Genomic DNA, 71,333 nt, shown 5'->3' with positions numbered 1-71,333 from the left:
TATTCAGGAACCAAGCATTCATGCCAAACAAAAATCCCCATCTTTTACTCTGACTCGACACGGGGGAGCCCAAGAAGCAGAGAGGACGGCATACGAAGAGCAAGAATTCGATGAAGAGGAGGAGGAGGAAGAGGAAGAGTATGAATTAGATGAGGAGAAAACATCTTACACAAGCTCCACAACTCCTCATTCTCGCTGCTCAAGAGGGGTTTCTACTGATGAGCTTGACGACCAAGAGACAAATAACCAAGAACCACAAAAAAACATCTCTGAGCCAACTCAACAGGACTCTTCCCTTCTATCAACTTCTTCCATCCTCTCTGAAAAACAAAACCCAAGCAAAAACAATACTTCCAAGCGGTTTGAAGATGGTGACCCAGTTGCCCCTGGGTCAGCTTCAAGTCGCAACTCGGTTCTGCTTCAACTTATTGCATGCGGGAACTTAGCTGTTACTAAAGCAAAAAACGTGCCTACAATGAAGCAAACGGTTCCAAACAATGTGGCGAAGAAGACTGAAAATTTGCACAGAGGGGTTCTTTGTAAGAGTGCGTTGAAGGTTGCTGAAGATGATCAGATAATAAGCTGCATGTCTGAGAATCCAAGGTTTGGTAATTTACAGGCTGAAGAGAAGGAATATTTCAGTGGCAGCATTGTGGAGTCAATGAGTTCTGAGAAGCGAGTTGTGGCTGTGCCAGTGCTTAAAAAATCCAATTCCTATAATGAAGAAAGGTGATTCATTTGGTTTCCTTTTAACTTTGCCATTTTCTTGGTAGAAATAAAATAATGGACAATGAACAGTGTGATGCAAAAGATTGACATATTGCATGCAAATATCATTTTAGGTGATAGGAATAGAATATTGATTAATCTACTTTTCAATTCCAAACCACTCTCTTTTCTTGGAATAGTAACTGTTTAGTAGCAATACTATTTTGTCTTGGTAAACTTTCTGAATATCCGAACCATCTTAAAACATCACTACCAGTTGTTTGGAACCTAAATCATAGAAGTAAATGCTTTTTTTTTATTATTTTTTTTGGTTTGTTTTGGCACATTGACTTACTTAAGTTCCTATTTACCAGGAGCTGCAAGGCTGGACTGGGCGAAACAGTGGAAGAGGAGAAAAAGGACAAGGCAATAATAGGAAAATGTATTCCTAGGAAGAAATTACCATCATCAAAGCAAAGCAGAAAATGAGGGGTGAACCGAGTAAAAGTGGATGGGGCAGTAATTATTATAAGCAGATAGGGGTGTATTAAAGGCTATCGTTATCATGATTAAGTGAGGTGCTGTGGTTCAGTAAAGTTGTTGAAAGTAAAATGTAAAAGGATGCTGCAATATTTCTGTCCCTTTGGATCTGGTTGCAGGAATTATACGGACTACAACTACTATTTGTCTGGAGTAACTGTTTAGAGTTTCTTTTTATTAAACGTTTCTTTAAATACGGTTGATAGCCTTTCTTCATTATCGTGTGTGTGTGTGTGCTCTTTTTTTCTTTTAAAAGAAAATGAGATATAAACTCAATTCTTTAATTAAAACAGATGCGTGTTTTTAACACGAAATTGAATGCCCATATAAGAATAAGAGTGTCATCACATTTTATGGTGAAAAGTAGTGATGGAGATGGTATTTGTATGTACAAGAGTGGGGAAAATGTTAGAAGTGGAGGAGACCACAAGTTGGTGATGGATGTGTTGGCATGATCTATAATAAAAGATCCTGTGGAGAGATTATAGACATTCCTTTTTTATTTGTTTTCATTAATTATGAAATTTCAATAATCCTAGCCTAGATTTATGTTATTACCTTCTAAAGATAGATTTTTGTATATGTTATATAAGCAGTCTATTGCATTCAAAAAGGATGTGAATGTAATATACCATTTTATCATGATATCAGAGCAATAAACTCTACTATGGAATAGCAGAAAGAAATTAAAAAAAAAAACACAAGATTGAGAGCGATGGGACCCTCAACAGAAAATTCCTAAGGAGATAAGTCATCCTTTGCATACTTAACGTCTGAAATATCCCAGATGTTGAACCAGACATCAACCATGGCGAGTCATGAATCTACCACCGCACCGATCGTCATCAAGTTGGGCGACACCAATTATGGACTTTGGTCCCAGGTCTATGGAGATGTACATCTCAAGCAAAGACAAGTTAGGATACATAAATGGGGATGCTCCACAACCCCATGAGACATATTCTAGTTTTAGTAAATGGAGAACTGAAAATGCAGTGGTGAAAGGATGGCTAATCAACTTTATGGATTCAAAATTGATCAGTAACTACATTAGATTCCTAACGGCGAAAGCAGTATGGGTAGTTACTGCTACAACATATTTTGACAGCATCGACACCTCACAAGTTTACGACCTCAAAAGGAAGGTGATGAGGCTTAAACAAGGAGGAGGATCTATTGAGCCATACTATAACAACTTTCAAAGACTATAGAGAGAAATCGATTTTCGTCGTCCAAATGTGATGAAATGTGAAATTGATATACAGAAGTGTAACTTTATGTTACAAGAAGATAGGGTTTATACTTTTTTGGATAGATTAAGTGATTGTCTTGACAAGATCCAAAGAAATGTGCTTCAACTTCAACCATTTCCTACAGTAAAGCAAGCCTATGCAAATGTTCGTCGAGAAAATCTAAGACAAACAGTGATGTTGACAAAAGGAGATATCGTGGCTGGTGCTGTTATGATCTCGAAAGGAAGACAGAAGCCACAGCAGCAATCTTCACTTCATTTGATGTCCAAAGGGAAGTCTAATACATCAACAAAGTTGAAGTCACAAGTAGAGGAAAAGGGTTGCACACACTGTGGGAATATGAAACACGCTAGAGATACTTGCTTTAAACTACATGGATATCCAGAATGGTGGCACGAACTTAAGGAAAAAAGGAAACTTGAAGCTGGTCGAGCTACATTCGTGAACACTGGAGATTCTTCTCCTGCTGTGACAAACATTGAATCTCGACTTTCCCTAATACCACAAAAGGACTCTTCACCTGCTATGGCGAACAAATCTATGGCCCTTAATGATTCAGGTAACCATGGTTCGATTGTTGATTCAGGGGCAACTGATCGCATGACATTTGATCCACGAGATTTTGTTAAAGCCACTCAACCAAAACAGACATGCATTGCATGTGCTAATGAAGTAAAATACCCAGCTACAGGGGCTAGAAGAATGGCACTTTCACCATCTTTGTCACTACCAAAAACTTTATTAGTTCCATCTCTTTCAGATCAACTTTATTAGTTCCATCACTACATCAGTTCAATGTAAAAAATGCATTTCTTCTTGGGAATCTTGTAAAAGAAGTGTACATGGACATTCCATCAGGCTTCACTACCTCACAAATTGGAGTGGTATGCAAACTGCTGAAGGCACTATATGGATTAAAACAATCATCGAGAGAGTGGTTTGAACGATTTAGCTTGGCTATGACGAAGCATGGTTTCAAACAAAGCAATTCAGATCATACTCTATTCTTGAAGCACCGAAGAAGGATGGTAACAGCTCTAATAATTTATGTTGTTGACATGATAATTACAGGGAATGGCAAGGAGGGGATTTCCAACTTGTAGAAGCATCTAGCAATCGAATTTGAAATGAAAAACCTTGGAGGACTAAAATATTTTTTGGGAATCGAAGTAGCTCGATTAAGTCAAGGTGGTCGCATTGTCTAGCGCAGAAGCTGAGTTTAGAAGCATGGCTAAAGGACTCTAGGAGCTTCTTTGGTTAAAGGCGTTACTGATAGAGATTGGTTATTCATCCGGCTCTGCAATGAATCTGTTTTGCAATAATAAAGCTGCCATAAAGATTGCACGAAACCCAATTCAACATGACTGGACAAAACATGTTGAGGTGGACCGACGTTTTATCAAGGAGAAGCTTGAAGCTAAGATAGTTCAATTTCTATTTGTAAAGTTAGAAAAACAGTTGGTAGACATCCTTACAAAGGCAATCTCAAGCAAAATTTTTTATAACTCACTAGACAAGTTGGGCATTGGAGACATTTTTGCACCAACTTGAGGGGGGTTGTTGGCATGAGTTGTAATAGAAGATCCTATGAAAGATTATGGAGATTTCATTTTTATTTGTTTATATTAATTATGGAATTGCAATAATCCTAGCTTAGGTTTTTGTTATTACCTTCCAAAGATAGATTTCTATACATGTTATATAAGCAGCCTCTTGTATTCAAAAAGGATGTGAATGAAATATACCATTTTATCAGGATGCTCCTGCTGTTGGGTCTGGTACATATGCAGGGTGAGAATGGGACTTGTAAATTCCTTTTGCTTTTTAGGTCAATTGGTTTTTTTCAGTTGATCTGCTGGTGGTTGGGTAAAAGCGGTCATTAATGTAGATGAGGTATAAGATTAGATTCAGCCAGTTCAATTCCTGTTAAAAGGTGCATAACCATGACCCCTTTGAGCGGCATAAGATTATGTTCAGATCGCCTTTTTAGACCGTCTTAATCATATATATTGGATTGGATACTCAGCAAGTAAAGTTTAGTTTCATTTATCAAAATTTATATTTATTGTTGCCTGCATTGTATGTAAATATTTATTTTTTATTTTTTAAAATAATGATTATATATAAAATTCAAATATTTATCAAGTTTGAAGTTAATTTCCAATAAATAAAAAATAATTATATATAATTGATTTTTTATTATTAATTTATAAATTATTTAATACTACAAGAATTAACATATATAGTTTTTAATTGAAGTAATTTAATGCAATTAAAATTTTTATCTATAAATTAGATAAATCCTAGTAATGTTTATAATAAACAAAAATTTTGATGAAAATCATTTGATACAATTAAAATCTTTTCATATTTATATAATAGATAAATCTTATTAATATTAATAAAAAAATTTTGCAAATAGCAATTTAGAAATATAATGAACAAATATGACCAATTTTGTCAATCAAAAAGTTTTCTAATATCTGTACTTTTAAATGTGTTATAAATTTTTAGCCAAAAATTTTTCGTTTAGTAGAGACAATTATGATAATTATAAGTTGAAATATTTAGACCAAAAGGCTGCAACGTCATTAACAATTAGAGGTGTCCTTGGATTGGATACTAGTCAAAGCTTATTGAGCCTCCTTTCTTAAAGCCAAGCTTGAGGCCAATCAGGTTTGTCATTTAATTATTATTTTATTATTAAAATAACAATATGTTATTTTATATTAATATTTTAAATATATGTTAAGATTAGAATTTAATAAAGATTTAAAATTATTAATAAAATAAATTAATCAAACTGGTTCAAGTTTAGATTAGGCCCACGAGCTTGGATGGATAGCTCGACTACTAATGACAATTGAGAAAAAAATTAAAATTTATTAAATAGAAAAAAAAATTATTTATAAATTTAAAAAATTCATCCCAATTTTCACTAAATATCAGTGAGATTGAAAGCTGAGCAGCCGACGCCGGCCTTTATATGGCGCACCGATGCAATATCGCCTACACCAACTCCCTGGCAAAGCCAAAACCCCACCAGCCAGGCCCCACAAAAGCGAGAAAAGGTCATCTGTGACTCTGACAACGCCAGTGGCTATTGGCTAGGCCCTTAGGTGATCAGTCCTATCCTACCACGACTGGCCCATTGGGTAGTTCTTTAAAAGAGAAATTTAGACTCTCGGCTTCAGTAGGCCAAAAATCCTATGAAAAACAAAATGCCGTGCTTAAAATTACATAATTGCCATTTGAATTGTATAGCATTACTCTTTTTTTGGTAATATTTTACGTGAGGTATATCAAAGTATATAATATTATATCATCTTTTGATTTATGTAGATATTAGATTTAAAATAAAAATATAAAGAGAATAATAACTATTTATTTGCTGGTTGGAAGCAACTTTTATTTTTTTAAAAAAAAATTCAATTGTATTTCTATAATTTTATGATATTATGTGTAACAATAATATATACTTACACTCTACTTATAAGTAAACACAAAAGAAAATAACTTATTTTTTACTTTTTAACATCATATTTTTTTTGATATTTTTAATTCTCTGCAACACTTTTAATATCAGATATATATATATATATAATCAAAAATCTCAAATCATAAATTTTCACTAATTATTTTTACAAAACATTTTTCAAATGTATTTTTTTTAATTCAAGTTTTTTTATTTGCAAAACTGGCTTATAAAATCTAAAATTCTTATTTAAATCTCAAGGCATTTTTGGCTACTTGATTTAAACCCAAATTCGTAGCCATATTGGATTTCTTGATAAAGAAAAAAAAATGCATGCTTGTTTGTGAGCTTCATGTGATACAGCTGCAATTGACTTTTGGTCCAAAGTGTACGCACGCGTCATGCACATGATATCCCTCTTGTTCATCTTAAAATTTCATTAAATATATAGCCCCTTAGTTGAAAATGAAATTGCAAAATACGATGGTTTTGTCATAGGGATCCATAACATTCATTAAAGTCAAACTAATTACCTTTTCTTTTCTTTTTGTTTTTTGTTCATGTCATAGGCACGCAATGACTTTTCTTCCCTGCTTCCCCTTCCATTAAGTTAGCATTGGCACATGCATGTCAAGTTTCTACATGAAGCTGCCTCCCTAGCTATACAATTGGTTACTAGAATTGTGAGTGTAGCTCTCTGCATGGCGTGAAGGCCTTACTTTAGAATGGCATTATTGCAATTTAGGCTGAAACACAAGCCGGCTAGAGATAATGATAGAGGAAGTAGTATTTCCGCAGCCCAATCAGAACGATGAGCATTACGGTATTAGTCTTGGAATTGTAAATGCTACCTAATTAATTAAGCTTTGGTCAACGAAATTAAAAAAAGCTTATGCTTAGAAATTCCACTTCAGAAATGCAATGCAATACGCGGTTTGGGCACAAAGATATAATAACTAGTTACTTAATTGCTGCTGGTTTAAGGTACCTAAGCATCTCATCTTTATTACATTGTTGGGGAGTAGTATAATTTATGGTTTGCAGAATCCATAAACTCAATTTGGCGCAAACGGAGGATTTGGCAAGTGGATCTGACCGACCCCCAAATTAATGCAAAATTTGAGAACAAAATGCCGCAAGACGCGAAATCTTTCAATATTGTTCCTGCATGTGACCATCTTCAAAGTCCCTCAACTATTGAAACGTTATGCATGAACAACCCCTATAAAATATCACTCTCTTTCCTGGCCCCTATATTTTCCGTTTTCAGCCTTTCCTTCTCTTTGGATAAGCCTTTTTCTACTGCTTGTTCTTCCCAAGGCAATGACTACTAAATTGCTGTTGTTGCTTGCTCTCTGTGTTCTCCCTGCGCTCGTCAATGCAGGCGGGGAACCTTTCCGCATTGTCGGTAAAGTTTACTGTGATGCCTGTCGTGCTGGCTTTGAGACATCTAAATGCTCTTACATACCTGGTATAATTTAGTCTTTCTTTTCCTGTTATGATTTGTTTTTGTTTAATGCTTAATCGTAGTAGGTCTTTCATGGTTTTTTTTTTCCAGGTGCAAGGGTTGAAATCAAGTGCTACGACAGGACCACGTTAAGTCTGAAATTCAGCGTTGGGGAAGTGACTGACTCAACTGGAACATATGACATTTTGGTCGAAGATGACCACCAAGACCAAATATGCTATGCCACACTTGTTAGCAGCCCCATTCCAAGCTGCAGAAATGCGGATCCTGGACGTAACAAGGCTACTGTCATTCTCACCCGAAGCAATGGTGTCATTTCCAACCTTCATTATGCAAACGCAATGGGATTCCTCCAGGATGAGGCAGCGGCTGGCTGCCAAGAATTGCTCCAGAAGTTATTGCAGGATGATGCATAGAGAATTTATGTACTTCTTCTTGTTTTAGCTTGGTGTTTTTCTGGATTTTAGGTCCAGGTCTAAGACATGTTGATCCATATTCACCAGTCATTTTCTTGATGATCGGTGCATATGTATCTCTCCTACTCATTGAAAAAAAAGAATGTTCTACATTATGTCTTTTCGTCTATTGGAATATGGTATAATACTAGATTTACTGATCGGGTAACTTACTTGTGGTCTTTCATTTTGTTTATTAGATGTTTCGTATGGGTTAGAAATTGGATTTTGTTGCCATTTAGAAAGTCATGTCCTGGGCCATCATTCGTAACACCAAAAACGTTAACAAACTGATCATTAGTCTTGAAACCCACACCTCTTTCCATTGTCACAAAATATTGATCCAAAACTTTTCGACCCAATTTGTTCCTTCCATTTTCTAAACTAGTTACATTTTTACATTAAATCAAATCCAATCTTCTTCAAGTAAAGCAATGCATAATATATATCTGCAAATGCTCAGATGCATGATCTCTTTTAGTTTATAATGCATCACTATTATAAAGCTTGATAATTATAATTGGGGACAAATATGTAAAGCCAGCAAAGCTGTAACATCTTACTTAAGCTTTGTAATTAAATATATTAATTAGCATTTGTCGGAATGGTAGAAAATTATGATGGACAATTGCAAATTCAATATAAGATTTATGAGGTTGGCTTGGTTAAATATGGTTCAACCTGAACTTAAACATCATTAATTACTCCTATGTTTTTCCCAAAAAAAAAAGATAGAATGAATATAACCCAAATCTTACTATATTATTAGGAAAAAAATACAATAATCTAAATTTTTTACTATGCCATGTTTCTTTCAATTTCTCCATAAAATCTTGATTCATGTAACAGATTCGTGTAAGCTCAGTGGGCTCTAAACGTAAGCCCAGGATCTAGCAGGCCAAGCATGGCCCATATCATGATGGATCAAAAATAAAAATTCTCCTAAAAGGACGACAATGTCAGTTACGTACGTTGCCAAGCCACTTTTGCACTGGCGAAAGAGACTCCGCCACCCCAGTCACTGTTTCCCCACTAAATTAATACGTGGCTTGGCAACAGGTCTTTTGCCTGTTCTATTCATACCCATTTGACCTCTCCAGTGAGTTCTATCTTTTATCTTCTCCTCTGCTTTCCCTTTTTGTATTTAAAGTATTCGATTTTTGTCTTTGCAATGGCTTTGTTTAGTTAATTTTTTCTCCTTCGTTTTACCCATTACACCTTCGATGAATATGTTGTAGGTTTTGTTTGATTTAATTGAGTGACTTATTGGAAAGTGGAAAACTTATCTGCCTTCCCAGAGTCCCAGTTATTTATTGCATGCTGGAATTCGTTTTTTGGGTGGTGGGTTTTGTCTTTTATTATTTTATAGTGAGGCTGACATGAGACAGTCTAGTTGAATCTCAACTCACGTGGAGTTTTATTCTGATATTTTTTTTAAGAAAAGAATGTTATGCAAATTAAGAAATTAATGATTTGGCTTGATTTTAAACTGGGTTTTCGGATTGAATTAACTGACGTTAAGGAGGTATGTTGAGGAGGACAAACCTGTTATAAATCAATCATTCGTATCCTTGAGTTTAACTCTGGTTATGTTTAGTGGGGATTAGGGCTATTTGAATCTCTAATTCTGTATGAAATTACTCAATTATAAGCTTATTAATGAAATTTAGTGCAGCCGTCTGCTCATCAGGTTCTTATTAATCTTACAATGGCAGTAATCGTCAGCATTAGCATTTTATGAAACAGTATTGTCCAGTCCATAAAAACTTATTTTGTAATATTAATTTGCTGCTGGTTTGATTGGTCGGTTACATTGGATTGTTAAAACTGCCACTGGCAGGTTCCACCAAACAGTAGAGACCATTCAGCTGAAGTCATGTGGTGATGATAGGGGCTCTTAAAGAAAGTTTGGGAATTACTCATTGAAGTTTATCTCAAAGGGTTTTGCAGTTGACGTTAGATTGCTAACAAAAGGAAGTTCTATGTCTAGACAGTCTAAGTTGCATGTAGTTCATCATTGTCATCTCATTCTTCACTGGTGGATCCAGTTTCATCTATCTCACATGGTACAAATGATCACAAAAATAAGAAATCGGATGAGTTTATCTTATCCTAAACTAATTATATATATTGCCTATGTTAGGAAATTTACTTGCCCTAGATCATTCTCCTGTTTAGTTTTAAATGAGGAAAGTCTCTGGTGCTTCATGTTTTCCGCTTACTATTGTTAACTATGGAGATTAGGGTATGTGTCGTCTTTTAATCTTGGCTTTGTGAATTTGGTTGTAAAGGAATCTTCTTTGATATTAATTCGACATAGTGAATCTCTAAGGAATGAGAAAAATTTGTTCACTGGTTGCGTTGATGGCCCTTTAACCAAGAAAGGTGTAAGGAAGCTGTCGAAGCTGGCTGGAGAATAAGCAATACACCTGTCGACACAATCTATACATCATTACTGATTCGTGCACAGATGACAGCTATGCTTGCCATGACTCAACACTGCCACAGAAAGGTGTCTCCTCAATGGACTTCAAGGCGTCATTGTAGGCATTGACAATTAAAGTATTTGCTTGAATTGGCGTTTCCTGTTTTTGTATCATGCTTCTATCTTAGTTCAGAAATGATTTGATTATTGCTTCCATTCTATTTACACACATAAAAATCAATTGATGTTACAGAACTTGGATCCTGCATTTGGCAGTTTCTAACAAGATGCATGAAATGCTGATGCTTTCTCTGATTTGAGATCCCACATATAGTCTGTCCAATAAAATGCAAAATTTAACTTTTTCCAGGGTACCCTGGTAACTAATTCAAGAAATTTCATGAACACAAACACACATACAGACACAGATACATACATGACTTAAAATTCTATAAATTTCATTATAAAGGGATTTCTCAAATGGTCAATCTTAAATTGAAATTAACGTTATTGATATTCACAGTAGTATATATGCCTCATTATGATTTTTATTTTTATTTTGTCAAATTCTCCGTAAGAAAGAGATGGCTTAATCCCTTGGTACGTTTTGCAGTTGCCTATCATAATGCATAGGGTGAGTGGTCAGGTTTTCAGCGAAAAGACCAAGAGGCAAGCTATTCCAGTTATAACAGCTAGACGGTTGAATGAAAGAATGTACATTATTATTGATATTTTCTTGTTTGAGCCTAGAATTTCCTCTAAAACTAACAGAAAGTTTAATCAATTCGAATCCTATGAACACTTGTTATGACCCAAATATGTTCATATAAATTGTTGAAGTAGATATTATTCGAGCTAAATGTCATTGCATTTGATTAATTAGATCAACTGTTCCTTCAGCAAAGAATACAAGATCCTCTAGAATCATAACTTCTCAATTATAAAATGTGACTTAATGATGTTATCAATCATCCCATTTTTAGGAAGGCAAGAACTTCTATCCTACATTAGTTTCTTGTTTCTTGAATCGTGCTAAATGATTCAAAATATAATGGCAGTTTGGTAAAGAATGTTTATTAAGGTTAAAGATTCTGTGTTGGTCAATAGAGTTTGTTTAATTTATAAGTTCCCTCGACATATTTTGTTATAAATTGAAAGAGAAGACGAGCAGAGCAGAGGATGGAATGGACACAAAAATGAAAATGATGCGTTGTAGAAGTGCGTAGACAGAGCAGCAAGCCATAAAGCAAATTCAAGTTTTTGTGAACTGTGACTCAACGGTTTCTCCTCTTGCCCTCTTTAAGTCTTATTCTCTCCGAAAGAATTGGCGCCAAAATCTCATCCTATCAAACTTATCACAAAAAATATTATTTTTTCATTATTCTTTCCCCAAAAATTAAAAGAAAAAAAAATTTTCTTCTTCAATCAGCCTTGTTTGGATTTGAATCTTCGTAATTTGACACTCTAGACATTGGAAATTGGACGGTTATTTCGTACTATAATTTTTCAAAGTAACCTAATGAATGAAAGCCAACCTGGGGATGACCAAGGCCAATGCTTCAACCGCCTCCACCGCCACCACCACCACCACCACCACCGCCTCCACATCCTCCACTGTTACCTCTCCTGATAATTCTGTCAAGAATGACAAGAAAAAGAAGGTATACTTTACCCTTTGTTTTATTTCTCGATTTTATGCATGGGAACAATTGTTTCTATGTGTGTTTGATTTGTTTAATTGTCAAATGTTGTTGGGATCAAGTCCATTATTCCAAAGATTTTTACTTCCAAGAGACGGGTTAGAGGACGCTCAGATGATGATTCTGTATTACCAGATTGTGGTGGAGTTTCTCCTGGTATTTATTACTCTTCTCTCTCTCTCTCTCCGACTATTTGAATCAGTTTTAATGTTTTTTTTTCTTGAGTTATTTAAATCTTTTATGGGATATCGATATTTGGTAGATTTGGAGAAGAAGATTACATCAAGGAGAAAAGAATTTATGGAAGTCTCTCCTTTCATGAGAAAAAGTTTCTCAGGTATGATGAGTGTATTAGGTGCAATGAGCCGTTTTATTCCTTCCCACACCTTTGTTCTAGGCAGGATGTGGTTATGAAAATGTTGATATTTTATAGTTATAATAATACGGGATGGCAGCTTTCATTGCTTTTGTGTGTAAAGGGTATAAGCCACGTATCCCCAGAGCAGGAAGACTAAATTTTTTCTTATCTGCTGAAGAATTTTGGTAGCTTACCTAACAAGAAAAAGTTTGATTTATAAGCCAGATATTTGTAATTGAAGGGGAAGAAACATAAATGGATCAGTGGAAGTTTCAGTTCTGATGTTGACCCTTTGGCCTTATTATTGACAAATTGTTAGTGTTAGAATCTAGAACTGGGAGAGGGGAAAAAAAATAATGTTACACCATGATGCTAATTTCTTATCTACTCCCAGAAAAACATGAAAGTGGAGGGCTAATCGAAGGGCTGAATCTCTCAAATTTCGAGCGTTCCATGGCACCGGTGACTGAAATTCGGGATTTTCGGTATGGACTCGTTGTTATCATTTATCTGTTCAGTGAATTGTCATTTTACTTTTGATGAGGCCTATGTTATCTTACAGCAGGAATGCCATTTTTGGGCTTGCAGGATATTTGTTGCAACTTGGAATGTGGGAGGGAAGACACCCAACAGTGACATGAACCTGGAAAATTTCTTGCTAATGGAGAGCTCTGCAGATATATACGTCTGTGGGTATGATTGACTCACAATTGTGTTCTTTCAGTTTCTGGTCTATGTCGGTATTTTTTTAATAAGTATTGAACAATAACCCAAGCTCCATCCTAGAAAGAATAGTTTGGAGATAGCTGTAGCAAGATCACAAGAAAGAAATAGTCCTGATTTGTTTCCTGCTTTTATTGAAGTGCTACATGACACTGTAATAACAAACATACATGCAGAATTTCATCAGTGTTATTGTTGGAAACTGAAACTACCTAAAATAAAGTGTATGAAGATTTGAAAACAGCAAGGTGATGAACCCCAGATTTGATAGGACTTGCAGCAGCTAGGAGTATAGTGCAATTATGATTTTCTGTTGTAATGATGGATACTTGCCTTACATGGATCGGATGTGTAATGCTTTGCACCTTATTGACTGCTAGTCAATAACTCTTTTATTGTTGTATATATACTTATGCTGAAGATTGAAGTAAATGAACCAACACATTGATAGCTCTTCAATATGGTTCCACAAACCTATTCCTATTAAGTCTCGGTTCTCTTTGTGTTTCTTTTCTTTCTCATTCATGGCTGCTGTTCTTTTATCTTTTTACTTTGTTAAGCTTCTCTCCAAAACCAAAAATCCAACAGTTATTTTGAAAAAGCACTGCAATGAGAAGATTTTGGAGCTTGTTTTACTTAGAATATTGATTTCCCAGGTTTCAGGAAATTGTTCCACTCAATGCGGGAAATGTTCTAGTACTTGAAGACAATGAACCTGCCGCAAAATGGCTGGCCCTTATAAACCAAGCACTGAGCAGGCCGCATCACGATTCTATCCACTCTTCTCCTGACTCTGGCCATGGTTCGAAACACTCTAACAGCAATAACTCGAAGGAGTCAAAATCTTCTGCCAGTCTTCACTTTTTCAACAAACCTGCTCTCAAAGTCCTGAGTAAGAATTTCAGGGCTGATAGTAGCCTTCTGAAGACTTGCAACTGTCCTGTTGATTCGACAACTCGGGAGAAGCGAAGGCAAAAGAAGCTTAGTGATTTAACAAATAAACTAGACCTTGGTCCTCTTCCTGTGCGTCCTGATAGTAACGTTGATGAGTTGGTTGCACTTTCTGATATGTCCCCACCTTTCTCGGCTGGCCAGATGGGTTACCGCCTTATAGCTAGCAAGCAGATGGTTGGAATTTTCGTCTCAGTATGGGCTCGAAAGGAGTTAGTGCCATACATTGCTCATCTCAGGGTTTCCTCCGTTGGAAGAGGAATAATGGGACGCCTTGGCAACAAGGTTAGCAATATATGAATGATGGTGATTTTATTTCTTCCAGGGATTCCATTCATTGTTTGGAGAAACTATTAATGCATGCAGCCTATATATTAAGCCATTTTGTTTTAAAAGCTAATTAAACAATCCAGGTTTTATAAATTAGCATATTCTGGTCAATGATTGCATTGCTAGAAACCTGAAAGACAATAATTTGAGAATGTTCTAGGTTAATTCATGCGGGACTATTACAATATTGCAGGGATGTATAGCAGTAAGCATGTCCTTGCACCAAACAAGCTTTTGCTTCGTTTGTAGTCACTTAGCTTCTGGCGAGAAGGAAGGCGATGAGCTCAAGAGAAATGCCGATGTTACTGAGATCCTTAAAGGCACACAGTTCCCCAAGATTTGCAGAACTCCGAATCATCGAGCGCCAGAGAATATCATTGAGCATGAGTATGTTTGTATTGATTTTAATTTTTTTTTTACAATTTATTGACCCTTTTTTCATTTCTACTATGTCTTTTATTTAACGATTATTGTTTTAAATTAAAAATATTGCAGCCGAGTAATATGGCTTGGAGATTTGAATTATCGGGTAGCTTTGAGCTACGAGAAAACAAGGACCCTTTTGGAGGATAATCATTGGGACACCCTTCTGGAGAAAGATCAGGTCTGTCACTTTCGACTACTCCTGACCGTTAAAGAAACAAGATTTTTAGATTAATAATTCTCACCGCCTAACTGTTGATTAATTAGTATAAAAATTTCTAGAAGCAACTGAGGAAGGGCGTAATCTTTCTTCCCCTTTCTTAATATTCTAATGTTTCAGTTTTTCTATTCATATTTATGTTGATTGCATGATAAATGCTGTGTAATCTTTGTCTATTCTGGTCCTCTACCCCTCCCTTCCACAAGAGAAGAACCCTAAACAAAAAGGAAAAAGAAAAATTCCTGCTGAAAGTATTCTGCAGGGTAGTGGGAAAAAGAAGCAACCTTATCAGATTAGAAAGCAGTGATATGTTCATAGGTCATGGCCCCAACTTTCTTTTGTGTTAGACATCTGGATTAATGAAACAAGAAATATCCAAAACGATATTCCACCCTCGTTGAAATTACCTTGTAGAAGAAAGAGGAGTGGTGGAGAATTGGAATTTACAGACAGGAATTCATAGGGGTTTGAAAATTGCATAGAAATTGAGATAATGATGTCAACCCTTGTCATGAATAGGCAAGGTCAACAACAACCTGCTTTGCCATAAATTTGTGAAACCAAAGTCAAAAGTCGGCCGGTCCTTTTCTTAATGTTGCTTCCATGCAAATCCAACCGAGTTCAGTTAATCAGTATGACAACTGAAAAGGTAAATACAGAGGATGAATAGCATGGTACTGTTAGCTTCGTTTATGTTTTCACTTGGCTGACCCGTTGTTTTCTATTGACTGCAGTTAAATATGGAGAGAGAAGCCGGAAGAGTATTCAATGGTTTCAAAGAGGGACGGATACACTTTGCTCCTACTTACAAGTATTCGCATAATTCAGATTCCTACGCTGGAGAAACAGTCAAATCCAAGAAGAAACGCCGAACCCCTGCATGGTATACTTTTCACTTCATACATTGATGAGGGTGACTTGTAAACAGTTAATCGATTGCTAAACGGAAATGTTGATTCTCTTGAAATTGAAACATCCCAGGTGTGATAGGATATTATGGCACGGTTCAGGCATTGAGCAATTATCTTATGTTCGTGGAGAGTCAAGATTCTCAGATCACAGACCTGTTTCTGCTGTCTTTTCTGTTGAGGTAGAAGTAAGAAGAAAATACGATAACAGATTCAGGAAAGGCTATTCCTGCGGCGGAAAGAGATTGGACTATGAAGATTTCATGCCTAAAAGGCATAGCTTCTATGAGCTCTAACTGAGAGCGTCATTTGTTTATTTTGTTTAGATCATAAAGTTTCACCTGTATGTCGTTTTCCTCTAAAATACTTTCATTCTTTTTTCTTTTTCTTTCTTCAGAGGTGGAATGAAATGTAACAAATGATCTGAGAGATATACACACTAGACTAGGATGTAACTGCACTATATCTATTGATGAAAAGCGGCTTCCAAATACAACATAGGGGGAAACACTGACATCACCAGGAAGCAATTCTAAGGGGAAAGGCAAAAGAAAAACAAAACCCTACATAAAACTTCTTAATCTTCTGCTTCAAGAGACTTTTGTCTAGTAAATAAACAGATTTCACTGAGCATATTCCTACCTGAAGTCCGCATAATATATATAAACGAAGAAAAGAAATTATATATATATATATATATATTTGTGGATATAAAGTCCAATGATACCAGAGAAGAGCTCAACAGCAACACCAGAAGGCACAAACTCTTTAGATTAAAAAAATAATAAAAAGTTCGAATAAGAGAAATTTAACACATGATTTCATTATTTTTGTTGTTATTTGATGATGTTTATGTTATTTATACGTGCGAAACGTTAAATGTACTAAATATAGTAAAGGTAAATCTTTTACAAGATAGAGATGAACCTTTTCAAGCTTTATTTCATATAATATTTTCAATACCAGACAACGGCTACAAAGAAAACAGAGAACACCTGGCTTAGCAGCCATATAAACTCACCAAAACGACGTACTCAACCAGCGTACAGGTAACACAACAAAATAAAACGACAAGAGCTACAGTCGTGTTACCCAAACAGTAAAGTAACTGAGTAAAACGACACCTAATCTTGGCGTATCAGCTGCTGAAGTATGAAACGGCATCGTGCTACTCATCCCTCTTCTTCTTCTTCTTCCTTCTTCAGCCTCTCAACCTTCCCGCCAAGTCTGCTTCTTAAATTTCCATATTTGTGATCATCTTTCAACAGTTCTGCAGATTGGTTATGTAATGTATATGCCTGAATATGATTTCTTTTTGTTTTGAAGTCGGCACTTGCAATATTGATAATGCAGGGGTGATAGGTTTTTCGTTGGTTTGATGTCTGTATTATGGTAAGGGATATGCGTCGATATCCTGTTGATCTTGAGTGTTTGGAAATGATTATTGGGAAGATATACTGGAGTGAGAAGCATATGGACCAATAGTCTAAGGGTCTGGAAGCTATTTTTTGGCTTGTACACGATGGAGGGAATTGTTTCGTTCTCTCATTTTAATGAAAGTACTTTTATGATTTTTTTTTTAAAAAAATGTAAAAACAAAATATTGATGCATGATTTCATGTTATGACACTCATGAATTATTTTGTTATATTATTTATTTTGTAGCTACTCATAAGTAAAACATATGAATCTCCAAAATTTTCTCAATTTAGTATAATCGTTTATAGCAAGAACAACTATTATGTTAAAACTTCTTATATTGGATTTGTAACTTATTAATATAAATGGCCTAGAGTGTCGTGTTGCATGGGCCAAATTATTTATTAAACTTTTTATTGATTATTTGTAAATATTTTATTAATTATCTAAAATTTTATGGACGACTGTCTTTCAAGATTTATCCAATAACAAGCACACCTCTTCTTATAAAAAACGTACAAGTCTTCTCATTAAAAAACGTTATTTTTAAATTCTGATATCATATTATCGACAACTGTCTTTCAGGATCCATCTAACAATAAGCACATGTCTGCATATCCAAAGGCGAAGGAAAGGCGGGCTAGTGGCGGCTAGGCTCCCTCAACCATTTTTAAATTTTTATAATTTACCTATAATTTTTTTAAAAAAAATTAATTTCACCTCTTCAATAATTTTTAAATTTTTATAATTTGTCATTTTCTTAGAAATTTTATAATTTTACTCTTACAATAAATTTTTGTTTAGTGAAATATCTCACAACAATTAGTCAACAATTAATTTTAATAAGACTAAAACAAAACCAGTTGCACTTTCCACAAAAAATTTATAAAATCAATTGCAACAAAATTATTTTCAAACCCCACTTCTCTAAAACCTCACAACCACTACTTATTCTTTTTTTTATTTTACCAAATGTTGTGGAAACAAAAAAAAAATTCTTTTTATACTTTTTTGCTTGTCAGCATTCTTTGTGTAGATAACTTAAGTTAGTAACTCAATCTTCATACCATAATAATTGGTAAGATTAGTTTATTTACTTATTTTATTTTTAACATTTTCAACTTAAAATTTTTTTTAATTAATAATTTCTCCTTGATGATTTTGTTTTATGATTTACCATCTTAGTCATGTTTTGTTGAAAGTAATTTGATTAAGCACCTAAGATTAGTTATTACTTATTTATTTAGAGATTACTTGATCGTTTTCCTACAAATTAATTATGCCTTTTTCTTCACTTAGATTCTTGTGAACAATTAAGTGTTTTATTTAAAAATTGCTTCCTCATTGAATAGTTTATTAATATTGTATTTAATTTTTTTGATTAATTTTAGATAATTGTTTCTCCATTGAATTGGTTATTAATAGTCCTTAATAGTTTTTAAAAGATTACTTCTCATTGAGATTTTTGTTATTATATTTGTTAATTTTTGTTTGTTGTTAAATTTATTTAGAAATTGAGATTATTGCCATTATTAAATTATTTACTAATTAATTCTTCTAAGGAAATTATTAAGATTGATTCATTTGAATAATTTTCAGGATTTATTTGTATAATTTTCATACAAACTTTGTTTATCTAAGTTGTTTTACATTATTGTTAAACATTGAATTTCTATATGACTGTTTAATTTGTAAATATCGTTTTTATTTTTTTTGCTTTCAAACATAAAATCGTGACTCCGCCATTGGATCATATCAAAAAAGTGGTTAGTGAATTCTGACATTTTAACCTCTGACCTTTTATCATCGTTTTAAGATGATTGTTGTTCAATTGGTAGTTTACATAAACATGCAGCTGTTCTCAACTTATTTCTGACTTGAGCTAAGAAAACGAAGTTGCTGACAGAGCTTGTTACAGCTTTTCACTAATTTCCTCCATCTTTTTGCTATCAGTTTTGTTTTTGTAACGTTTTGAAAACCAACTTTTACGAAGAATCATTTGCCTTTTAACAAGAGAACAGGCTCCGAGTCCTATCCTATAGTAACCATCCTGTCTTCCTTCGGGAAAGACAGATTAATGGTAACTGCTAAATTTCTGGTCATGAGAAGCAAGCAATAAAACTAAACAAACAATAAAGTGATTATTGCCAGTACTAAAAGTAGTTGAATATCAGTTTAATTACTACTTCTTAAAATTGCCTCAAAAGGTGAATCATCAAGATTCAATCTCCTCCAAACTTTAAAGGGTTCTATTGTAGGGCGCAGGGACATCCATAACTGCTGCACTAAAACGAAAAGGAAGGCTACCATCCAAGCGCAAAGGCATCTGCCAAGTTACAGCTGCTGTCAGCAAAATCTTCGACCTCCTGCTCCTGGCTCCAGGGCCAAAGGATGCAACTGTCCATAACTGAAATAATGGTATGGTTGTAGATGTATTCAAAGTATGCACTTGATCTTGTAGTCAAAAGGCCGAGATAAGCATTACAACCGGCTCCCAATGAGCCCAATGATTTTAAAATTTAAACCCAAATCCACTCAAGATAATCAAATAATCATTTGGGATTCAATCAAGCCGAGTCTGGCCCAAATTTCTCAACCCTATAACATATTTCTAAGCCATTCAAATAAAATAAAATCAGCTGTGGGGCTCGCAGTTCTAACATTACCTATGAACAAGCCAACCATTGGAATGGAACAACCTGGGAGGCTGGGATCTTTTTAATCATTATTTAACAACCATTACCATTCTGTTCACAGAAGGAAGTATTTAACAACCACGAATAAAGCAATTCTAGGACAAATATTACTTTTGTTAGTATTTCAGATTGAGTTTAGAAAGAATACGAGACATTTATACATATACAGACAAAGAAAACACTTCACTTAGCAGTGAAAAGAGAAATCAGAATGATACAAGATCCAAGATTTACAAAGAAAAAAATACTGGTTTGTTAACCTTATTCTAAGATCTTAAAAGATAAAGGATAGGACAGGATATGAGGAAACCAGCTTGCTTTTTTCTGTTCTCTATGCAACTTTTAACTTTGCTCTCTCTCTCTCTCTCTCTCTCTCTCTCTCTCTCTCTCTCTCTCTCTCTCTCTCTCTCTCTTTCCCCTAGTACTTTGGATTTTCTGTTCTAATCAGTTCTATCAGTTGCTTATCCTATATATCAGACTCTTAAGGGCAATGTGCATTGGTACATTTTTTAAGTTGTTATTTATACTAATGTTTCTACATTAAAAACAATAATTAACAATTAATAAGATGATTTTTTTGCATTGAGTAAAGATTTTAACTAATTTTAATAAATGTCCAAACATCTATCAATTGAACTCTATATCTTATAAAGTATCTCTAAGACACAGTTTCACAAATCCTTTAGGTTTAGTTTTGATTCTAGTGTCAATAATTGCATTAATGCTTGGTCTATCTCCAACAAAACCAACCAACATGATAAAGATATTAACCCATTGGAGTTGGTGAAAAGAAAAATATAAAGGTTTGTCATCCCAAAAAACAAAGGAGGAAAAAAAAAGGCAAAATTGAAAGTTCATTTTCCAAAGTAATCAAGGTAAATTACTGCAGGCTGATTAAAAGGAAATGCAAAGAAAGACTGTATTGTCATCCTCAATTAATGTTACAACTCAACCAGGATGAGCATAAATCAAAGTGCAAAGAAAAAAAAAACATTGATTAGAATGGCTTTTTTTTCCCTTTTTTTAAAGGAAATTTGACAAAAGCAAGGGAGCATGGGCCATTAAAAACAAAAGAAAACTTCAACAAGCAAATGGAGGGAAGTACCCATAAACCACATGAGAAACTTGCAAATGAATGTGAGAATAAATGGGAAACCATAAAGACTTTAAAAATATACTCCTCCCATTCCACGAAAATTATTTTGTTTTGGTCTTTTTTATTTTGATCATCCAAATTATTTTAAATATTTTATCAAATTAAATTTTAATATATATCAATGCATGATCATTTGAAAATAGAATAAAATCAAAATTAAAAAAATTATTAAAAAAAATCAAAACAAAACAATAAATATGGGATGGAGAGAATAATAATATAAATGATCTTGAATAAAATACATACATACTTTTTCGTTCGAATTTATATCATTTACACGTAATTGTCATTATTTTGCCTATTTTGTTCAAATTTAGAATCATTTAGCATAAATTTAATAAATAAATTCATTAATTAATTATGCTTCAAATTACATTAGTGATAAAAGTAAATTAAAAAGGCAAGCATTAGCCATCCATGCGAACTGTCATGCATTACTTGATTGCCCTTAAAAAAGGTGGATGAATAAAGATGAAATAACTATCCAAGTTTCCATAGTTGCTTGTCCAATATAAAAGATACCCTACAAAAAGCATAGCACATCAGGGGTAGACTGCATGTGAATGTGGCCAGTTAAAAACTTCTTCTTCTTTTTTTATCCAAGTTGGCTGTTAGCTTTATATTTTCTGATCACTACACAATCATGCACATTTAATAAAGTTAAATCCAAGGCACATTCATTCATATCTTCAAAAATCTTTACCTCATTTCTTTAGGGTACTCTACAACTTTTAAGGGACTCCTTCCTCTGTTAGATCAGTGTGTTGTGTAACAAATTTTTCGAAATATTTAAAAACTCTTGAAATTAAAGCAAAATTTTGAAGTATGTGTTGATATTGTAAAGAATTAACATATGACTTGATTGAATTTTTTCTTTTTTGTGGTCAAGTAACTATTAGGAAGTCCCCTAGTAATGCCTATTTGTTATTCCACCAAAGGGTTGTGCATAACATGTGTTACTTTCCCATTTTGACAAAATTTTGTAGAATTATTTTATTTATACTTTTTGTCTCTTATATTAAAGTAGTAAAATTTTTTTAAGTCTTATGGCAAATGCTAAAGTGGCATTCAATCTTATCTTTTTGACCCATCTCCCTGGCACCAAATTAAAAAAAGAAGAAGATATAAATTGCATTAGGAATTATGATGATTATTAAGATAATGAGTAGAGCAATATACCCCTTAATGATAATAATCTGTGACAGTCACCAACCTGATCACTAAGATTCTGTCCCCCTTTAAACAATTCCCAAAACCCATACTCATTTCTTTCCTTTGGTATTAATTATTAATATTAAGTATATATTTTACTTTTGCTGGATATTCTTGAATATCCCTATCACTACCTCATCACAATAAAAACAAAAACAAAAAGAGAAGAGAATATAAAGGAAATGAGTTCATTTTTGAGTAAAACCAAACCTCCAATTGTGCTAGCTGAGATTTGGCAGCAGAGTCACTAGCTACAAGCTCAAAATAATTTCTTTAAAGAAAGAAAAATTAATAATAATAAAAATATATTTATATTTTTTCATAATTTATGGGAGTGTATAGAATTTTTTTTTGTTTAGCTTGCTTTATGCAGAAGAGCAGAGAAAAGGTGAATGCAATTCTCCAAAAAACCCGGATTTTAAGGAGCCGTTAGAGGGTCCCTCGGGAAACATAAAAGGGCAAATCTGTCAATCTGCACATGTTCCAATGCCACAAAAGAACCAGTGTTCTCCTCATCCTACACACTTATAACAACACTCTACACATAATTTATTACTCTTTCTTTGTCTTCTACTGACTAATAAAATGTAAATTTACGCTTTAGTAGTACTAAAGCAAAAAAAATGGTTAACAAGTGGTCTAAACGTATTTATTAAGATTATTACTACAATATCTTTAATATCAAAATAGTTTTCTCGAAGAATAACTATATCAATTTAGTTGTTTCAAAAAAAAAATTATCGATTCAGCTGCTACCCTTTAGATATTCATTAACAAAAATAATTAAAAAAGAAAGGTTCTACAAAAAAAAAAATGCTGAATATGGAGTTGGAGACCTCTGTTTTTTTTTCCTCTTTGGCTTTCTATTAACCTTATGAAGTGTAATGAATGAAGAAAGTAACACACAAATCGATGCACGCTCCTTCTCTCTGTATCCACTGTCACGGATTCCTCTTTTTGCCTTTTTTTTTTTTTATATATGTTCTTTTTGTTTTTGTCATTTCATTTTGCTCTCTTCCTCTTTCTTCTTCACAAACTCTGTAAAAGTCTTCATTTCCATCACAGGGCAGTCTCCAAATTGCTTCAGGTTTTTCAAAAGTTTCAGACTTGGAATTCCTGTTGGCCTCTTCTTAGCTTCCATCCATCAATGCGCTCCATTTTATTACACCCCGACCACTCTTTCTTTTGCATTGCCTCTGGGACTTCTTCTCTCGTCTGTCAGTCTGCCTTCTACTACTCTGTTTTTCCTTTGCTATTTTCCCCCTGTTATAGCCACAGATATATCAACCCAAAAGAAAGTCCAACAAGTCTTTCTTTCATTGCTTGTTTTCGTTTACTCTGTATTGTCTCAATCGTCATTACGAAACCTTTCTCCAACTGGGTTCCTCGTCTTGTGTTGAAATCAGTCTTCTTTTGTGCCTGAGTTAAAGTTTGCTTGGTTTTCCCCTGTTTGTCGCTGTTTCCTTTGTTTTGGGGGAGTTACTCCAAAAAATGGGCTTTCTTTACTAAAATTACTTCCTTAATTTAAACCCAAAGCTGGGTTCTTTTTTGTCCCTCTTTGGTTTTGGTCACTAATAAAATGGGGTTAATTTTATGAACCGGTTCATTTCATTCTTGGTGTAGAAAAAAATGGGTTGTGGAAACTCTAAAGGTGAGAAAAACGAAGCGTTGCGTCTATGTAAAGAAAGAAGGAGATTCATAAAGCAAGCTATTGAGTCGAGGTATGCTCTTGCGGCTGCGCATATTTCTTATATTCACTCTCTTAGAAATATTGGCATAGCTTTGAGAAGATTTGCTGAAGCTGAGATATTGATCGAGTCTTCTCTGTCAACCTCAGCAACCGAGCTTGACAAAACCCCTTCCCATTCCTCCTACCCTTCACCATCTCCTTCTCACTTAGGAGCTGAGGTTTCTGATTCACCATTGAATAATGAGAGCCCCATTTCACCGGCAATGGCGAATTTGAGTTACATGAGAGCTGGAAATAGTGCTGCAGTGACTCTCAAGGTTAATCCTAGTAATGGTAGTTTTGTGGAGGATGAGTCATTAGCAATGGCAATGCCGCCTCCTCCACCTCCTCCTTTTGAATCGGGTTCTTCTTGGGATTTTTTTGATCCTGTTGATGATTGTGAGAGTTTTAGATTTGTGGGGAATAATGGAGTGGATATGGATTTTGAGGATTTGAAAGGGTGGAGAGAGTGCAGGAGCAAAGGGGTTGATCATGGTGGTTTGGATGGAAATAATGAGTTGATTGAAGGAACTTTGTGGCCAGAGTTGGAGAGAAACGCTATCAAAAGGACTGATAGTTCAGCAACTCGTAATCGTAATCCTGGTAGTGTGATGGAGAATGATGTGTTTTTGACTGGACTAAGGGGAGGAAATGGTGGTAGTAGGCTGCCAAATAACAAGGAAGTGAGGCAGCTAGGTACGGAACATAATGTCAATGGGCCAGGTGAAACTTTGATGGGCAAAGGTGCTCTTGAGCAATCAAGTTCAAAGAGGGGGAAGGCCGCGGCAGAGAAAGATTTATCTGCAGAAAGAGAAGACCCTTCTGAGTTTATAACCCACAGAGCTAAGGATTTTCTTTCAAGTATAAAGGATATTGAACATCGTTTCTTCCGAGCCTCTGAAGCTGGCAGAGAAGTCTCCCGCATGCTTGAGTCAAACAAAATCCGGGTTGGATATTCCGAAGCCAAAGGTGAGTATTTCCCACTTGAACTTCTGATTTTGGATTTGGGCTCTTTGTTCTTTTATCCAATGCTAATGCTACATGTACTTGTTTGAGTGTGTTTCACTACTGAATTCTCTTCTGCTAGCATCTTATGATAAATAAATTCTTGTAGGAGGATCCTCAGCTTTTCTGGCAGCTTTCCAACTTGTTTGCTGCCGTGGAAATTCTGCTCTTGTCTCTCATGGTAAGTTCTGGCTTCTGTATATGGCCGGCAGGCTGGAACAATCTGGAGGAAGAGCTTATTACAATCTTGATATTTTGCATTTGTTCTTTGGCTGTAGTTGTCAAAATTACACACCTTTGCTTTCTTGCATAAGATGATCAAACACTAGAACTGCTTACTGTTTTTACTATGAACACTAGAAATGGCAATACTTTTAGCACTCAGAAACGAGGTTCAACTGTATGTTTTTCTCTTTTATATTTTTTAGACACTTTGTTTTTCCTCTTTTCTTTTTATTGTGGTATTTATTGGTCAGATGATAGTTATGGTCATAATCTGTATTTTATTTTCTTTTATTCTGTCAATTATTGCAGAACCAGTACAACATGTGACTAAAGTCATAACTTGGAAGAGGTCAGCATCTTCAAGGTCTTCTTCATCGAGGAATCCACTAGCCACAGCATCTAAAGATGATGCTGATGACAGTGGAAGTGATTTTATTGAAGAGTTCTGCATGATTGCTGGAAGTCATTCGTCCACCTTGGACAGACTGTACGCATGGGAAAGAAAACTCTATGATGAAGTAAAGGTACTCACTGAAACCACTTACATATTTTACTGATGAATATCTTCTGGATCTACTGGAATTTATCTAGCGTTGCATGTAATTATGACCAGAACTTTTATCAATCTCTCTCTCTCTCTCTCTCTATATATATATATATATATATATTTGTGTGTGTGTGTGTGTGTGATGTATTCACTTGTTGATTTTATTGCCATCAGATATCCTTCTATGTTTCCTTTTTTCTTTTTTTTGGCTTAGCTGACATGTTGATTTAGAGGTAGACCTTTACTGGAGGAATACTTTTTCTTTTTCTCTCTTTTGATGGATGAATACTTTTATCTTTTGTTCATACTGCAAGGAAGAATAGTCAATTTAGATTAAAAGATTTGTTTAAAATGAATGATGGTTGAATTTTGTGGTGTATAAATCTTCTTTATCAACTTGAAGGTCTTAAAATTCCCTGAACAATCATTTATGCAAGATGGTTGGCTAAGTAAATCAATTGTCTTCTTCACAGCTAGCAAAGGAAATCTTTTCATTCACTAAGAGCTTACTTTTAGGTGTTTGTCTTATTTTTCCAAAAGCTACTGTGCATTGAGTGAGCAACAACAAAATGTTGCAATTTATTTTATGTTTCGAGACAAAATAGATATTTAGACTGGCCACCAAAAGACTATAAGTAAAACACCAAAAGACTGGCCACAAACAGTTGCAAACTTCATGTCTCTTCTGATTTTACCATAAGTAAAATCCCATCAAAAGACTGGCCAGGATAGCTAATATGATTACCTCCTATCCTCATGTGTATCTCCATGTTATTCTCCTTCTAGTTTCTTCTACTGTAGACACCACAAGTGCTATTACTCCTTAATGCTTCCTTCATTTGATTCTGTAATGGCAGTAACCATGGTTCTAAGTTTCAGTCAGTAGGTTCAAAATCTTTGGTATATGCTTTATAATTCAACATTTCCTTTCCTCAAGAACTAAATAGGGACTTTTTGAGTCACAAGTAGACACATGCATTCTTATGATTAAAGGATCTCCCTAGTATTTCTTTTTCCTTTTTTGATGCAAAGCTTAATTAGGTTATATGATGAAGGATCTCCTTAGTATTTCTTTTTCCCTTTTTTATTTTTTTCCCCTAATGCAAAGCTTAATTACATTACACAGAATGTTAGGTGATTCTTAGGACTATTGCAGGTAAGCAAATACATACATCCATGCCACTGTGGGACTTGTAGAAAAGCATTTGGAGCATCAATAAAGTTTACAAAGCATCTTTAATTAATCTCTTCCAGCATTAGTAGCGAATGCTTCTAAGTTATCTAATAAGTAGTGTTGCCATTCAATCCTCTGACTTGTTTGCCTCTTTGTGCCCTTTAGGCCAGTGAATCTATCAGGAAGGAGTATGATCAGAAGTGTGATCAGCTCAGGCACCAGTTTGCCAAGGATCTTAGCACTCAAGTGATTGATAAAACCCGGGCAGTTGTAAAGGATCTGCACTCCCGAATTAGAGTGGCACTTCATTCTGTTGATACTATATCAAAGCGGATTGAAAAAATGAGAGATGAAGAGTTGCAACCACAACTTGTTGAATTAATTCAAGGGTGAGCAAAATCCTTTAAATGAGAAAATTGAGTGACTAAAACTTTACTCTCATACTCATTAATCTTGAGCATTCTCAATCATGGACATCCATATCTTGACCAAACTTATGCTTGTTTTTGCAGATTGCTCAGGATGTGGAAGGCCATGCTTGAATGCCATCATTCACAGTATATCACCATCTCGTTGGCTTACCATTCAAGGAGCTCGACAGGTGCTCCACAGGGAGATTCCCGCAGGCAGATTATGACTCAGCTTCAGCAAGAGATTGAATGCTTTGGCATAAGCTTTACAGACTGGGTCAATAGCCATGCATCTTATTTGGAAGCTCTGAATGGTTGGCTGCAAAACTGCATCATAGAACCACAGGAGCGTTCAAAGCATAGGAATCCATTCTCTCCTCATCCATATCTGGGATTAGGACCACCAATATTTGTTCTATGTGGTGAGTGGTCAGCTGGGATAAAAGCTTTGCCAGCCGAGGAGCTTAGTGATGCCATCAAAGCCTTCTTATCTGATCTTTGCCATCTAATGGACCAACAAGTAGAACAACTGCAGAAGGAAGAGATATCTGTTGATGGAAACAACGGAGAATCAGAGAGCAAAGATGCTGTTAACACATTAACAGATGGTGATACAAATGAAGATGTAACTTCAAACCTGTTCTGCATACAAACAAGTTTGACTCGGGTTCTTGATAGACTAAACAAATTTTCTGAGGCGTCTCTGAAAATGTACGAGGATGTTAGACAGAAAAGTGAAGCTGCCCGAATTGCATATCTCAAATTGCAGGCCAACTAGATTTTAGAAGGCTATGTAATTATTAAGTATAAAGCATATCAAGGTTTGGTTTGGGAAATAGATGGTTGTAAATTTCAAAGATTTGTGGCAAATAGCATTGCTGAAGAAATAGAACAATTTTGGAAATGTCAAAAATACTGTTCCTATCAAAATTGGATTGGAAGAGTTGAAGACAAGTAAATATGGAGGATTCAGTCGTCTGCTTTATCATCTGTCCCACAATGTTGATTTCAGGGGAGTTGGTTTGCTCAGTTTCTTCACCGGCTGCTTCCCTTTCGAGAATGGTGGGAGATGCCTCAAAATTGGTGGGTGTTAGAGCTATAAATATATTTGTAGCTATTTGAAAAACATCATGCTTCCAGCTTTACTGCCAGGTAAAAGGATAGGCAATCATTGTACTTCACTCTTGGTCATTCTTAACAAGTCACCATTGCTTGTTACTTATAATCAGAAAGTCGATTTAGTTTGTGTTCCCTGTTTGTTAACCATATCATGGCAAAATAACAAGCTACGAGTAATTTGCAATTTCGCATAGCCTGCTTTTCTTCTAATAAAAAAGAAAATGTATATAGTTCAATTTATTGATACATGTTACAAACAATTGTTTTCGAGCTTCACCTCATTATCTCCAAACGCTAGGGGCTATCGACCTTGGTTTCAAAAGGCATGTATTTAATTTGGCAAAAGAATTAAAAAATTCTAATCTATTATGGAATAATTCACTTGTTTGTTACATTCATTTTTTGACTTTCTCCAGTCATTAGAACCCAACATGCTGTGTGTACTGTGCATATGCTTCTGACTGCATTGCAATTGGGGCCCGTGTCACGTAAGGCGGAAGATCAAATGCATCTATAAGCTCCCCTGCAATATTTCTCACCTGGAAACTCAGGTATTCTGTGAGCTTGTGGATTGCCTGCAGAAAGGAAAGGGTTATATCAATGAAACAACCTCATAAAATTTGTATCTCTAGAAAATAAAATTACTTACATACATATACACAAATACTAGGACATATGTAAATAACCACGCATGAGATGCTTGGAGTCATCCCTGTTTTTCAGGATTGGAAATAGTAGTATAAAATGGATTTTAAAAAAAAAAACCCTTTTTTTTCATAATTATAAATTAGCAAGACAGTACCTTAGCTTTGTTTGGTGCAACATAATCAACATTACGGTAAGTTCCTATGTCTTTCCAAATTCGATCGAGGGCATAAAGATCACAGACAAGCTTTAGAGCAGCTCGACTACGAGCATCAGGACAGCTGGAAGGTAAATTCAAGCCCAATTAGAAACTCAAAAAAAATCTATATGGCAAATGGAAAAGAGAACAAATTCAGTAGCTGAGTTCAGGAAGTACTTTTGCACAGCATCAATAAACTTTGCAAGGATGACAGACTCAATATGAGACTCTGCAAGTGTGAGAAGGTGATTCAAGCACCTATTCCATGCACCAAAGCTGCCAAGAGTTTTAGAGTGCTTCCGAAGTCGTGCTGCTACACTTTGAAGCAATCTTGAGGTTCGGTACTGAATACACAAATTATACGAATCTCGGGTTACAAGTCAGAATGTTGGACTCTAAAGTACAAAAACCAATATTACACTCACCCTGAAGGCATCCAACTGGAATTTAGGGTCTCGCAAGTGGTCTGTGCTTTCCCAACGGGTAGTTACAGGATTTGGCTGAGACAAGTATGTGTTCATAGATTCTCTCAAGTAGTTCCATGTTACCGAAAGAGGACCACCTTGGAACTTGTCCTTGTATTGCTTCAACAGATCACCAGCTACCTACATTCCAGTAAAAATAGCTTGTATTGAAAAGCAAATTATAGTTTAACCAAGAGTAACACCAGACTACAATATACATTAGGTGCCAGTGAGGCAAAACCCTCCAAAGGCCCTTGCGCACCAAACTAATTCTTGATGGGAAGATTATTGTTATCTGTAAACAGCAGTTCTTAACAAACCAAATGCCCTAAAGAATCCCTTAAAAGAATAACAGTCATCAAATTTCCCTATTTCTTTATAAAAACATCCAAATGACAACAATATCTAATTGGACACAAAAGGAGTCCATGTGAATATATGTGCATCAAAGTTTCCTTTCTTTTTTTTTTTTTTTTTGAGAAGCAAGCTTTCTTAACTCGTTTAAAAGAACATAGAAATGATTCCGAGCAACAACACAGCATAAATACCAGTATAAGACATGGAGAGGGTTTACAGAAAGAATAAATGGTAACCTATCTAAACAATCTTGATGAATGAATGTTGAAAGGCCTGAAGATTATCCTTGCATATCTAAACCAAGCTTCTACAGAGATGGAAACATGGTCACATTTTTAGATATGGTACTATTTCCGGATATATCTTCAGACTAACCAAGCCAGATTGACAATCTGATTTGGTTGTTGCTTTATCTAGTTGGCAACTGACTACAATTTAAAAGCAGTGGTCAGTTAGGCAGGATCAACATAAACACCTGGAGTAAAGATGACACTGAATACCAAAGCCATCTAAAGGGGTCACTCCTGCTCCTTTTATGTAGTTATCTAGAAATATCGCACAATATAGTTAGGGACCCTTCTTTATACTGAGACAAGTATTGCAAATTCTCATGCAAGGTTGTGATATAAGGGAATTAGTCTAAAACCTGTTGCAGAAGTACTGTGTTATCTCCTTCAAATGTCTGGAAAATGTCATGATCATTCCTCAAGCTACCAAACCGGTTGACAGCAGCATACCCATGGCCTCCACAGGCTTCCCTGCAAGTACTCAATGACTTTGCTGTATATGATGTCACATAGGATTTCAGGCCTGCAGAAAGCGCATGGACATCTCCAACCAGTTGCTCATCGTGCGTCTTCTTCATCTCTGAATATTTCTCCACCAAATACTGAGTGGCAAAATGAAATGCATAAGTTGAAGCCAGCATTGGCATGAGCTTGTGCTGGTGAGATTGATAATCAAGAATGTAGACTTCAGGCTGCTTAGGAGGACCAAATTGCTGACGTAGTAGGGAGTATCGCACTGCAATAGTGACAGAAATCTTGAGGACACCAACTGAAGCATATGCAAGGCCAACTCTCCCACCTACAAGTTCACCTAGTGTAGCAGCAAAACGTTTGTTTATTGTAGGGAGACTACTTGTGTATTTTCCATCTCGAGAAACATCCCCAAATCGATTAAGAAGGTTATCTCGGGGAATTCTAACCGAACTGAATCTCAGTGCTCCATTATCGACCCCATTCAAGCCAACTTTGTGGCCACAATCATGTATTTCAATTCCTGGAAGTGTCTGGTGGGTTTTTAAATCCCTTATTGGCACAATGAAGGCATGGACTCCCATATCAGAAACTCCTTTAGAGTCATGAGTTGGCAAAATCAGCCTAGCAAAAACTGATGCAAACTTGCCATGAACTGCAGCATTGCCAATCCACCATTTGATGGCCCCATCATTTGGTGTATCAATTATAAATTCATCTGTAATTGGATCAAAGGTTGCAGTGGTTTGGAGACCCTGAACATTTGAGCCTTTTAAGCACAAAATTGGCAGTTTAGTTCGATAAGCATGCTTAGCAGATTATGAACAACTAAAAGAAAACATTTAGGGTAAAGAAATGGGTGCACAGTAACCACACAAAAAGTAGTTAATATCTACAAAAAGATATTTCTTCTGCATAAATTATGCTCTTTGATTTCCTTTCTGAATCTAATATAAATTTCTCAATACAATATTTCAGATTTAATCCACATTTCAAAATACTGCATCAGGATAAGCGTACTCTGTTGCGTGTCATGACTAGTTCTAATGCAGAACAGTGGAAGGAAGACGTCAAGAGCAGCACAGGAATACACATTTAAGAAATAGGGAAAAAACAAAACAAAACGTAAATAATTTCTGAAAAGAGAGCTCACCATGATGTAGTTCTGTCATTGCGAAACAACCGGGATAATCCAAATTGTCAATACCCTCAAAATACTTATCCCGGTGCTTTTTAGTTCCTAAGTTGAGCACAGTACCTCCCCAAAGACTGCATAATAAAATCAATAAAATGTTAATTTTATGCAAGTAAAAATCATTTAGATATCAAGTCGGTTAGCATCGTGCTTCCATACTAATGAATTTTTAATTTTTTATAAGACACTTCAATTAATTTTTTATAAGACACTACCACATTCATTATTTTAACAAATAAAAAAATAATAACAATAATAATTTACCAAGAATCAGCTCAAATGCAGCATCCAAATGGTCCACATGTACAATAGAATTTTACCCAATCTCAATTTTAACGAAAACAAACCCATCACACAAACTCAATCTCCAAGCATTTACAACCTAAACCCAGATACCAAAACTTACTATTTAACCCAAAAAACACCAACCAACTCTCTTAAACTTAAATACCCAAAATCCAAAATCCATCCAAGATTAAAACTTTAATGCCCAAACGAGCTAGAAAAGCAACATGAGTTACCTATATTGTACACCAAATTTGATCCCAAGAGACATATCAACACTCCCAACAGCCTCAGTGATAGCAAAATACTTAGCAGGATCTTCAGCAACATATCTAAAAGGCTTAATCTTTGCTTCTCTAACCAACCCCATAAGCTGTCTCATACAAAGCTCTCTATGTTCATTCATTGAAATCTCAATTGGCGTCTGCAAATCAGGCCTTGAGTTGAAAAACTCAAAAATTTTCTCTTGAATTTCCCTATGCTTCCCTCGCATGTAGCTTGAAAGAGGGCCTTGGTCAACGTCCAGCTTACTGGCCTTGGCGCAAGTTAGCATGTCGAGCTGAGGTGAAGGTTGAAGGGGTGGAAGTGGGGTGAGGTGAAGCGATAGCCGTTGGATACGGCGGGCGGTGGTTGAGTTGGATAGCTGTGATTCATCCTCCACCGTCTGACTTGGGTTCATTTTCTCTTCGCAAAATAAAAAGCAAAAAAACAAAATACAATGGGTTAGTCGGGGAGGCAATGGGTTTTTATTCTTCTTCTGGGTGGGGGAATGGAGTAGGCGCAGTAGGGATTGTGTAATCTAAAAGAAAAGTTGACCACAACGTGGCGTTATGGCGGATTAGTACGTGGCGGATGAAGATTGGAAAGAAGAAAGGTCGTTAAGTTGGCGCGCTGTTGAATGTGGGAAATGGATATAGTGATGACGTAGGTGGTATGGAGGATGAGATTAAGTGCGGTTGACCTTTGATTTGTTCTATTGGAATTCGTATATTTCGAGAGAGAAGAAATATAGAATATATAAAAATATGTAAAACATGATGCGTCAAGAAATGAAACACCGTTTCGCTTCCCACTCGGATGAAGCCTTATCTCCGCCACACATGAATATGTCTTTATGATGAAAGCAAGTTCGGCTACTTCTTTCAAATCAGTTTTTAATTATGCCATTTATCTATATATACATATATGTTATTTTTATTTAAGTTATTGTTGATAAAGAAGGTAAGATTTAAATTTATCATTTTACTAATAGAGTAATAGGTCCTATTTATAATTTATTATTGGACCATAATAATTTTATCATTGTTTTTTCTTTTGGATAATAAAAAATTAACATATTTAGGGAAAATATTTCTTTTACTCTCATTGATATTATTTTACCATTAACCTTTTATCATTTTTTAACGAAATTAAAAAATATAATGATAAAATTACACTCATTCAAAAATTAATTTTAAACTTGGTTCGTCACTTGGTAAATTTGGACTTTATCTCTTGATCAATAAAGGCTAACCGTACAAAACATGTGCCAAAAAACTTAACTTATTAATGAATAAATTTCACTTACATCCCTTGTCACTTTTTTAAGGTTATTTTTATAATTTTACTGTGTAAAATTAAAACCCTAACTCTTTGTAGAAATATTAGTAATCCACAATTTATTAATTCAATAAAAATTCACAAGAGTATTAATAGAAAAAAGACCATGTGAAACAAAATGAAATTAAGAGATGTAGGTGAAATTTATTCTTCATTAATAAAACTTAAATCATATAATTTATGAATTAATTGATCCATACATAAATGGATAAATCCCATTTTGAATTTATAATATTGATCATGATGTGAGACAGGATCAATATGGGTCAAAAAAAAAAATAGTGAAGCAAGTAGTAGTACCTTATATATATAGTCAGGTGGTAAATCTCATTCTTATATATATATATGGCTTTTGTAAATGTAATAAAATAAATAAACTTTTTATGAATATTTTCAATGCTTTTATGTAAATACCCTTACAAAATAATAAAATGTAAAATTTCTTTGATATTCTATATAATAGCTGACATTTTTTAGTAATTACTTTTGCAATAAAAATTAATTCCAAATAATCGCTTCTATTTCTTTAATGGGTAATTCTTAATTACTAACCTTTTCCTTCCATATATAATATATGGAGAAATATTCTTTTGTAACATTATGAAAACTGCAAAGACTTAATAGGGATTTTAATGAGAAATCTTTTGTAATAATAGTCTTTTGGTCCCATACATTTAATAACAATTGACAAAAAGGAAAAAAGAAAACTTCAAAATTGTTTAAAAGATCTTCTAGACTTGAAACATGTCACTAGATTTTAAGTCAACTTTATAATTTTTAGACCGTGACAAAATTTTTTTTAAGGAATATTTTTTTTAATTTGAGAAAAAAAATTTAAACTCAATTTTTAAATATATATATTTATTCTAAAAATAATACATATAGTCAAATATATAAAAAAAAGAACGTAATTTTCAGAGTAGAAAACTCCATTAATAGTTTAAATAATAAACACAAAGAAAGAGAGCCCAAGATTCCACGTGGGCCACAGCCCACGCGTTTCTCTTGAAAAACATAAAGCCCCAAATCGCATTTCAAAACCGCGGGTCAGGCTCCGAAATCCCCATGGTTCCCGCCCTCACCAAAGCACAAATTTTTTTTCACTTGAAAACCCTTCTCCTTCTTATTTTCTCTCATTTCAAATTCCATTCATCTTCGCATCTCAACAGGTCAGTACTCCGTATCTCAAAATCCCCATTTTTGGTTCTTTAAAATTTCATTTCTTTTTGGTTGAACCCTTAATTTTTTAATCTTCTTTTTCATTTTAACAGATTTCGGTCGAATTAACGGTTTTTTGTATATTTCAAAATGAACGGAGATAATTTTACCGAGGGGAAACCGAACGTGCGTCCGGTTTTAGGTGACATAACAAATCGATCAGTTAAAAGAGGGTTCTTGTCGATTTCGGACAAATCAGGGTTTAATTCTAAAGAAGAAGCAGATTCCCATTTTACAAAACAAGTTTGTTTAGGTGTCGAACGTTTGATCGAAGAGAAATCTAAAACAACCCATTTTGAACCCAACCCTATATTTTCGCCGACTTGTAGTGGCGAAATTGATACATTAAAAGAGGATGTCATTTCGGTTGATGACAAAGTGAGTGAGGTTAAGGAGGGGTTTGATTTGTCCGATAGCGAGGATACGTTGGTGCAGGGTGAAGGTGTTAAGGAAGTGGGGGATCCGGTGAATGATAGTTGTAGGAATGAGGGTAAGGATCTTGGCATTGGTAGATTGGCGTCGAGTAAAGGTGGGTGTATCGAGTGGTCGAGGTTGCCTAAGTCGTCCTTGCAGAGTTCTAGGTCATTTGAGTTGGAGAGGTGTGTGGGACTCAAGAATGATGATTGCGTGAATTTGAATGCCGGTGTTGATATGCTCAAAGCTTGCTCTTGTTCTTTTTGCTTGAAAGGTAACTGCTCTAGCTTCTTCCCCTGGAAATGGTTTCTCCGGTAATGTGTTATCTAATGGGTTTCGCCTATTTTGCACTGATAATCAGCTGCTTACATTTGGTCTGACCTACATTATCAGGATATCAAGGGTCGAATAGCAGGTTAGTTGAATAGCTAACATTTGCTCTAGTTTCCTTAGGTTTATTTTATAACCTGTGCGTTTCTGCATTGTTTTCTCCCCCATTTTCCCAGTGTTAAAGAAAAGTCAGAAAGAAGCAAGCATTTTAGTTCAGAAAAGTGGTAGGGGTAAACAGACTGAGATTCAAAGCCAGGGAACTGCCAATAAATCTTCAAAATTAGAATCTGACCTCACCAGTCAGTGGAGATCACTCTTTCTTAACATGGAGGATATATTTGTTCATGAAAACAGCCAGCTTGTAAGTTGATCTATTCTTCAATAGCCTAGATTTGAACTTTCCATGCCTAATTTCCTATGGTTTATTTTTTAAATCACTTCTTCTTCTACAGATTTTTCCAATCTTTTGTCTTGTCCAAAATATTGCTTGAATTTTTATTTTAAAGTTCAAAAGAGTGCTTGAATGATCTAAAGAACTCAGTTTGTCAAAAGAAACCTGAATCCTTTTGTTTGATACAAGGATTTGGTTAAAAACCACACGACTCTTTGTTCTTGATCCCTGATTTCTTGGTTTTTGGACTATTAGTACGTCTTATCTCCAATCAATGCTTCATTGTTGGAGTTCATGGCTGCTTAGTATCAGGCTAAATTCATAAGATCTCTATTTTCAATATCTTGAATGGGATTTTTCCATGTATAATTTCATATGTGATGGGTACAATTGAACTTATTTGGCAGCAAGCCAGTTACATTGCACTAAAAGATTTAAGGGAGAATTGCAAGATGGATCTGGAGAGGATAACAGGGATGCCTTCAGAGAAATAGGAGTGTGCTTGTGATGCTTATTCTGATTGTAAGATCATCTTGGTGCTCCAAGTTCCAGTCATTTGTATTTGTATGTGTGCACATGCATGTGCCTATAACCGATTCTAGGTTCCTTTTTGACAAACTCTAATGTGTTTACAATTGTCAAAAAATGTAAAATGTATGATCTCAGTTTGTAATGTCTGTTGTTTTCTAATATGTGCTTGAAAGTACTTCCATTTTAGTGAACCTCCATCTTATAAACTTGTTTGGTTATGCCTTCTACTTAAACCTGTAATCACATGTGGTTAGAGGAGATAAATGTTAAACTGATCCAATCTGTCTGTTGAATTCTCTTGAAAATAAATTGATCCATCTAATTTACTAGAAAAATCAATTGTAGTGAAATCAAATTTAAACTTGAAGGGACCTAAACACAAACTTGATTCTGAATTGAACTCAATTACTCTCTGCTTTCTAAGTAAAATGTGATAAAAAGTCGATCTAAACCCAAAGACCTATCCAACTTGCCTGAAACCCAACTCGGGTTGCCTTTAAAAGTCAACACCTTGAGCTAGTAGTAACTTGAAGCTTAAAATGTTGCAAAAGTTAAAGCAAAATACAATCTGAGCCAACTTGAATTTACCCACCCAATTGTCACCTCTACATGTGGTAAAGCCAATGACTGTCACCTCTACATGTGGTAGGGCTTATGACTAATTTGGATGGATTTCTTTGCTACAGTGTACCGTTAATGTTTTTTCTTACTAAATATCTCTTTGGACAAAATTTTCCGGTCTAGGGAATGACAACACTACATTTTGTATTCCTCGTCTTGGTTGATTTTGCATTCTTATACCTATTTCAGTGTTTGCATTGGTGGAGTCCTTGGTATGGTATATATTTGGCTTGAGAGTAACTTAGCCGTTGTGAGATTGTTTTTCTTTCCTTCTCTCCATGACTGAGGCTGTTTGCTTATTGGTGTCTCCCCTTTACCCTCATTCCCCCCCACCCTCTCTCTCTCTCTCTCTCTCTCTCTCTCTGTGATACTCTTGAGCCTTTTGAAGTTGAAGAAGACTAAGAGAGTTGCAACATCATAATAATGGTTTCTGTCTATTTCATTCACATGTTTTTTATTGAACAAAAACTATATCGAAGTAAATTTATGTTCATATAAACTAAGCAGGATGTCAATAACAGCAACCCTTAAGTTTAGAAAAGGATCAAAAAGTGATATATGGACTTGGCAATTTTGTTTGTTGGTAGTTTATCCTCTCCTCTAACTAAGATGATTTATAGAAGAGGGGCAGTCATAACGAAATCACATATTGCCAATATCATTGAGGCAAAACTACGATTTTAGTTTAAAAGATTGTAGATTTGATAACCCACGGTTCAATCTGGTTGCTGAACTTTAGCTGGCCTTTCCTCAGAGTGAGGAAAAGTACCTTCCTGTCAATAGTAGAGAAAAATCGTAAGAATTTTCCTTCTGCTTAATCATGCACCCCTAGATAAGCATGATTTATTTTTTTCATAGGACACGTGCTTTTTTTGGGTTGGGCTAGGTAAGTGAACATAGAGTGCGGGAGGGTCCAGTCATTCATAGTGAAGAGGGTGGCATCTTTTTAGTGGGGAAAAAGTAAGTCAGTCTGATAGCCTTTTTCAAAATCCGTGTTTGCATGAATGGATTTGGTGAACGCGCGTCTTGAACGGAAAATAAATTTAGCCAATAAATAACTGACAGTGATGGTTTTGCTGGTTTGCCTTCCTCGTTTATGCCAACAAGTGTAATGCACCGTGTGTTGAAAATAGGTCTCCAAATTAGCTGGGGTGTAAAGTTGGCTGCATATGAAACTAGCAGAATAGTTTAGATAAGCAATGAGTACATTATCCCCGGTGGGAAAGATGTGATTGTAATCGGAAAACTTGCAGACAGAATAAAGCTAACTGGAAAAGGTACTGAGACCTCTTCAAAAAAATATATGTAATTTTGCAAATTGTTCCAAGTTTAGCACTCTAAACCTGCGTTGGTTGCTAGAAATTTCTAAGTCATAGGAGTGCATTGCGGAACGTTGTTGGACATTAGTATTGATTGTCGGGCTTAAGTGCTAACAATGATAGTAAGGTAAATTATCAATTGTACCGCTTGAATTGTTTGCTTTATTATAGCTCGTAATAAAGACAGAAACAAGAATGAAGCCTGAGGTAGAAGTAGCTCAAGCTTTTTGGAATCCTAAAGTTATAAGTAGGGGACCTGATTTTAGACAGACTAGGCGTCCAGAAATTTGCTTTACTTTACTCTTGAATGCTATATTCAATGTTCGTTACTTGAGTTGGTTGCTTACTAATTTCTGAATACCAAGTTGAAGAGTTCAGTAAACCATTCAATGAGATGAATATTGAATTGGCGTGGCACTTGATTATAAAACAGTTAAATGTAATTGAGCTTTTCCCATTCATGTTACTGGTCCTGAATGGTTAGTGCCCTTTTTCTGCATTGTTAAATGGAGCACTTCTCCAGTAACTAGCGCCTCTGCAAAACAATGGAATTGATTTAAAGCAAAACATAAGCCAATAAACATCTTCTCTTAGGCAATAGCAGCAGTATTTTTCTTTTTGCTCCCTTTTCAAAATACTAGGCACAGTTGAAAATGTACTCTATCTTGTGCCATCACACATCCCACCCATCTTCTTCATTGATTTCTATGTAGCCGTCTAGGTGTTAAGAGGGTATCCGTCAGTTATATGTCAAATATCAGCATTGAATTAAAAAGTCTAGTTGGCTTAGCCTTTAGAAGCCCGTTTAGCTTTCCAGGTCTAGGTTTCAAGTTGGTTTCTACTTTCTAGTTTAGGTCTAGCCTTTTATGTGTAGCACGTGGTGCTGGTTTTGCTTAGCTTGAGGGTGGTCTATGATAAATAGACTCCTGATAGAGTGTCAGATGCAAGTATGTCGTCGCTGATATGGAATGCCCTGTTTTCATTTGATTTTGGGATTCAAGTTTGACACCCGTATGAATAGTAAAATATTAAAAACATATATGAGAATGAGATAGGGATCCGAAGGAACGGAAAAGGATAATACAGAAGAAAGGACCTGTACGCAGATGCGGACTTTCCATATCTTGTTTCGGGTCCCTTGTACAATTTCGAGACAAGCCATGCTATGAGCCCAAGGGATGTAAAAAGACTAGCCCAAAAGGAGAATCTGATGTGACTTGCTTGAGGATGGAGGTTGGCCATCATTGGGAAGCAAAGGATCAATCCTTGCGCACGGAGAAGTCATACTCCCGATTACTACTTTCATCATGCAATAAATGGTTGAAATTGCTGACTTCCAACAGTGAATCTCAATGGCAAAACATTCATGAAACGTTCTAGAGATTTTTAGCCAAACTATTGGTGCAAAACTCGTTGCATAATTGAGCAGGCAACAGCTTTACGTTGTTAGCGGTAGGGGATTTGATCCTTAGCACAAGACATCTATGTGTAAAGTTTTTCAAAGGAATTTTGTGTGATGATCAAATTTTTAGTGACAAATGTAGGGATCATCTTTTTTGGGTTTTCATCTGTTTACTGCATTCTCGTTTGAAAAAGAGAATCTGAAAACCTGATCCAGTCAAGTCATTTTCATCCAGAACTTTCTTGGATCAAAATTTTGTTAATATCCAAAACCATAGTAATTTGTTCTAATCCCTCCACTTACCTGATGAAGCACTAAACAATCTATTTTTTATTAGCAAACTACGGGTAATTATAAATTACTTGTTTTGTGTGAATATTTAACTATACACTCATATATATCGTTTTATTTAGATTTATCTCGAGACTCCATTCCCTGAATAAACATCATTGTTTATGTAATCAAATTTCTTATCGCCATCATTTCCAATATTAGAGTGGGCACCCTATTCTTGGCCTTTACCATCCAAATTTAAGATAAGACAAATATATACACTTCAATTCTCTTGAAATAATTGTTAAGTAACATCAACTTGGACTGATGTTTGTCCACAAACAAAGTTTAAATACGTTAAAGATGCAAGAAAGCTATATATCGTTCACACAAGGAATGATTCCGGTTTGCCACATAGCTTCAATTTCACATTGTTATAATCATTGTGTCCTCCATCCACATCCTTTATTTTTTTTTACAATAATATCTTCGTAATTCAACAAATATGATATTACAATAATTAAAATTTAACATAGACCAAATTCTAAGTAATGATATTCACAATAAATATTAAAATTTAAAATTCTTTCACGGCTGTATTCCAAATATTAATGCTCGAATCATGAATCCAACAACCCTAAGCCACGTTGTGTAGCTAGTCTCAAGACAAATTAAGCTACACTTCATGTCATCAAGATAATGATTTATATTAACAATACCTATATATATATATATATACTTTTTACCCTACCTCTTTGCAATTAACAAAGAAAAATATATATATTATAACATTTTATAATGCAATTAAATACCCTAGTTACCGAATGAAAGCTCATAGTGGTGGCAAAACTAGTTTATCTTGGCATTAATCTATGTATCATCACCATTAGCTTAATAATTGGCTAATTAATTGCTATTGCTTTCGATCATAAACCTAATCCCTAATGGGGACTATCGTTGGTTAAACGAATTTTTAGAATGAAATACTAATTTAAAATCCTATCAAGCCGTCGTGTGGATAAGTATGCGACACATTGCTTTGTTGCTTCATCATTAAGATGATCTCAGCCACTCTTCTTGACACTGATAAGGAGTTGACAATCAGATCAGGTCAACTGATTCTTTTGAAGTGATAAACGTCAACTAATTGAAGAATTTAATTATTAAAAACATATTTCTTGAATTGGTGGCCAGGAAATGGTTTGCCATTTTTCTACAAAATTATTTGCCATTTTTTTTATATATTAATTCTTTTTTGTGTTTAAGTTAGTTTGGATTGATTAGTGTTTGGTTGGCTGAAAGGACTCTTGGGATTGATATATGCATACAACTGATACAAACTACCAGCTAGAAACAAGGTGATCAGTTTTTGGGCTCCCATTAATTCGATCGTGAGATGCCACCAACAATAAGGCCAACTTTGGATTTGATTCAAATCAGCAAACGAAGGAACTATTACCCTTCTTTTCTCTTTGCCATGAACAACAACAACAACAAAAATTGATCCAATTACTTGCATATTTTGAATTTTTCAATGTAAATATTAATCACTAAATGAGTAAACGGATAAAACTCATATATATATATATATATATACATATTAAAATAAATTAACTTTATTCATTTTCTTAAACTTAAATCCGATCTCTTAGACATATAGTGTAGGAAAGGTATAAGAGTCAAACTTGAAATTAAAGTGGAAAAGAAGTGGGTTGCAGCAGCAGCATGGATGCATATTCAAGCGTATAAGCATCATCCCAGAATGACCATTATTGAACATATATACATACGTATACGATATGGAAAAGGTCACCTGTAACATCAAGCTGTGGTAAGGGTAAGCGAACCTTTTTAGCTTCTTGTGCAATAATTGAACCTCGACGTAGAGCTCCAAAAATTCAAGTTGGCATCATCTCGAACGGCGTATCTGAACTAGTAAGGCGGATCCAATTTTTTTTTTTTCAATAATGTCATAGTTAAGATAATTTAAATTTTTAGAAATTATTTTAAATTAAATAATTAAATAATATATTTATAAAATAAATTTAAAATTTTATAATTTTAAAATATTATTTAACATACAATACTATTTTTAATTAACTAGATAATAATTATAAATTTAAATTATTAAATTAATTAAAAAATATTTAAACATAAATTATTTAAAATCTTAATCTATATTAAAAATTACTTAAAATTGAAGTTGTTTTAAAAAATTAAAAAATGTAATCAAGTATCAAGTATTGCAAAGAGGAAGCGTCATTGCAAATCTTAAAACTATAACTTGAATTTTTTAAAAAAGAGTGTAGTTTAGATTTTTTTTTTAATAAAATTTTAAATTATAAAAAAATTTATCTTTTCATATAGTATTTAAATATTAATATATAATTTATTTTTTTTATAAATCTATTTTGAAATGAAAATTTTGACCCTACTTTTTATAAAATTGTAAAAAAATTAATAAGTTCACTAATATCATTAACTATATAAAATTATAAATAAATAATATAACAAGTAAAAGTTTTTAATAAATGATAGGTCCGCCCTTATATACTAATCGATCAGAATGGGATGATATAGTAGATCAAAGGCTTCTTCTACAAACTACAAAGTCTTGAGAGAAAACAAGAAACCTAATACACCCAATATGTCAACACGATAGAGAAAGCCTATGAAAGCCATTAGGTATCTTCTACACAAGTGATTTTGAGTTTGAATATTATTCTAATTCTTCCTTAATTAATATTAATTTTGATTACATATATTTTTTTTGTAAAATATGACATATTTTATTTGAAGATGTTAATGAATACCTTATAATTGGATAACTTATATTACTCAACCGAATCGAATAAGATTAAGATTTCTTGTATATATATATATATATATAATATCTTGGCATGGACCACCTGAGTGGTCGTAAAATTAACAAATTATTCTCAAATAATTCCCTCCAAGTAAAATAAGAAAATGAAAGACAAAGACTATTTGCCTTTCTTGAAAATAAAAAGAAATTAAAAAAAAACAATTATTTTTGGAGGTACCTCGAAAGTCACATGATGAAGTTATAAACTCCTAAAGAGTAACACGAAAGGGCACGTGCTCTGTCCCCTCAAATACCAATAAGCCGACTCTTTTTTTTTTTTTTGCTCTTTTTGGGTATTTGCTACTTATGTATAGCATGAATTAAACAAAGAAATTGAGTACTTGACCACACAATTCCTTGAACAATCAGTTACCAGTTCATAAAGGGCCATGTTCTTATTATATTGCTTTGTTAAAACAAAATAGAAAACAAGCTTATAGGAGCCACAATTTTAACTTATATTAATAATAAGCTACCTAGACTATTTATACTCGATCATTTAATTTATTGATAGGTATATTATCTCTTTATCTAAAAAATAAAATTTAAATTCTTTATCTCTTAATTATAAAAAAAAATATACCTAAGCTATTCAATGACATCCAACAAAGAAAAGAAAAAGATTTATTAACATTCTAGTAAATAAGTCCATTTCACAAACTCCCAAATAGTTAGGAAGAGAAAAAGAAAGAAAAACTATACTAATTATATATTTAATTTCAGAAGAAGCTGATGTTAGCTGATGTGGTCGAGTGTAAGTCCAACAAGAAAGTTTGCTACTTTAGTGGTTTGATGTCATAAAGAAGGAGAAAAGCAAAATGAGGCAATCCGAAGACAGGAAAAGGAGGCAGACTATTTAAAGGAAAAATGGTGCCAAAGGGCTTCCAAGGGCTAACATGAAATGAGATGTAAAATAATAAAGCAGAAGAGATTAAGCAGTGTCGTGCTGGCGTCACCAAATTGGCCCTTTCTCCATCCATGAGCTGGTTTTCACGTCCTTGAAGCCATCCCTAAACTCTGACATGCTCCTTTTCGGACTCATTTTGTTAATTCCGAAAGTTTCAAACACCAAAAACAAGTGAAGAAAAAGAAGGTGGTCTGGTGTATGTGTCCAAGAGGTGTTTTTAAAACTTCAACTTAATCAACCTTTTACGCCAAGAAGAGTTAACTTAATAATTAAGATTTGATTGTTTGATGGTAAAATCATCAATTACTAAGTTTGGATTTGATTTATCATGATTCTTTGTTGATATGTTTAATCTCAAATTCTCGATTCTAATAGACTATATGACCTATTTTATGTTAATTTAAAGAAAAATTAACTCAACATATAAGGTTCATTGAGTCTCAGTAATAAGTTAATATGACTAAATTTAGAATTGATATCAATTTTCACCTAAATAAAACGTAATGCAAAAAATAAAAATTTAGATGAAATCAATGGGTCCGACTTGCTTTGTTATTGTTTTTCATGATTTTGTAATACATTTTTAAATTTTTATTATTCGTTTACGTGTGTAAAAATCACTCAACTATTCATGGGAATGAAGGTCCAAAAATATATAAAAAGAAAATAATAAAATAGAAAAAGAATTGGAGCAGAAATAAACGACATCTGTATTTTTAAATATTTGAAGCAGAGAAATGTAGAAAAAGATGAGGAGGAGGAGGGAGGGGAGGCGTGGCTTGTAAGTGATGTCCACGTCTGAAACGACGTGTAATCGCGTCAAAGGTAGGTTCCATGTCCTACATACATACACACGCCAATGCTTTGGAATTTGGGATCCTTTTCGCTTCCTTCTTACGCAACTTCGAGCAGGCCCCCCGCAACCCATTTCTCAACGTTTTGACTTCGTTTTCGCTTAACCATGGTAACCTTTTCTACCCGCCTCCTCCTCCTCCAATATTTGGAATTGTCTCTTTCACTCCCTATTTCCCTCTTTTCCTATCAAGATTCAGTCTACGGCCTCCCTTAATAATATCAAGCTCCATTATTGGAATACCAAAAAAAAAAAAAAAAGGGGTTTGAAAAATGCACAACAAATTAAAATACATAAACGTCACATGAAAGTTGAAAGATATTTTTCATTGCATAACTAAAATCGTTTTCAATAATTATTAATTACTGAATAAAATTATTATTATAATAATTTCTTAACTAACTTTATTTTAACAATGATACCTTGTCTCATAACATATAAAAAAATTATATCCATTCATGTTTATAATAAAAAGAAGTTATTAATAATTATGTTCTTGAATGTTTAAATATTAGATAATGGTCAAAAGCCCTCTCCAATCTTTGTGCTTTTTAATTTTATTCAATTTAACACCTACATTTAAAATCAAAATAATTTAGTTTATTGATTTTAAAAATTCATCAATTTAGTCATTTCTCCTAAAGGTATATAATTTTACTGTTAAAGGATAATGTTAACACTGATATCAATGCTAACATCATTACGGATATGTCATATTTTGGTGACATGATGTTTGAGATGATCACGTGGCATGCCACGTGATATCGAGTGATGATGTGACAATGCCATGTGACACTATATAATGATGTGATAGTACTAACGTGGTATTGATATGCTGATATATCAATGTCATATGGCAGATCAAACATTAAAAAAAAAATTATCATGTCATAGGGACTAAATTGAATAAAAATATATAACACATGGATTAAATTGAGTAAATTTGATATGTTAAGAGACTAAATTGAAAAAATATTTGAAAAGTTTAAATTTTTAAGTAGATTATTGATATGTTTATCAATAATCTAAATATTTAAGTGTAAATGATTTATGATGTTAAAAAATAAATATAAATATTTTCTTGCTTCATTATTTGATTATAGAATATGTAAATTAATTTATATTTTTTACAAAAATTAAGTTTGAATTATCCTTGGATAAAAAAATTTTGAAAAAATTTCATACTTAAAGTCAAATTTAGATGAATAACTTGCATTACATTAAAATAAAATGATATATAATGATTAAATATGTTGATTTAGTTACAACATTCACAATTTATAAATACACATTTTTTTGAAATTATTCAATTCTTACCTAATTTACCTTTTATTTAAATTTACTCAAATTAGTAAAATATATTAAATTAGTTACAACTTCCACAATTTACAAATACACATTCTTTTACAATTATTCAAATCTTACCCAATTTACCTATTTATTTAAATTAACTCAAAATTTTTTATAAAATAATTTTATTTAAATCAAATACCACAATCAAATTCTGCTAAATTTAAATTTAAATTATGAATTTGGATCTACAAAAAAAAAATTAATAAAATAAAATGATACAAATATTTACAGTTATATTTAACTTTATCAACCATAAATGTAATTTTTAATTTAAGAAATTTCAACTTAAAAAATATAACTTGAAATTTAAACAAAATAAAACATAAAAAGTAAATAAAAATTTGATATGGTAGAGCTCAGATTCTATAGTTATAATAAGAAGTTTGTCATGTCCAAATTAAGTAAGTTAAAATAAAAAATTATTTTTATAATCATCACTAACTTCATATCTCCGTTCTTCATTTTTTTTATAAAAAAAACTAATCAATATATTTTGCTAATTTGACTTTAGCCCAAGTTAAAAACTAAGTTAAATAAATTTTAAAATTTTAGAATATTATAAATACAAGAAAAAAGAATTTATTTAGTCATTTTATATTATTTTATGTTAACAAAATATAAATTATTCATTTAAATTTGACTTTAGGTATGAAATTCTTTTTAAATTTTTTTATAAAAAAATTTAAAAATTAATTTTTATAAAAAATATAAATTAATTTACATATTATAGAATCAAATAATCAAGTAATAACATATGTATATATATTTTCTAACATCTTAAATCTTTTACACTTAAATATTTGACTTATTAATAAGCATATCAATAATCTACTTAAAGATTTCTATTTTTTAATTTTTTTTTTCAATTTTGTCACTCAACATTTTGATTTTGTTCAATTCAATTCTTATACTATATATTTTCATTCAATTTAGTTTTTATGACATGGTATAATTTTTTTAAATTTTTTTTATCTATCACGTGGTATTAACATGCATGACAGCGTCATGTCATCGTATAGTACTACATGACATTACCACGTCAATATTCGATGTCATATGGCATGCCACGTTATAATCTCAAATATCACATCATCAAAATGTGATACGTCAGCACTGATGTTATCGTTAACGTGAACGTGATATTATCTTTTAAAGTTAAAATTGAATGTCATTATAAGAAGAGACTAAAATGATGTAATCTCTCTAAATCAAAAGATTAAATTATTTTGATTATGAGTACATGAATTAAATTAAATAAAATTAAATAATACAAGAACTGAAGGGATTTTTTGACCATTAGATAATCCAACAGTCACAGTGGTTTAGTTTGTGTTGTTTAACTCTTATTTATTAATAATTTTTATGATAATATATTTTGAGTGAACAATGAGATAAAAAGGATATGAAACGGTGTAGTATTTGACGTTCAATTTTAACTCAGCCGACACTGACCAAGGTTAGTTAAGATGAGAAAGAGATTAAAAAAGAAAGAGATCCATACAAATGTGTGATGGAGGCAGAGCCTAATTGGCCTTTCAAGCTTCAACCTTTCACAAATCTGAAGAATCCAATGCCCATTTGCTCGATCTTCTCTTTCCATAATCCCCTTTCCCTCTCAGCCTGGCGCCGCAATTGACGTTATGCTGTCTTTCTCTCTCTCGTTCGCTCCCTGTTTTTGTCTTCAGTGGTCACATGATTACACTCATTTTGTCTTTAATTTAATACTTTTTAGTTAGTATTATTACAACTTTAACCAAGGTTTTCGTTTTGGCCTTACATTAACAAAAAAGAAAAAAAAAATCTTTCAACCTTTCATTGCTTCATTCCTCCACAAACTGCCACATCCACATTGGATTATTTATTTTGTTTTAAGATTTTATTACTAATTAATCTCACTTTGCTCTGGAGATGAGTTTGAAGATTTAATAATTATGATCTAATTAAACTCTTTTGTAATTCGGGTTAGACACTGTTGTTTGTGGGTAGCAATTAACAATGATTTACTTTAGATGGTTTTTGTCACCTTGCATGTGAGCAGCATCACGAGTCCTAGTCCTTCCTTTCAGTGTTTTTTATTTTTTTAACATCAAGTACAATTCTCAATTACTTGAGTAAAAACCTAGGTGGTTTTGTTTCTAAATCCTAATTATTTGTATAATCTAAGTAAATGGTTTTGATTCAAGATATTAGAGCTATGATATTCTAAAAGTAACATTTAATTGTAAATTATCTTATATAATTATATTAAATTTCATAGTTAACTTTGAAAAATAATAAAAGATGCTATATATATAATTTAGTTAAAAGAATCTCGTAGTGTTTGTTTTTTTGTTTTTTTAATTTAAGCCATGATCTATGACTCATTATCTTACTCAAATCTTTAGGTCCATTTTGCTCTCAAATTTATCAGTATGGTGTACCAAAAACACAAAATCATTGCCCAAAAGATTAGTGATAATGATGATAAATATTCATTGATGTGGCAAAGTGGCAGAGGCAGAGCATGCCGCAAACCAACACTAAAGGACAGAAAATCGCATTAAATTCCAAAAGGAGACCAACAAAAGGGCTAGCAGCTGCACTCGATTTTCATCGCAGTCAACAGAATGTCCAACCAATCACGCCTTCACACTTGTAAAGCAACCATTTAGAAACCGACACCTGCCGGTTCTGCTTTCAAGTACATGGCAAATTCCCATTGAGGTAGCTCTCATGGAATAAAGGGCATCTTTGAAGTTGACGAGAAAAGGGGGAGGGGAGGGGGATAAATTAAATTAATTAAGTAATGACTAATAAAAGTTAATTAAAAAAAATGTGAAAGATCTCAAGGGAGGGAAAGAGAAGCCACATGGGGGTAGGGGGTTATATAAGTAGAGATATGGTGACCCTGGAAATGCAAGAGCGTAAACACCAAAGTGAGGCCTCAGAAAAAAAAAAAAAAAAATTGAGAGTGTTTTTAGATTTTGCAACAGTGTTTGATCATTTCAGTTTTCTTCTTAATTCGGCCCTTCTTCTGTAATTCCCCGCTTCTCTGAATCCCTTTCTGTCATCGTCTGTCTTTCAAGCTGAAATATTTGTGTCAAAAGCAGAGGTAAACAAACCTACCAGGGTTGTGTTTTTTGAAAGCCAGGTGATCCAGAATAGAGATCCAGGTTTCTGTTTTCTTTTGTTCTTTTTAGTTACGAAGTTTTAGTCTTTATTTTCTTCAGCTAAGAGGGCTTATTTTTGGTCCCTCAAGGTTGTTTTTTATCATACTATTTTGCCTGTTCTTTTGTTTTGGTTAAGAAACAGGTTGTTTCAAGTTTTAACTAGTTTTTGGATATGGCAGCAGCTATAGATATGTATAATAGCAGCAGCAGCTCAGTTTTCTCAGATCCTTTTAGAGAAGAGTTAATGAAAGCACTTGAACCTTTTATGAAAAGTGCTTCATCTACCTCTCCTTTAGCTGCTGCTTCTTCTTCTTCTTCTCCAACTTGTTCTTTTTCTTCTTACCCTTCTTGCTCCTACTCGAAACTCACTTCTCCTTCACAGCCTAACATGTACCCTGAATTTTGCTCCCCATCGAGCACCCACTTGTTTTCTAATCATGGGTTCTCTAACTACAACAACCTGATGGGTTTCGAGCAGACAGGTTCAATTGGGCTTAACCAACTCACCTCTTCTCAAATCCTCCAAATCCAAGCCCAAATCTACCAACAACAACAGCAGCAGCAGCTTGCTTCTATGGCTACTACATCATCCCTTCAAAACCAAAGGCTCAACTTTCTTTCCCCAAAAGCTGTCCCGATGAAACATGTCTCCACCCCTTCCAAGCCTACAAAACTCTACAGGGGAGTGAGACAGAGGCACTGGGGCAAATGGGTAGCTGAAATCAGACCCCAAGAACCGAACCCGCCTTTGGGCTTGGCACCTTGATACAGCAGAAGAAGCAGCTTTGGCTTATGACAAGGCTGCTTATAAGCTAAGAGGAGAGTTTGCCAGGCTCAACTTCCCTCACCTCAAGCACCAAGGAGCTCATGTTTCTGGAGAATTTGGTGATTACAAGCCTCTCCATTCCTCAGTTGACGCAAAGCTGCAAGCCATCTGCCAGAGCTTGCAGAAACAAGGGAATTCAGGAAAGACTTGTTCTGTTTCTGATTCAAAACCTAACAGTGGTTGCTCCTTCACAGCCAAAGGTTGAGGTTGATTACCCTGTGAAGAGTGAGGAGTTTGATCAGTCTCCAAGATTTTCTGATCCTAAAGTGGAAAATTCACTGTCATCATCATCATCCCCGGAGTTATCTGATGAGTCATTGGCAGGATCTTCTTCACCAGAATCTGACATCTCTTTCTTGGATTTCTCTGATTCAAAATGGGAAGACAATGAAAACTTTGGTTTGGAAAAATACCCTTCAGTGGAAATTGATTGGGAAGCCATCAGGGAACTATCTGAGTCTTAGGAAAAAAAAACCTACTATCATGTAATCTTCTTGTATTTTCTTAGGTCAAGTATCTTTTCTCTTGTCACGTAGGCTGTGTTAGTGTCTCTACTAGGCCTCTACAATGAAATTTTTGAAATTTGTAGAGGTGCTACGGAGCTTTGATTAATTAGGGGTCAGTTTAGAAGTTGTATCATGTTAATATGTGTAAGAGATCAGAGGTATCTCCTTCCAGACTGGTCTTTGCTGGTACTTTTTTTCCTAGCAATGGCCGTTGGAGAGCTTCCAGTTTATGTTTGGTTTCATAATAGTAGGCCGGGTGTAAAGTTAAAAAAAAAAAAAAAGCTTTAATGTCTTCTGAATATATATATTTAATGTACCTTTGTTTTTATTTTTCTGTATCTTTGTGTAAATATAAATGGTGTGCATGTGTTGGTGTCTGATTCTGCATCTTCGCGTGTCTCTGCCCTTAATCTGTCTGTTAAGGCATCATTCCTGGTCTCTTAAACAGTGTTAAACAAACAAAATTTTGATGTAATCTATGAGAAGGGGCCATGTTTTATAAAGCAGAACAAATGAATCCAATTGATTCCGTTGTTTTATATTTGTATTTTCATCCTCTGGTTGTGGAGAATTTTTCATGTTCAACTTGTCCACACTCTGTGCTTGACATTGAATCTCTAATTTAGGTAAAGATGGGTAAAGGCTGTCTTATTTGATCACCACTGAGAGGTCTCTCTTCCTGTCCCTTTTATTCATTTATTAATTTATTTATGATCAAAGCAACATCATCTTGAGCTGTCCTATTGGGTGCCTATAGAAAAAATTGGTGAGTCTGATTTTTACTTCTCATCAATCGATTGAGTTTTGCATTTGACTTGCACAAAAATCCAAATGTAAGATTAGGGGGTCTTGGGATTTCCATGGATGGAGCCTTCTTGTGCTTTATGTCACCCATCGAGTTAATAAATCAAAAAGGCAAAGCTAAGGAGCTAAAAAGCCCATAACCAAATTAGATTAAGGAAATAAAAGTGAAAAATTAGCAACTTTACAAAGTGGTGGTTAGAGGGTTACCATCACATGTCCATTAAATTATAATTATAATTATAATAATTTAAAAATAAATATTTGAGATTTTTATAAAGTCGTTTGTAAAGTTATAAACCTTTTTTTTTATTGGTCTATGCAGTAATAATCCGATAAAAATTAAGGAAAATGATTAGGTAACGATCTACCCTTACACAAATTTCAATACATTAAAACTGAGAACTCTTTGAACAGGTTTCGCTTTCTTTCTGGTTTCAAGTTGTTTAGGATTCAAAGTTCTGTAATTTAATGGAAACAAGAGCTGGTTCCTGATTGATCAAGAACTGAAAATTACTTACTGAATTGCGTGCCCATGTTCTTGACCTGGTAGAGTAGGATTTAAGAGAGGGAAGAAACAGGTAACCCATCACTAACTCAATTGAGAAAATACCATGAATATTACAGTCAATCTGTTCTGGTAGAAATTATACATATAGTTAAGATTGTGATTAAGACATAAATCTGAATTTGTACTGCTTTTCCTATTCTATTCTTTATGTACAATCAAGGCTGAATAAGTTTGAATTTAAGACATTTTCATATGTGATTTAAGACTTGAATTATGCCCTCAATCACATTATTGGAGAAAATTTCTTACACAACTTGAAAGCAAAGAAAGTCTCATTCTTTTTGGGCTAGTTGGGGAGTCACCATTGGGGAAATTGGACAAAAATCAAAGAGTAAAAGATGAACAAATTCATAATGGGACCAAATGAATTATTATACGGGGTTTGACGTATAGCCCCGGGGTAATATTTTCTGGTGTCAGTATTGGATGCAGACAATGGATTGATTGGAAAGAATGGGGTCACCGAATTGCCTCCCAAATGAAATCAAAATTCAAGGGTTGACCAATGGGGTTCAAATAATTGGGGTTCTAATCTATTGAGCAGTGGAAAATTTCATGTGAAGCTCAGCAAAGGACTCTACCCAACAACATGCTCCAACAGCGATGGCAATAGAATTTCGTTTCAGTAATCTACATCAGCTATGAAAATTCTGAGATGCTGTCATTAATTAAATTGCATGGCAATGTTCTTTCAAATGTCAATTGGGATTGAACAAGTATGCTCAATAATTGAATACATTAATCAGTTGACTAAAGCTCTCCCCTGCCAAATGGATCCAAGGAAGAAAAGTTTTTGATGCCTAAAACCACTCATCATCCATTGTATACATGCTTCAATGCATGTATTATTGATATATATGAATATTTGTAAAACAAAGCAAGAGTATGGTATTGTTTGATATTGTCCAAAAATATTGAGATAAGAATTGCTAATGATATTATTCGCTTTGTAAGATTATTGATACAAATATGGGAACTTTTACTATGAAGGAGGATACCCTAGCCAATGACTAGAATTTAAGCTAAATATATGGATTAAAGAGAATAATTAAAATGGAAGCATCTGGGATATCCCTCCCCACCCCTTTAAGTAGGTTCTAAGATTTTGGTTATGTGCAAAGGGTTGTGACACGTTGGAATACGGAAACCATTAGTTGGTTTTGTCAGCCCACCATATTGGCACATGAAACCACACGCAATCTTATCCCCTGAGGGTCTGAGATAAGGGGAATTTGGGGGGCCAAGCCAGGCCACCACCCTCGAAAAAAATCAGTCTTTCCAATATTCTTATTCTTTCTTCTAAGGGTGCAAAGACGAGTTCACACTACAAAATCAAATGGAAGGAGAGAAAGAGACTCTCTGAAAGGCTCTTCTCCGGCCATTTGGAATCCTTTCAAAGCTTTAAGCACAAACACCCCTCCCTCCCCCCAATCAACCTTTTTCTCTTTTGGTCTCTTCACAATGTAAAAATACAGTATGAAATCGTTTTTCTTTTTGAATTCCTCATGACTTTCCCTTAAATTCTGTATAAAGCATCCAATAGGAGGAAAAAAGTAGTGTGAATGGAATGAAGCTTGCATCCGCCTAAAGTTATTCAAGGATTCCTTAGCGGATTAAGAAAGGCCAATTATACCCCAAACTTGTCTCTCCAACTTTACAGGTCTTACTTAATGATCTGGTTTTAAACTGTGCTTTTGTACTCTAAAGATAAGTTAACATAAGCTAAGAATCTCATCATCATAATCAACCCAAGAATTTATATGACTTTCAAGGTACTAATTCCATGGTGGATGCATTAAAGAGAGAAAAAAAAGTGGATCAGAGAGGCTTGTTTTGCGACCATGGAATGAAGAAGAGGCAAAAGCTTTTCCAAATTTCACAAAAGGTCACAGAGACCAACCATTACATGTCATGAAAAAGAAAAGAAACCAAGACCATGGAAGAGCACACTGATGATCTGTAGAATTTCCTTCGTAGGAAACACAGTGTCATGGGCTACATGTGCTGCACAGGAAAATTGTTTGTTGGAGTTGAAACGATCAACCAACCACCTCTTTGTCTATACTATATGGTGCAGTTGGTCGTTGGAACACAACTAATTAATTGGGAGTAAAAACGGTGTAAAGCAACCATCAAAAGGGTAGGCACCATGCCTAATTTGTCAGGCCTTTCCAACTTTGTACAGCTGATCTAGTAATCTATGCTCTATAGCATAGAATCATAGACTGTGTTTTCTGCATCGATATTATTTTCCTTTAATTGCAGTGTTGCGATCCACATATATTATTGTTGAATTAAAGGTAATAAAAGTATGGTTCAGTCGGATGTCTGCAGACATTGTTTAAGGATAGGTACAATATTATTTTAAAGATGTTTTTTTTTTCATTTAATTAATACATTATTTTCATCAAATTTTAAAAATAATAGTACTATATGGAAAGGACTCTGGACATTGCTCAAATACCAAGCTCATGTAGATCAGCATGTGGCTAACTTACAAACATTAATTTCAACTGACAGAGATCACAAACTTGTTGTCCTGGATGACCTTCCAAGGTCAGCCAGAAAGCTAGATGATAATTAAATTGGTAGGATTTCAGGGTTTCATGGCCCTAGTTGTTAGATGATTTAGTCAAAAGTTTGCTCCGTAAGAAACTCTCCATGTGCTTTCCCTGGGAGATAGAATGGGAGGTCATCATCCATCAATCCGTGGCAACTTTCTCCTTTTTACTCTCACGACATTTTATCTATCAAAATAGATAAAAACCTGACATACAAGCAATATTCTTTCATATATAGGGCGAACTAGACAACAAAAGAGGAAAAATGAGAGGAAAAATTGACAAAAAAAGTTAAAATAGATGCTACTAACCTTAAGAAAGAAAATGGTGACAGACTGCATTGGTTGATAATTCCTCTTTTACTGCCATCATGTCAAAAATGATAGCAGTAATGAAATGATAATAGTACATGTGATGGGTACAGGCAGGCATTTATTTGGGCCAAGTAAGGGCTCTCCATGCAATTGGTTTAAAGTTGAATGGTCATTTCCAATGTGTATAGCCCATGATTTTTAGATTTTTAGGTTTTCTAGTCTGATTGTGATTACACACCTGAGGCCCAAGAATTCTAAGATTTCCCCATATCAATCAATCACATGCTAAATAAAGCCCAAAACCATTGTGTAATAATTTCTTCTGTGACATAAGTTTCGACAAATTTTCCAAATTTGGCCCATCCCTATGAACATAATTGGTTTAACATTTATTGCAAGCTGTGTAACCACCTTACCGGGCCCTGTTAATCTTCACGTACCATTCCAGGTGGGCTAAAGTTTTTCCATGATCTGACACAAATGGACAGCCTTGGTAACAGAGAGTGTTGCAGTTAGGGCCTCTTGGACCAAGACTGCTTTAGCTCCTCGTAGATTCCAGATTGGTCTGAATTAACAACTGCAACTTTGAAGCTCAGTTTCCAAAACTCCACATTAAACAACCCAACTTGAGTATTTTTGGAGTTGGCCCGAGTGGGAAAATGGGATAGAGCCGCATAGGTTGAACCATTGCCGCTTGTCCAGCTTCTAGGTGTAGACTTTTTCTATGATAAATTCTGAGCATATGAACGTCTCTAAATGAGTTTAGAGGCCTCGATGAGATTGTTTCGTGGATCAACAGTTCAATGGCCTTGAAAAATAAATTTTTGGTGACCAAACACATCATATTTCAATCATAGCATGATCGTGAGAAGATTTGGCAGCACAACAGCTTCCCTAGCTTACTGCAATCCTTTAGCAGCATCTCCAAGTCAAAAAGGTCCATGGACCAATTATTGGAACTGCAATTTTTCCCTTGTGGGAAACGTAAGCCCCCTCGTGATAAAAAATTTTGTACACGGCTTGTTGACCATTGCGCTTTTTTCCACGGGTAGAACGGGAAATTCAAAGCCGAGTTTGAGACGTTTTTCTCAAAAAGTTAGTTAATTTAGTCTAAACAAAGCTGGTTTCCTTAATCATTATATAGTACAATTTCTTTTGGCCTCTTCTTTCCAATGTGAATAAAATCAATTAGGTTTTTTTGGACAGGTATGCTATTTTCAAAGGCATTCTACGAATCATGTTGCACTTGCTCCTTTTCAATACTCCGATTCTTAACTTTTCTCATTTTTTTTTTCTCCTTTTGTTGTTGAATTTTTCTATATTAGGTGAGTATTATACATTGAAAAGTTTGAAGCTTTTGACCTTATAGAAATGTTCATAATTCACGAATAGGTTTACAAGAGAATTTAACTTGAAAATGCCTGACACTGACCATTAAGCATGCGGGAGTTTTCAATGCATTTTTTCTTTTCTGTTTATAACATTTATAACAAAATGATGTATGTGGTGACCACTGAATCTTATTCTTTTCAACCATTCTTTATTTCTATTCTTTGTGGACTCTTTTCTTCTTCATGACAGTTCTAAGCTCTCTTCCTTTTTGACCGTTTCATTGGCTTTCAATATTTGTCATTCTTCCTCATTGTTTAACCAATCAAAGCAAGGGGATGAAAAAAGCAGACACAAATTTTTAACCTATACATTTGTCTTGTGTATTTCTTCCTCATAATTTTTACGCACAAACTTTGTGAATAAGTTAAGTAGTTGGTGCCACAAGTTTGGTCAAAAGAGAAAGACATTCACCCATATCTCACGTATCTCTTTCTATCTTTAGAAGGAAAAAAAATCTTATATTATTTTCCAAAGAGAAATCGTATTTTCATGTATATATATATTTTCTTGCTCAACACAAACCAGTTTCGTATAATTAACATGTGAATCCCATCGAGTTATTAACTCGTATGATACCTAGAAATAGCTGGCCCTCTTTCAAATCCGATCCCGACAGCAAAGGTAGTACCCAGTGTTCAACTAAAATCCTTTTCACAAGTAAGACAATCTTAGGAAAGGGCCAATGAAGGTCCTTGTCCATTTAAGGCAGAAGGCCCTTTACCCACATGGTTGGCAAATAGCTTTGTTGGGTTGGGAAAGTGAAATTCTTGACCTACTCAAAACAAATAAAAAATATATATAATAAAAATGCTTTTGAGATAGAGTATGAGCAGCTTAGAACCGTTAAAGATCCCATCAATCAGATTTTGTGCCACTATATGCGATGCCCCAGTATTCTCGATCAAAGTTTTTCCTTATCAAGATCAAGGTCCAAACCCTTCCAAGTGCATGCTTCATAATTTTCAAGGAGAAAATCTTCAATATATTATCCCTTTCTCCCCCTCCCCCACTTGCATATAGACTGTGAGTTCCACCCATGTAATTAATTATATATGTATTTATTATGGTTAAAGAATCAGTTTCTTCCAATATGGCAAATCTTGAAGTACCTTGCTAATCTTTTTCCAAATCTTTTGTTGCTCTCTAAGCCATAAGAGCTTTGAATACTTTGATCTTAAAATAAAGCTTCAAGCACGCGGATTTGACGTGGGAATTACTGATTCCAGGCATCAAAAACTAATGAGTATAACCAAAAGCGTGTGCAAATTGTGTTTTGTTTAGGAGATTTTATGTTATTGTTTTAGGGATCCATATATCTTCTCACGTTTTTCAATGTCCACCACATATATAAAAAAAGGGTAAAGCATACTACAAAGAAAAAGCAAAAAAACAAATCAAAATACTTCCATTGGATACTTATATTTTAAATCGAGACGTTTGTCTAAGTAAATCTTTAGTATTTAACCCTTTCCGACCTTTATAGTTGATGAATGTAGAGATTAAAATTGGGTAAAGGTAATATGAAAAACAGATGCGGAGCTTTGAAACAATGTACCTTTGGCATTATTTGATTCAAACATTATGCCCAAAAAGGAATTTGGTCAACCCCCAGCAGGAGTTGTAGACAAAAACTATGGTGAAGGACCGAAAAGAATAAAAACCAACGTCATAGAAGAATCACAGATGCATGCACAATTGGGTTAGTATCATGGAAAGGGAAAGAATAATAAGAACTTACTAGGAAGTAGGAATTAATGCAAAGATTTATTTCCACTTTGTAAGGATGTCTACACTCAACTCTCTAGACACTTCACGTTCTCATTCGATTCCTCAAATTCCAATTTTCCTTCAGAGTCTTTACTCTACTCTCCTCCACGCCAACTAGGGTTTGGTGGATTGTACTAGAAAATTCTAAAGTTTTTCACGATGGGAAGTTTGAAAAGAACTTGATTGATCAAAGAAGAAGAGCCCTGGCTAGCTATACGGTTCCTAACCACTTCAATAATGTGGGATGCCCGATTTTCTATCAACTCTTAAGTAAAAGACTAGCTAGTTATTTGGATCCAGTGCCTATAAAGCAATTCAACATTTTTTTTTTTTGGCAATTAGCAATAAAATTACATACTTCTCAAATTTTTTTTAAAAAAAAAGTTGGATCCAATGCCGACAAAATGTTGAAAAAAAATGTTGGTGCTCTTTGGCAATCATGTGTCAAGTTAGTACCTAATCGATGGAGAAAGCCTGGGCCACGGCATCTCACTTCTCCCATGTGGGGGCGCTGCTGCCCCTCCCAGAGCCGTAGAGGAAGAGCCTTACATTACTTTTATTGTTAGTTTGAAGTTAATTTTGATGGGGAGATGGTTTTCTTTTTTTATAATTGAAAAAAAAAGGATTAGAATCTTGTTTTTTAGGTAAATGGATTATGCACAAGCTAATAAGCTAAATAGTCAGATGCTTAATAAGGGAGATGTTGGACTTGAAAAGATTGCTAAAACTGGCTTCTATGCACTACTTATTTTGTAGTATATAGCACGTGTATTATGTCTTTTCTGAGAGAAAATTGCAAATGAAAGAGTTTAACTAATATTGCAACTCCTTTCTTCTTTTCCTTTTGGTCACACGATGATTTTATGTTTGTCTTTGCTTGAGGATTCGGTGCATGCTTGGATGAAGAGGGGGATGGCGTGATCAAAATATAATGTTACTAGCTAGCTTTTTTTAGTCAAAGTCCAACCTAAGCATATCCCGAGGCTAAGTCTTTTATAACTCGGCTCTTAACCTAATTCACAAAGTAAACCTAATTCACAAAGTATATATCGAAGTCAACTTAAACAAATTAATGACAGCACCAATCTGACGATGCTTCTCATATATAAATGATTGAAAATATCATAGTTTGGTAAAGATTCCAGTATCAAATTTTATGATTTTTTGTATATAAAAATATTAAAATAAATATATTGTTCAATTTCTCATATCATGTGTCATAAAATTTAAATTATGATATTTTTTTTCTTCATACATGTATAAAGATTATCTTGAAACCAAATCCTATCATAACAAGTAAAGAGTTTATAATTAGATTTTATTATTATTTTTTAGACTCCATCATTTAAATATTTCATTTTTTAAGAAAAAAATGAAATGTGTGAGATTATCATTAAATTTAAATGATATTAAACCATCTCAATTTGAGGATACTTTTAATGTAATAAATTAACTTATTGTTTCTAAGGTTTAATATGATTTTTGCTTTTTAAAAAAAAAGGTTTAATATGATTCGAATGATGGAAATATAGATAGTGTTTGTACTAACTTCCATTGTGTTCATACTTAATTAAGAAAAAAAAAGATTATTTTTCACAATTGATAAATGTGGCTGCCCACACTCCACAAAGTAAAGCAAGCCGCAAAGTAAGTTAACAATTATATGAGTAACAATGACGATGAACATTGTGATGACATTGCCATGATGATGAACAATGACGAAGATAAGAAATATTCTTGTAATTAAGTTATAAAGGAAAATTAACAAAAAAAAAAAAGAGAGGATGATGGAATGTCGGTCAAGAGATGGATACAGTTGAGATATGGACAGAAAAATGAAATATTCTCCCTAATTAAATCACTTTAATTAAGATAATCTAGTAGTTGTAAAAGAAGATTACAAAAGTAAACTCACAGTTAACGGTGCACGTGTGAGAGGAAGCTTTATTTGGTGCCAGAAATGGTATCAAATCATAGTTTTAACTTTTATAATATCCCCATAATCTTCACTTTTTTTTTATTTTAATTTTTTTTTCAGCACTCAAAAGTAAAGATTTTAATTTGATGTCAAAAAAGTTGGTTCTTCCCAATTTGATCTCCCATAGTTTTTTAATTACAGCATTGGTTCTAGCCACGTGGAAGTCCATCATGCAGACGTGGACGTTATTAGGAAAGGGTCCCAACCACATCAAATCACCAACTGTTACAGTTGGAAATTGTATTTCTAGGATATACCTTAGGAAACCAAAAGGAAAGACAAAAGAAAAGTAAGTGACTTATCTAATTATCTCCAAATCCATCCTTCATCTTACCTTTTGGCTTAATAGCAATCAATGTCCAAAAGAAAGCCAAATTGAAGATAAAAAGGGCTACAACACATGGAAGCTTGGAGCTTCACTCAGACTTTTAAAAGGATAGGAAAACTTCCCTCAGCCACTTACCGATTGAAGATAGATAGATCTAATTTCATGCATTAAATAAAGAATTCGGTTCAATGTTCTGACCTTTAAAATTATAGTTGATCAGAAAGAATATGTATATATAGTTTCACAATCAAACCAAATTGGACGGATTTGCCGACTATCATATAGAAGTTGAAAGGATAAGGCACCCATAACAATAAATTTTTTGTTGATATATATATGCAAGAAGACGCTGATAATGATGCCTATTTCGATGGTCATAAGGTGACAAACATGGCAGCCCTGTACGGATAGATAAGGACCCAGGTTTCCATTCAGGAAAAACATTAGTGTACTGGCTAGGGATGTCTACATGTTTTATTTATATAGAATATAAAGTGGGAGGAAAGTAGAATTCAAATCAGACGTGAATTATTGTCATTCCTTTTTGAAAATGAATAAACTAAACCCTATAGGTTGGAATCCTAAGTAAATTCCATGCACTAGCTGACTAAACTGTTGTTTGTCAGGTATTAAGTTGGCAGTATTCAACGACATTGATATGATTTTCACTTTCACGACTTGAGGTTTTCATTGTGGGGGAACCGATTTTGTTCAGTGGGCATTACTTTCTCTTACACGTATACACCCTTTTAAATATACAATAACAATAATAATAATAATAATAAATAATAATAAACAAAGCACCTATTTATACCCTTGTAGAGACACTGTTGCGTGTTAATAAAATAATAAATTAGAGGCAAATTGATATTAATTACAATAAAATTTTGACTTTTATTTAATTGTATTTGTTTAGCTTGCATGTTGTTAAAATTAAAATAGAATTTTAAAATTAAATTAAAATATACCTTCGTTTGGCAAAATAAAAATCGAAATTGTCAAAGTTCATAGAATTTCAGTGAAGGATTTTGAAGGGCTCAAATTCTCATATCAAATTTCAATACAAAATTAAAGTGAAATTTTGTGAACTTTTTTGGTTTTTTTATAAAATACCAACATTTGTTTTTACTCAACAAATTTGTTAACTCTAACTAAAAAACTCATTTTTAAAATATGTTTCTAGTTTTTTTTCATATTATTAATAATATCTATATACTTTTAAGAATCTAATAATCCCCTTATTGCATATTTTTCTCATTTTTTTAATTTTCTATCCCTAACATCAATATTCTTTTTTATAATTAATTTTTTATCTCATCAATTTTCAATTTTCAATATTTCATTAAAATACTTATCTAAACAATGGAAAAAATGTTGTTATTTTGAATTGATGCATTTTAAAATACTTTAATTTTAAAATTCTTGAAATTCCTTATCTGAACCAATAGGCATGAGTACTAACCGGACGTTTGGTTGGATCTCTCCAGTTCCTCCTCTATTCTTATATTTTCGTTTGATTCATTTTTTGAACAAGAAATGGGAATTCCAAGTAATAAACATTAATTCTTTAAAAACACAAAATAGCCAATACCAATCTTCTTGAGTATTAATTATTCCGCACAACGCGGAATGGACTAAAAGTTTTTGAACAAAAATACTCTTAATTATTTTGTGAAATTATTATATTAAATTATAAAAAATTAAAAATTATTAATATTTTAATTATAAATTCAAAATTTTAAATATAAGTTATTAATATTTAATTTTAATTTATTATTAAATTATTAAATTTATTTAAAATTTTATTAAAAAATTTTCAATATTTCAATTACAAATCATTAAAATCATTGATAAATTATAATTGATAAATTTTAAAAAATTATTAATTTTTTGTATCTATTACAATAATTACAAATAAAAAACTTATAGAAATAAATTATGAAGAAGTTAATTATAAATTTTTAATAAATTATCACAAAGATTAATGTTTCATATTAAAAACCGTAAATTATAATAAAGCAAATTTTTATGCTTTTATTACTTATTCTTTTATTATTCTAAAATTATTTTTATCAACTAAACCTTGAAATATGTGAAAATATGACTTTCATTTTATAAATCAAATTATATAATAATTATTTTTGTCTCATTCCATTTCTATGAAATAATTTTTTTATTATTGTTCTATTACATCCCATAAACCAAATGTGCCATAAGAATTTGTAAGTCATGATTTTTAATACGAGCATGACCTTTCCTTTTGCATTGGAAAAAAAAAGAATATCATGAAAAGCAATTAATTCAATAATTAGATTATATATTTCTTATTTAATCAATCGGGTAAATATTTGTCTCCCCCAACTCCAATAAGAAAACAAAAAGACAATAAAGCCCTGTATGTTTGTAACACAATTGGCCCTGCAACATAGAACAAGATTAGAGTCAAATACACTTTGGTGAGGCTGAAAGGTCAATTTGGGCATGTAAAGCAGCCTTTCATTACTTCAATTACTTATCTAGCCCAAAGAATAGCATAAAAAAATTTATTAGCTTAAGTTTGTATGATTTACTAAGATCTTTACACATCTACTCATACATGTATTTCTTCAATATTTTGAAAGAGGATTAATTTAAGTTTAATGTGTGTTCATTTACGTACAAGCATAACTGGTTGAAATAGTTGGAGCAAAAAGTGCATAAATAAACAATTGAATTTAGTGGGAACTTCATAATCATTAATTTCATTGCTAATTCTTTGTGTGTAGCACTGTATGCTTTTCGGATATTTCCTATGATTAAAGTAAAGTAAGGGGAAAAAAGATGGATTAAACAATGAAGAGCACAGGATAGAAAGAGCAAAAGGTTGGAAAATGACCACTTTGTGACAAAATTGGATATTCCATAAAATTATATAAAAGAGAAAAAGAAGCCAAAAAAGGATATAAGTCCAACATTATTTGATATATAGTACTGATTAATTACAAGTGCACCCCTAAGTAATTCTAAAGAAAATTAATGTACGAATTCATATCTTGATTAAGTTAATGTGGAATAAAGATTTATCTAATTCTGATTAAGTCAAATTATAATTTCTTTTTGATTTGTAGGCTAAGGTAAAACAAATAGAGGCGACTCCATGTAACATAATAGTTTAATAAAATAAAGTGGAGAAGCTAGAATTTAGTATGTGTCGACATGTTAAGAAAAGAATCGACGAAGTGGGTCCATGAACGGACTGCCATTTTCAAAGGCAACCAACTTTGCTTATTTAGATCCCTCTCTCTCTCTCTCTATCTTTTTCGGGGGTGGGGAGGTGGAGAGGCAGTACCCTCCAATATTCTCAAATTAATCCTTTTTTTTATTATATACATTGAACGAATTAAGCCAACAAAATTATGATTGACAAAGCACATGATAAAGAATAAAACTTTTTATTTATGTAGATTTTATGTTCTTAATTTGATCCTTTGAACATTCCATGTGATGGCAAATGTCTGATTTTAAGATTTTTTTTTTCTATGGGCAAAAATTACATGCTTACTCTATATTAGTGGTATATTTATTTATATATTTATTTCAATAATATCTTTTTTAATATTTTATTCTTTTTCTTAATTAGTGACTATGTAGTTTCCAACAGAAAAAAAATCAATTTGGTTTTCCATTTCATTGAATTTAGTTATTGGGTAGTTTTATGGTTATTTTTATTGTTAATCGACATAACCATCAGAAATGACTCCTTTATTTGTCAGCACCCAAAGACACTGCATATGTCCTTACATGGTTTGCCTGCTGCCTCAAAAGTTTTCCGTTCGCACAGCCAATGGTGATGGTGACTGTTGTGGGAACATTGGAGTCCAAAAATGTACAGGGCAATTTACATAATATATGTAGAATTCATTTAAATTTCACATCACTGTTTTCAATTTCATTCTTCCAACCATGTTAAGTTGACAGATAAATTTTGAAGATTTAAAATCAAGGTAATTTACCAAGTATTTACTAAATCGTTCACCTGCTACCTAGAATAATCTTATTTTTTTCTCTTTTTCAAAAATATAAAGAAAACACTTTATGAATAGAACTTGGTATAACATTACATGTTTGATTTGAGAGTTAATGTCACAAATTTTATATCAATAAAAAATTAAATAAGTTTTGAATTTAAGAATAAGAATTTTTTTGACACATAATTTGAGTTAAAAATGTAATCCTTTCATTATTCTGTTTTCTCTTTTTATTCTCTTATAATTAAAGTTGATTGAAATAAAACATTGATCTTGTTGAATGTTTTAATTTTATCTTACAAGTCTTTCGTTTGAATTATAAATGTTGAAAATGGAATCACATTATTATACACCAAATTTCATAAATACATATGTAAATACGTATATTTTAATTAATTATGATTTGATATTATTTTACACTTTAGCTGTCACTCAACTTTCAAGATTCATGGCTATTCTAACAATAGCTGCCTAACCCTAAATCTACAATATTAATTGGTCATGCATCCTTATATCAAACTGACTTGGAAAACATACATGATTTGTTATTATTGTCATTGAGATTGAAAGCAACATGACAATTAAAGCAAGCACATATAAGAGAGAAGATAAGGGAACCAAAGGCATATCCAGATGAGGGGAGCCAAAGGGGAAGAAGTGATTAGAGACGTGGTTGGATGGGGACCCACAGTTGTCATCTCACTAGTCAAGTTGACATGGGAATTGGGGGAAGATCAAACAAAATTTTAGCAAAAGTTTGAAGAGTGGGGGCGCCAACATGTACTCGTGGCATTTCCATATCAAAAGTTAAAAGACCGGTTCCAACCGAAAGTATGGCATGGCCGTTAAGGTGGAAGTTAATTCGGTTTACTTGTCATGTTTGTGGCTTCGGATTCTTCTTTTGATGCCCAAAATTTATTTTGTTTTTTTTTCCCTTTCTTTTTTTGGGGTTCATCTTAAGTGCCCTGCTGGAATCTCCAGAAGGTTTTTCCCCTCACTGGTTGAAACCTTACGTGGCTTTTGTCCTCTCACAGATGCAAGCCATCGGATAAGTGATGATTAGTTCAATCCTTCAAGCTTTTGTTGTCTGCCTTGGCTTCCAAAAAAGTAATAAAGAGTCATAAAAAATAATGATTCCACTAATCTGTATAATCGAGAAACATAAAAGTTATATTATTTATGTCTCTTTTGTCAGAATTTGTTTGAATTCTGAACCATTTAACGCAACTTTATTTTCAATGTTGCAATTTCGCTGATGAAAAGGATCCGATTCTATTTTTTTCGTCTGTATGCATACATTTAAGTAACATTTCCCATGAAACACTTTTTATTCGTGAGAATTTGAGATTCTAATTTGGTGAGTTGGAATACAATTTTTGGATAAAAGGGTGTTATTGATCAGAGTAAAGATAGTTAATTCCCAATTGTTTAGCCATCAAGGTCCAATGAGTCATGTATGCATGCCGGCATTACTTGTATAGGTTGATGGCTGTTTTGTGTGTTCTCCTTCCTATGTTCCCTTGTAAGGGCAGGCAGAGACACTTGTGTCTGAAGGTGTGAGGGAAGGCTAACTAAACCATTCAATTTTTATTTTTTTTGTAAATTGGTTCCAAATTATTTATACCATGAGAATGCCTTTCAAAAAAAAAATGAATGCGTAGGAGGAGGAACGAAATTAATATATTTGATTTCATGCTAATGTCATTAGGAAGTTAGTACATGTTCTAGATACATAAGTGGTAAAATGAGAAGAAGATTTTGAATAAATTTTGGTGATTATTCAACCTACTAATAATTAAACCATGTACTTTTTATCTCTGTTTAAAAGATCATATGAGATTTACTATATAATTCTCTGATTAAGAACCTGTTTGGCTTAGTTTTTTTCTAGTTTAAAAGCTATTATAAAATTCTTATGAAAAATAATAGTTTTTAGAATTAAGTTGAAGTTGTTTAATAATTTTTTTTTAATAAGTTTTTTTTTATAAGTTACAATTTTAGTTAAAATTATCATAAAAGATATTTTTTTTGAGAAGATAATATTGTAATTATCTTTAATAGATGAGGATATTTTTGAAATAAAAATAAAAATTCTCTTGTATTTAAAAAAAAAAAGAGAAGAAAAAGCTCCAGGAGCTTTTTTTGAAGCTCTTTTTTTAAAAATTTTATTCTTTCAAAAATTTATTTTTTTAAGAATTTTTTAAAATTAATATTTAACTTGGCTTTTACTTTTAAGAGATAGATAAGTTGAAAAAAAAGTAAGCCAAACAAACACTAAATTAAACTTTTAGGATTGAAAATTAATATCATTTGACCTTTGATTTTGGCTTTCTATGCCAAGATAAGTTTTCCATCCACTTGGTGAGAGACTTGTTATGGCATTTCAGCCTTTGGGCTCAATAAAATTCAATTTTAAAAAAAAAATCATTTGACCTTTTTAAAAGTATTGTTTGTTTCAAATGATTTTGGCTCACAAGTTAAAGGGGGAAAAAACAAATGGATATAAAGTTAGCATTGCAATTTCCTGATGGAGTCACTATCTTTCCATGTCATATTGACTCCAAACACACTAATTGAAGGCAAAGAAAGTAAATCAACCAAGTATTACAATAATTTTTCAGTCAACAAAGAAACGTTGTTGCAAAGTCTACAACAAGTGGACAGAAAACAAGAGAACGGGACAAAACAAGTGTTGGAATCAGAGCTCAAGAAAAAAGAAGCAAAAGAGGTAAACTTTGGATATGTTTCTTTTGCACATTTTAATTACTTACCATGATATATCTTCCCATGATGGAGATGGATGAGTATCAAAGATGAGGCTGTAGCTGCTTGCAAAGCAAACAGTATGCAGTTTGGTAGTCTCTTCATTAGAATATAAAACACTTGATAAACATTAAAAAAAGCAAGTAATTAAGCAGTAAAGTCCATCAAATGGGCGTGATCTCGCATTTAATTTAACTGAAGTAAACATTAGTTTATCATAACAGCCTATGATTTGTCCTCTTCTGTTAAAGAAAAAATGAAAATTTCCAGCAAAAGGATGATAAGGTTTCCAAAAGGTCTGACTCAAAAGGAGAAGGAAAATAAAATTCAAGGTGGGTCATTTTAATTTTTAATATGCAAAAGGTGCAATAGAAAAAAACCAATGGGGCCTCCTTCATAATCATAAGTCCCATCAAAGAACAAAAACTGCCTGATATTTTTCTTCCTGGCAATTGGCTGGCAACCAACATTCACTACATTAGATCTCCCTTCCCATGATTACAATTTACATGAATTTATCATTTGCAAATGAGGACTTGAATGTTAGTTTCAAATCCATTTGAGTGTTTCTTTTCCATCTAATCTAACAGACAGGCGAAAACGAAGAGAGCAAGAGAGAAAGCAGCCCAATCGCCAAATGTGGGTCAGCGGTACTGGTCAAACCAACGTGTCAAACAGTGGGCCGACCTGTAAAGTTCGGTCAGCTGCATGCGCAGAGAGAAGTCGGCCACAGATGGTTTTTGCCAGTTGGATTAGCCCTGCCCGCTTGGCTTACCCCAACAGGAGTTACAATCATTTGTGCCAAAAATCCACTACCCACCAAAACATCCCTCAATTCATAGTCCGTCGTGTTTGACACCAGCTCATTGCACTTCCTTGGCCCTTTTCCATTCCCCACCTTTTTTCAATTCATTGGCTTGAAAATCATTTGCCCTTTTCACCTACAGTTCCCCCTCCTTCCCAAATTTACAGATTTTCTTGTGATCATTGACTTAACCCCTCTCTAACCAAAAGGAAAAAAAAAGTACCAATTCATGCACATTGTTGATGCTTGATAATGAAGATGTGAGTGCATGGGTTGGCAACTTAACCAAAGGCCCCAAGTTCCATTATTGATGTTATTTCACAAGTCCTGTCTTTAGTTGATGATGAGATTGATGTAAAACAAATGTGATCAAAATATATACTTGTTTTATTTCATTTCAAAATAGCAATTCTTACAAAAAAGAGTTAGGTATATATCCTTCACTGAAAAGAAATGATGCAATCTAACTTCTGTTTCACTTAGGAGCATATTATAATTTTCACATTTGTCTGTGTTGCACTCTTGTGTGAACAACAGAAAGAAATAAGAGCAAAACCTGCTGATGATCAGACAAATTAAAATAAAATAAAAAACCTAATTAAGTAATATTAAGTGGACTTTAATGCTGTACTTGGTTCACTTTTTTTTTTTTTTTTGTGTTTGGAAGGTACAACTTGGTTCACTTAAAGAAACAAAGAAGGAAAAAACAGAAGCTGTCGAGCACCAAGTGGGGAAAGAATTACTTTTTTATTATCATGTTTTTGCACTCGAGACAGACTAACTATCTGAATAAACCATTTTTCTCGAGTGCAGACGCATTGACAAAAACCCCACAGAGGGTCAGAGCATGGGGTCTCCTTATAAACAGATGGTTAAAGAACCACACCCACATAGTACCAAATGCAAGACTCATTGTCAAAGTCCATTTTTGCATAAATTCTTTTCTGACCAAACGTGCTGCTTGAAGGTTAAGATACATGCACCCAAGGACTTCTGCATTATTCGAGTCATTTGTTTTTTGTTTTTGTGCATCAAATCCTTTTAAGGATATATAATGGAACCAGAAGACCGAATGGGGATGATCAGTCAATTCTCTTCTTCCTTTTTGATATATGTAATGTTGAATTATTCAATCTGAGGTAATTCTTTTTTGTTTTATAAATCTTATCTTATCTACTTTTGGTATTCAAAACTTTTAAAATAAAATCTTAATTCGGAATTCATTACTCAATTTCAACTATGCATAAAACGCCATCCGTCAAATTAAATTAGTCAAACTGGATCTCTCTATATTCAAATCGACACGTGTACAACATGACATCTTATTAGTAATAACTCCACACTCTAATTTGGAGGTCTATGATCGGAATTTTCGCATTAGAAAAGTGCACTTTGTGATATAAAAAATTATTATTTCTTATTATATACTTAAAATTATATGTATAAAAAATGATGTCGATATAAATGTCTATATCAATTGTTGGTTGGTATCTCATGAGAAGGTATAAAAGTATAGCATTTCAAAAAAAAAAAAAGGTGTATATCAATCTATAAGGAGATGTGGGTCAAAATGATACTACCAGGAATTATACCAAAAGATTTTAGTGATTAGTATGGATAGGTCATTTTAACATCAAAACATGGGTGGTAAGTACAAAGGGTATGGGAAAATAATATACCTAGACTCTGTTTTGGTCAGTCCATTTTTATAATAGGGAGACAAAATTTGTTTTTGGATGGCACAAAAACACGTAATACATAATGAGATTTGACATCATGCAATTGCAAGCCATGTGCAGAAAAGAATCAAAGAACTATATGTTGGAATTCATTCAATTCAATACCTACTACAATGTCCAGTACTCCAGCATGCAGCTAAGCTCTTTTTGCAGGCAAATATTCACCTCGAACTGCATGAAAACAAGCGTTGTTGTTTAATTCTCTTTTTCAAACAAACAAACAACAACAACAACAACAACAAAACACAGGAAAACGTTTGGTGGTGGAGGCTCTTACGTTAAAAAAGTGCAAAAACAAGACACACTCGAAGGCAGCAGCACCAGCCATTTTTGGAGAGCATGTGAAAGGGAGGGGAGGGGCTTTTCACTCTGGGGCTGTTCATGTCTTTGATGTGCTTTGATTCCCACAGCATCCGCCGACCATCGTAGTGGCTTCTTGTTCCTCCTACATGTGGCTCTTTTCTTTGATGGGCCCGTCGCCCCAAAACGTATCAACCCTACAGTCGTTGATGTGATGCCACGCGGTTAAAAGTGATACGAAGAGGGAGAAGATGTCCCTAGGCTAGGCACACGTGCGGTGTCGGCCTTTGAACACAACAACCTGCGTGGCTATTGTCCCTGTAGAGACGAGAAGCTCTGCCTTAGCCTGCAATCGACAAAGTGGGTGACACATTAGGTTTCTGGGTTCTGTTGGGGATCCGTGGATGTTTCTTGTTGGGTAGACGGCTTGCACTTTATTTACTCTTTATATACTCTTAGGAAAAGTAAATTAATGGGTGAGATTGTAAATAAAAAAATCGAAGAATTCTGTCTGTCTAGTGATGGGAAGAGGAAGACTTTGCTGGCGCATTTCCCTTTGACAGTAAGCATCGAGTTATATTGTGATTTATGTATTAACTAGATTCTAAATCTCAATTTAATTAAGAAACAGCACCTTCTTCTCTTAAACCCCTCTTAATTTGACAACAATATACAAAAGTTTGTTCTTTTGGAATACGTATGAAGATTTCTTAGGTCCTGATCAGTTGCATAAATGAAAGTAGCTATTCCTCATCTTATCAATGCTAAGAACGTTCGATCATGCAAAATCAATCATGTAGTTTTTCAGCAAAATGACATGCTAAAATCATTAATAATTATGATGTAGCATGCTAATTTTATATTATAAAACTAAAAGCTTGATTGTTTGTTTCATTAGGACTGAAAAAGAGTATAAC

At 33.6% G+C, this 71,333-nt stretch overlaps 7 protein-coding genes and 1 long non-coding RNA gene across 9 annotated transcripts in view; 6 read left to right on the top strand and 2 right to left on the bottom strand.

Moving 5' to 3' along the window:
* The window catches only part of LOC110409537 (UPSTREAM OF FLC protein (DUF966)), a 2,311-nt gene extending 823 nt beyond the window's left edge, over window positions 1–1,488 (top strand). The window contains exons 4-5 of one of the 2 annotated variants that reach the window (XM_021418907.2): window positions 1–729; window positions 1,083–1,488. The exon at window positions 1–729 is cut by the window's left edge and continues 40 nt beyond it. In XM_021418907.2, the coding sequence (XP_021274582.1) occupies window positions 1–729; window positions 1,083–1,197 (844 nt within the window). In that variant the 3' untranslated portion in view covers window positions 1,198–1,488. The remainder of the gene's footprint in view (window positions 730–1,082) is intronic. The other variant, XM_021418906.2, reaches the window with a different exon arrangement.
* Window positions 1,489–7,299: 5,811 nt separating this feature from the next.
* On the top strand, window positions 7,300–7,860 carry LOC110409948 (protein DOWNSTREAM OF FLC-like). Its single transcript, XM_021419474.1, has 2 exons — window positions 7,300–7,447; window positions 7,535–7,860. The coding sequence occupies exons 1-2, from the start codon at window positions 7,300–7,302 to the stop codon at window positions 7,858–7,860; spliced, it is 474 nt and encodes a 157-aa protein (XP_021275149.1).
* A 4,900-nt stretch (window positions 7,861–12,760) lies between these two features.
* Window positions 12,761–16,270, top strand: BST1 (DNAse I-like superfamily protein). The gene is made up of 7 exons (XM_021418321.2): window positions 12,761–12,867; window positions 12,971–13,075; window positions 13,762–14,341; window positions 14,580–14,773; window positions 14,882–14,990; window positions 15,764–15,912; window positions 16,011–16,270. The coding sequence occupies exons 1-7, from the start codon at window positions 12,836–12,838 to the stop codon at window positions 16,231–16,233; spliced, it is 1,392 nt and encodes a 463-aa protein (XP_021273996.2). The 5' UTR covers window positions 12,761–12,835; the 3' UTR covers window positions 16,234–16,270.
* Window positions 16,271–23,297: 7,027 nt separating this feature from the next.
* Window positions 23,298–28,647, top strand: LOC110429212 (bZIP transcription factor, putative (DUF630 and DUF632)). The gene is made up of 5 exons (XM_021445135.2): window positions 23,298–25,118; window positions 25,264–25,335; window positions 25,689–25,903; window positions 27,266–27,489; window positions 27,613–28,647. Exons 1-5 carry the CDS (start codon window positions 24,050–24,052, stop codon window positions 28,286–28,288), a joined length of 2,256 nt encoding a protein of 751 aa, XP_021300810.1. The 5' UTR covers window positions 23,298–24,049; the 3' UTR covers window positions 28,289–28,647.
* Window positions 25,913–27,819, bottom strand: LOC110429214 (uncharacterized). Its single transcript, XR_002446547.1, has 3 exons — window positions 27,683–27,819; window positions 27,099–27,419; window positions 25,913–26,771 (listed from the first exon to the last, which is right to left on the bottom strand). It is a non-coding gene; the product is annotated as an uncharacterized LOC110429214 (long non-coding RNA).
* A 134-nt stretch (window positions 28,648–28,781) lies between the features above and the next one.
* On the bottom strand, window positions 28,782–33,289 carry ACX2 (acyl-CoA oxidase 2). The gene is made up of 7 exons (XM_021445136.2): window positions 32,769–33,289; window positions 32,206–32,321; window positions 30,941–31,821; window positions 29,899–30,078; window positions 29,651–29,817; window positions 29,432–29,555; window positions 28,782–29,204 (listed from the first exon to the last, which is right to left on the bottom strand). Exons 1-7 carry the CDS (start codon window positions 33,209–33,211, stop codon window positions 29,049–29,051), a joined length of 2,067 nt encoding a protein of 688 aa, XP_021300811.1. The 5' UTR covers window positions 33,212–33,289; the 3' UTR covers window positions 28,782–29,048.
* A 1,890-nt stretch (window positions 33,290–35,179) lies between these two features.
* Window positions 35,180–37,279, top strand: LOC110409547 (DNA-directed RNA polymerase subunit beta). The gene is made up of 5 exons (XM_021418917.2): window positions 35,180–35,300; window positions 35,403–36,037; window positions 36,125–36,178; window positions 36,270–36,454; window positions 36,892–37,279. The coding sequence occupies exons 2-5, from the start codon at window positions 35,440–35,442 to the stop codon at window positions 36,976–36,978; spliced, it is 924 nt and encodes a 307-aa protein (XP_021274592.1). The 5' UTR covers window positions 35,180–35,300; window positions 35,403–35,439; the 3' UTR covers window positions 36,979–37,279.
* Window positions 37,280–49,492: 12,213 nt separating this feature from the next.
* On the top strand, window positions 49,493–51,428 carry LOC110409722 (Integrase-type DNA-binding superfamily protein). The gene is given in 3 exon segments (XM_021419167.2): window positions 49,493–50,484; window positions 50,486–50,765; window positions 50,767–51,428. Coding segments are annotated over 3 exon segments (1,116 nt in total). The 5' UTR covers window positions 49,493–49,930; the 3' UTR covers window positions 51,049–51,428.
* The last annotated feature ends 19,905 nt before the right edge of the window (window positions 51,429–71,333 follow it).

The sequence above is a fragment of the Theobroma umbraticum genome, unplaced genomic scaffold (assembly GCF_002168275.2).
Source record: "Theobroma umbraticum cultivar Fairchild unplaced genomic scaffold, ASM216827v3 scaffold_44.0, whole genome shotgun sequence".
NCBI classification, from domain to species: domain Eukaryota; kingdom Viridiplantae; phylum Streptophyta; class Magnoliopsida; order Malvales; family Malvaceae; genus Theobroma; species Theobroma umbraticum.
Note: the sequence above shows the minus strand (reverse complement) of the source record. Positions and strands in the feature narration are given on the sequence as shown.

Bases quoted from the DNA above. Each gene is read 5' to 3' on its own strand.
- LOC110409948 (XM_021419474.1), top strand. From the start codon at position 7,300: ATGACTACTAAATTGCTGTTGTTGCTTGCTCTCTGTGTTCTCCCTGCG. The intron at 7,448-7,534 runs GTATAATTTAGT...TTTTTTTTCCAG, and splicing joins TAAATGCTCTTACATACCTG to GTGCAAGGGTTGAAATCAAG.
- LOC110409547 (XM_021418917.2), top strand. From the start codon at position 35,440: ATGAACGGAGATAATTTTACCGAGGGGAAACCGAACGTGCGTCCGGTT. The intron at 36,179-36,269 runs GTTAGTTGAATA...CCATTTTCCCAG, and splicing joins TATCAAGGGTCGAATAGCAG to TGTTAAAGAAAAGTCAGAAA. The intron at 36,455-36,891 runs GTAAGTTGATCT...CTTATTTGGCAG, and splicing joins TTCATGAAAACAGCCAGCTT to CAAGCCAGTTACATTGCACT.
- ACX2 (XM_021445136.2), bottom strand. From the start codon at position 33,211: ATGAACCCAAGTCAGACGGTGGAGGATGAATCACAGCTATCCAACTCA. The intron at 29,556-29,650 runs GTACTTCCTGAA...TTTACCTTCCAG, and splicing joins TTTATTGATGCTGTGCAAAA to CTGTCCTGATGCTCGTAGTC. The intron at 29,205-29,431 runs GTACTGTCTTGC...TCCTTTCTGCAG, and splicing joins TTGCACCAAACAAAGCTAAG to GCAATCCACAAGCTCACAGA.
- LOC110429212 (XM_021445135.2), top strand. From the start codon at position 24,050: ATGGGTTGTGGAAACTCTAAAGGTGAGAAAAACGAAGCGTTGCGTCTA. The intron at 25,904-27,265 runs GTACTCACTGAA...TGTGCCCTTTAG, and splicing joins AACTCTATGATGAAGTAAAG to GCCAGTGAATCTATCAGGAA. The intron at 27,490-27,612 runs GTGAGCAAAATC...TTGTTTTTGCAG, and splicing joins CTTGTTGAATTAATTCAAGG to ATTGCTCAGGATGTGGAAGG.
- BST1 (XM_021418321.2), top strand. From the start codon at position 12,836: ATGGCACCGGTGACTGAAATTCGGGATTTTCG. The intron at 13,076-13,761 runs GTATGATTGACT...TTGATTTCCCAG, and splicing joins GCAGATATATACGTCTGTGG to GTTTCAGGAAATTGTTCCAC. The intron at 14,342-14,579 runs GTTAGCAATATA...ACAATATTGCAG, and splicing joins TGGGACGCCTTGGCAACAAG to GGATGTATAGCAGTAAGCAT.